The sequence below is a fragment of the Labrus bergylta genome, chromosome 7 (genome assembly GCF_963930695.1).
Source record: "Labrus bergylta chromosome 7, fLabBer1.1, whole genome shotgun sequence".
Taxonomy (NCBI): Eukaryota; Metazoa; Chordata; class Actinopteri; order Labriformes; family Labridae; genus Labrus; species Labrus bergylta.
The window spans coordinates 17,792,900-17,850,220 of record NC_089201.1 but is presented as its reverse complement, the minus strand read 5'-3'; the positions used below and the strand labels follow the sequence as shown (position 1 = coordinate 17,850,220).

The following is a 57,321-nucleotide window of genomic DNA, read 5'->3' as shown; positions in this document are numbered from 1 at the left end:
GACGGATCTACACTTCAGTAGTGCTAGGGGGTTGTGTCAACACACTAGCCCTACTCGACTCAGGTGCCGAAATAAGTTTAATGTGTCGAGAGACCTTTGCTAAACTTGCCCGAACAATGCTCTCCCTAGGTAAACCTCTGCAGGTGGAGAACTGCAATGTCAGCATCACCACTTACACCCAAGACATCTCACCAATCACTCAGCGCGCTTGGGTCGATCTCTCTTTTCGGGAAATGACATTGGTCCACCCCGTTTACATCTGCCTCCTGGATACAGAACCACTTCTCATCGGTCAAGACCTCTTAGATCGGGTGGCACCTCTAATCGACTGTCAACGGGGACATATTTGGGCTCAGGTAAATGTACCCAAGCCATTCTCGCCCGATAGCGGTCAAAACCCCGGAGGGGGACAGGTGGCCGTCGTCAGAAGGTCGGGCGCTACCATACCCATGCTTATGCCCCCCTTTGAACCAGGCCCCAGGACTGACCTCCTTCAACCGGCTCCATCCCCAGTGGTTGTGTCAATTCCATTCCAGGCACATCAGTCATTTCTTTGCTCACTAAGGAGCACCGACTCGTCATTGTACTGCCCCCTTTTGGTCGAAAAAGTCCGGTTGCATGGTCGCGAAATTTCAGAAGCTATGCTGACACTCTGGTCCGAAAAATCAGCAATAAGTTATGACCTGTACCAGGATCTGCGCAACCACCCTGTTCCCCCAGTATTGGTACCTTGGAGCCACCGCATCTTGTCCGCAGGCTCCCCGCAAACTCTTCTTAAATCCGTTGGGGTATGCACGCTTTCCATCCAACTCGGGGGGAAGAGAGTCACTCACGTTGTCAGCGTGACCCCGCATCTCCAAGCCCCATTCTTCATGGGGGCGGATCTGCTTGTCAGACTTGGTGCCCAGCTGGATACCGTCAACCAGATTCTGTGGGCCCAGGCGGGGGCTGACCTTGGTCTCCCGAACACTGAGCCTGAGCACCTGAAGTCAGGCCAGACCATTCCGAAGGCATGTCAAGTAGCCAGTGAGGTGCAGGTAATCATACCTGCAAGGACAGCAGGTGCCCCCATCCGTCTCATGATCCCCAAGGGGCAGAAGATACCTGGCTGCCAGGCCTTCTTCCAGCCTCTGCCTTACTTTGGAAAACTCAACCTAACGATGTGTGGAACCCCCCTTCTTGAATTGGACAACCGATCGACCTATCTGCTTGTCCAAAACCTCACCCATATCGCTGTTCAGGTGGAAGCTCGGCAACCACTCGGGATGCTGATCGACACTTCGTTTCACGATTTTGAACTGACTATACCTGTCATCGGGGAGCTTCCCCCGTCCTTGAGCAGGATTGACCCCTCCAGCCAAGTCAGTTTCACCTTCCCGACTAACATGATCAAAATCGCTCGCCATGAGATGTTGCAGGATGAAGCCATCTGTAGCGCCTCCTTGAGCGATGAAGGCGACATGGTTGTATATGCCTTGGCCGCACAGCCGGCAGGCACAACATCAAATGACTCCAGCCCCGAACCATATCCCGGCTTCGAGGCAGAGATCGAACAGCAAATAGGAAAGGCAGATGCACTAACCACAGAAGACCAGAAGGACGCACTTCGGAGTTTATTCCGCGACTTCCAGTCTATCTTTTCACGTGACTCCCAGGACTGTGGAGTCACCAACCTTCACACAGTGCGTATTCCAACGGACCCAAAGGCCCCACCAACATTTGTACGACAGTACAAAATCCCATTGGCGGCATACGAGTCTATCCAGGAAATCTTGGATAAGCTGCTTGAGAAGCAGATCATAAGGGAGTGTAACTCAACGTACAACTCCCCCATCTGGCCGGTGCTGAAACCTACTGGAAAGTGGCGCTTGACCATCGACTACCGTCCACTAAACAAACAAGTCCCGCTTTCTCGCTGGCCTATGATCCATTTGGATCAAGAACTGTCCAAGGTAAAGGGGGCTCGCTTCTTCTCAACCGTGGACGTGGCCAATGGTTTCTGGACCATGAGGGTGGACCCAGCCGACCAGTACAAGTTGGCCTTCTCCTTCGGCAACCGTCAGTACACCTGGAACCGTTGCCCCTTCGGGTACTCAAACTCCCCAGCCGAGTTCAACATCTTCCTCCACAAGGCAATGAGCGACGCCGCAGCACGTGGTAATCTCATTTATGTGGATGACATCCTGATGAGAAGCTGTTCATTCGATGAACACCTGACTGAGATCCGCCATGTACTCAACCAACTCTCTAACGCAGGCGCCAAACTGGCGATTGCAAAGGGCCAATGGTGCCGCACCAAGGTGGAGTACGTTGGTCTGACAGTAGGGGCTGAGGGCATCGAACCCCAAGCAGGGAGGATCCGAGCCATCCAAGACATCAAGGCCCCCACCAACGTGTCAGAGCTGAGGAGCTTCCTTGGAGTCTGCAATTACTCTCGGCAGTTCATTGAAGACTACGCAGAAATAGCAAGGCCAATGACGGAACTCCTGCGCAAAGACAAGGCGTTCGAGTGGAGCAAAGGGCAGGAGCAATCGTTCATTCAAATGAAAGACAAACTGTGTTCGGCTCAATGCTTAGCCTACCCAGATAAAGACAAAGAGTTCTACTTGGAGGCAAGCTTCTCCCCCCAATGCGTCAGTGCGGCTCTAGCCCAAATGCATGACACCAACAAGAGGGTGGTGGCCTATGCAAGCCGACCTCTAAGCGGCGTGGAAATTAAGTTTTCGGACTGTGAGAAGGCCCTCCTGGCCACTGTCTGGGCGGTGGAACACTTCCGCAGTTACATCGGAGGACAAAGGGTGATCATTGAAACATGCCATCAACCCGTTGCTTTCCTCAACAGCCAACGACTGCGGGAAGGACGGGTCACAAACAGCCGTATTGCCTCCTGGATGATGGCATTACAGGGCTACGACGTCGAGGTCAAATACGCACAGAACCTGAAAATGGCTCTGGGCCAGGGACTGGCTGAATGTCAACACTGTGACTGCGAAGAATCTCCAAACTCCCCGCCTGTTTCAGTCACTTCCCCTACAATACCCTCAAATCACCATTACTACGATGAGAACATCTGCCAAGATCTCCCCAAGGTCTTCGTGGATGGGTGCTCATTTCAACACGAATGCCAACCCCGGGCAGGGGTTGGAATTGCATGGATTGGTCACCAGTCCGAACAACCGGACCACTACCAACTCGGGCCCAAGACCAGTCAGTATGCTGAGATTGCAGCAGCGCTCATCGCACTGCAACAAGCCGCTAAGGCAGTTATTTCGCAGCTAGTGGTCTGCTCCGACTCCAACTATGCTCGTCATAGTTTCATCTCCCATTTCCCGGTCTGGAAAGGAAATGACATGAAAAATGCGAGGAACAAGGAGGTTAAGCACTCTGAGCTGTTTCGGGCATGTGACCAGCTTGTATCGGAGCGAGGCATGACTGTATATTGGAAGAAGGTCAAGGGCCACTCCCAGATCTCAGGCCCGGACAAGGACGGCAACGATGAAGCCGACCGCTTAGCCAAGTTGGGTGCAATACAGGGTACACCCTGGTGTTTCAAGACCACATGGCTCCCAGAACCGGAAGCAAAACAGGTTAACGCTATCACTCGGCGACAGTCACGAGAGAAGAAGGAAGTCCCTCAAACCTGCAACCAGATTGTGCAACTGGGTCGAGGACCTGGGGATGCAGACTTAGTCTCTATGCAGGAACGAGATCCTGCCATTCAAAACATCCGGCAGCTGCTGAAAGACCCACACTCACCTAGGGCTTCGACCACCCTGCCAGGGGGTTCCGATGACATGAGGGCTCTCCACGCTGACCTGTCACACTTCAAACTAGAAAAGGACTTGTTGGTCTACACCGGCGGGAAACAAGGGCCACCCCGTTGGGTCGTACCAACCGATCATAGGGGGGTGATGCTAGCCCACGCCCATGACTCTCCGATCGGAGGACACCGGGGACACAAAGCGACCCTCGCCACCCTGAGACAAGTGGCATACTGGCCAACAATGGCCCGAGATGTTAAGGCTTATGCACAAGGATGCCTGGTCTGCTGCCAATTCCAGCCCTCTCAACCCCTGGGTCGAGCCCCACTCCAACGCAAGGGAATCACATTCCCCTGGTCAAACCTTCAGGTCGACTGGATCGGCCCAGTCACGAAATCAGCACGAGGTAATAAATACCTCCTTACAATCACATGCGCCTTCACTAAGTGGGTTGAGTGTCTCCCGGCACCCAATGACACAGCCGTGACAACGGCAGTATTACTGCTGAATCATGTGTTCAGCCGGTGGGGACTTCCCCTCTCCGTCGACTCGGACCGGGGCACGCATTTCACGTCCAGTGTAATGACATCTCTGTTTGACATCCTGGGGGCGGAGGTCAAGTTCCACATCTCTCACCACCCCCAGTCATCAGGCCAAGTTGAACGTGCTAACCGCACCATTGTCAACATGCTCAAGAAATACGTGAAGAGCAATGGTAAAGATTGGGACATTAAGCTCCCTCTCGTACTAATGGCCATCAGGGCGACCCCGCATCGGTCCACTGGGGTAACACCATTCGAAATGATGACGGGGAGGGAAATGACTCTTCCTCTGCATGTTCTCTACCAGCCAGAGGACATCAGCGTGGCTACTGCATACACAGCACACCAATACATCTCAGACCTGCGCGACCACCTCAAGGTGACATTCGCATGGGCCCAGGGGAACCTGGAAGCCTCAGCTAAAGGAGCCAAAGCCTACTACGACAGGAAGTCATCTGATCAAGAGTACCAAGTAGGCGACAGGGTTTTCTACTTCAAGTATGCACAACCCGTAGGAATCGCAAAGAAATTCCTCCCGAGCTGGTTAGGTCCTTTCGAGATTGTAGGGAAGCTGTCACCAGTAGCTTACCGTATCAGGGTCTCAAGGCCAAAGCAACAACCCACATACAAATGGGTCCACGCAAACCAGATCAAACCATTTAAGCCGTATCCACATGTAGAAAAGGAAGTGGATGACACACCTGACGGGGGAACGCAAACCCCACCTCAGGATCAATAGCACCCCTCTGTAAAACCTTGGAGCTAGTAGCATGACTTAACCAACTGACTAACTGGCACTAACTCCAACCGCTATCCATCCATAATTGTACTTTGGTTTATTTCAGGATGGAACTCCCCCTGACCCTCGGCCTCCTACTGACCCTACATGGGGCCATCTCCGCAGGAGTTGTAGAACCAGGGCCACCGACGGGTACAGTCCTTCAAGAGATACCTGGGCTTCTGATCACCCACTGCGGTATCTACACCCAAAGAATCTATGTACGCCTTGATCCCTGGGATGTATACCGCAAACACATCCGTCTACCCTCACAACTAACTGAAGGGAGATTAAGTGGAACCCAAGTGCACGACACAGTCGAAAGAGCGAAACAAACCACTATCCACATTCTCGAACAGCTACAGAAGTTCTTAGTTACTGAGGAAGACCTCAGCGGGAAACAGCGGCCAAAACGGTTCCTCGGCGGCCTGCTGGCCGCTGCCTCTGCCATCGGGTCACTGTTCTCTGTGGGCCTCTCCGCTGCTAACACAGTTAGCCTCAGCACCCTCCAGAGACATATGAGCGAACTTAATGATGAAATGCCAGAGATCAGACAGAGACTCTTTTCACAACAAGAACAGCTACAAGACCTTGGAAAGACCATCCAGGGTACCATAGTGACCGTTAATTCACACTCGACCCTCCTTAACAACACCTTGCATGCTCTAGACACCCTGTCAGTGGTTGTAAAGGAAGATATCACCTATGTGAGGGTAATAAGGGATGTGATGCAGGATCTGATTCGAGAAGTGAGCTTATCAGTAAATAATCTTAGCGGAGGGAAGATCCCAGCCTACCTGGTTTCCCTGAACCTGGTAGAACAGATACTGAAAGCAGCCACTACCACTGTGGTACAACCCTCACAGGTACACCTAGCATACAACCTTGGTAGTGCAGTCCCCATTGCGGTAGATCCCGAAAATCTAGAAATAGGTTTTATTCTTAACCTCCCTATCATAGAACAACAGAATATATATAGAATGAAATCTATATTGAATGTTGGCTTTTGGAAGGGTAACACACATGTATATCTCAAAACACCATCCACCGTCGCATACCATGATGAAGATCCTTCACTCTACCTCATTCCCAACCTAAACATGTGCACTAAAACTAAGGACATCCACTGGGTTTGCCCAAGCAACCCCTTTATTAGGGATGTCACTGCCTACCTCTGTGGTTTGAGGACTGACTCCCCTGAGCAGAAATGTCAGGGTAGTATGTCTACACGAGACGAGGAAGCCGAAACCAAAGTAGAAAGAGCAGGATATCGGTGGCTCGTCAGCACGCCTGTCACCGAAGCTTTGATGTCTTATGACCGCCACGATACAGTCACTAAGTTAACTTTACCAAACCAGACAGTCTTCATGACTGTCCCCCAGGGAGCCACTGTGCACATTAATGACATTGTCCTCCATCACCTCGACCCATCCCGACATGATACGGAGATCGAGATCATGGACGCATTTAAGGGTTACAATCTCACACTCGACACAACCCTGCAACAGCAACTCAGAGCTGGGGGAACTAAATTGATTCAGTTCAGCCTTAAACCAACTGGACTCACCACCAAATTTAGTCAAATGGTTAGGCCGGTACCTAGACAAAGCCAGCCTATTAGTGAGATTGCACTAGGGCTCCTGCTTAGTGGCTGGATCATCACGGCCGTGGTGGCATACGTAATGTATAAATACATTAGGAAACTGCAGGCCAAACTAGACTCAATCATGCTCATCCAGCCGCGTTTCACACAGACTAAGACCACTCCACTGGTAGACTCCGGCCTAGTCTAGGAGTAAGTCCTAACAACCTCCACGGTTCTTTCTTACCCTGTCCTCCCCTCTACTTTACCTTCACGTTACCTTATTGTTTTACCTTTTCCATGTCAAAGAATGTGCCCTGAGTAACGAAGCTTTGCTAATGCCTAGTTATGTTTTATGCCTAGCTTTAGACATAGTTAGACAGTCTGCCCAGACTTTGCCTCAGTGTCTGCCCAGACCGAAAGCCTCTCAAAATGTATGGACTTTTGGCTCACTAACTATTTGAAAATTTGTCTCCTCACGCATGGACTGTTGGCCCTATTTGCCCTAAAGACTGCGACCCGCAATCCCATTCTTCAGGACAAAGGGGGGATGTTGGGCCACGCAGGCTTAGAACAGTCAAGCAATGGACTTGGGCCTGCACCTCTGTAAAAGCCTCATTTGAGTTATTCACTGAGATCACAAAGAGGCCTAAAAGGACTCTTAATCCCAGAATCCCCTGCGGTACTTCACACCTGTGAAGTAAAGGGGGGACCGGAACCTCTCTCTCCTCATTGGAGGGGACCTGAGGTAGACCCCCATGGAGCAGGCCAGGCTACAAAACTCCAAGACTTCCATTGCTCGCTCTCTTTCACGCGCTGACCTTCGGTGCTCGGAGACCCAAGAAGATCTCCTGTTTCCTGCAACAATCTTCCTTTGTTTTAAGTTTTGGCGCGCAGGTAATCCGCGGCCGGCAGTGTTCTAAATTCCGAGCTCGGATTGTCCAGTGAACACATCTCAGTTTCTCGGAGAGCGTCAGACTATAACAGATTATCAGAAAGATAACGGTCTTATTCCGTCCTGCAACGAAAGGACATCAAAGGACATTTTTCCACTCGACGGAGAACCAACGAAGCCGCTCTCGCCGTAAGGGACCCTCGCCGCCATCAGACGCCTCTGCACCAGGACGGACAGAAGATCTGCTCCATCGCCGGACTCTTTTCCTTTCACCAATCGCGGGCAAAGCGATTCACAAGTGAGGCTTAATTAGGTCTGGGCAGAATTAGCTTTAGAGAGTGTTTTTAACAATTGTTGATCAAAGTAGAAACTGTAATTTTTATCTTTGTTGGACCTGCGTCCTGAGTTTTAACTGTTTAAAACTCTTGTTGTTTCGGACCGCTGCGTCCTATATGTGTTTAGCGTAACAGCGTTATAACCGGGTATTACTCTTCTGATCAGAAAGGCCAGTGTAAGCCGTATTAACTTGAATTCGGCTATTGGTTTGTTTCTGTGAATGAAGGGAATTACTCCGAGTTGTGGCGCGGGAGTCGGACTGTGATCCGGCCTCTTCAGGCACGCATTTCTCTTTTATTCTCTTTTATTCCCCTCTACGAACATACACATACGCACATATTCCCGTGTAAACGTACATCTGGAGACCAACTCCACCACCGCGCCATTACGCACAGAGATCTATACACTCGCGGCTATCCAGACGCCTCAGAGACACAGATCGTGTAGGGCCGAACTCAGTCTCTTTTAGACCTTAAGGCCACATTTAGGTCTTTGTTAGGTGTGTGCCATCGGAAGGGCGACCACGTGGGACGAAGTAATCTTCCCCCCCCTTCTCTCTCCCTTTCATCCACACACGCACGCACCCAGGTCTTTGTTAGGTTTGCGCCATCGTGAACGACCACGAGGGTACGAAGCCATCTCCCCCCCTTTCTTCTTGCCTCTCTCTCTCTCTCTCTCACACACACACACACACACACACACACACACACCTACATTCACACCCCTTCCACAAGCCTTTGCTTGATAATGTTTGTTGCTTAGATTAGTTTATAATAGTTATTTGTTTAATTAAGTTCATTGATTTTGGATTGATGTTGCTTTGTTTAAATAAATTCTGTTATAATTTAAGAGAGCAGTTGTTTGTGGTTACTGGTGTATTTGCATTGTGATATAAGCTGGGTGAGAAGGCTTTGTGTACGGATTTCACGCCTTCAATTTATTAAATATAGTTATTCATTATTAATAATATTAGTAATTAAATAACTAATTTGAGACTGATTTGAGTGATATTTTGGTTATATTTACCTGATTACAGGTTGGTGCCCCAAAACGAGATTAAACATAGTTTAATGATATTTTATTTATATTATTAATAATTAAGTATAATTATTAAAGAATATAACCAAAGTTGACTTGATACAACCCCAACACCATCAAATACTAAAAATGTTCAGTTACCGCAAGGTAGACAGAAAACATGTCCTTTTAAATATAATGCAGAGCCTGCAAATGTTTGTATATCAGCCTACACTGTAAACAAAGGACGTTTTTGGTATCAAAGGTGTATCTGTCAAGGATGCTAAAACATTTCCTTGACCACAGTGCATATTATTGACTTTATATATATATATTGTTTTGCCTTTCAACAAAAAATGTGCAGATTCTCCAAGTATCTCACCTGTACATGGATAGCCAAGCCACTTAAATGAGGATACAGGTCCGACACATTGCACACATTTGTCCATTGAGGGTACGGTTGTGGACACCAGCCGATGTTTTTGACACTGTTGACAAAACGTAACTTCAGTATTTAGAAGAAGGTATTTTGTATTTACATATTAAAGATGTAATTTGTCATAGGAGCAAAACCATTTAAATGCAACTTGCAATTTACCTTTACACTTTGGACCTCCAGGTTCATCTGACCTGGTGAGGTGAGCCGATTCTGCTTCGTCTCAGGGATCATCTAATAAAGAGAACAAAAACTAAAAAATTTAAAAACAAAACGAAAAAAACATTAAGTCATGTACCTATTGTAGGGTTTCTTTCAGATGTTGTTAAGAGTGGCAGATCAGATTTTTAGTTAAGAGAGTTTTATTGACAAATTTAGTGAATGAAAATCAGTTTGGTTATAAAAACATATGCACTCAGTACACTCAGTTTACTGCACATTGCACATATTGCACAAGTTTACTTTTTCTTTAAATTTAATTTAATTTAATTTAATTTATTTTATTTACCATTTTGTACCTTTTGCACAATTTAGAATTTATTACTGTAAATATTATTTATCTTATTTTTACCTCATTTTATTTTATCTATTTTTTTTTTATTTTACCTTGTTTTGGTTGTATTGCACCGCGGGACGGAGACAAACGCAATTTCGATTCCACTGTATCTCTGGCATATTTTGAAATTGACAATAAAGTTGACTTTGATTTTGATATACATAAGCGTTATTCCATTGCTATCAAAGACTTGGCCTAACTGTGCTGCATTTCTTAAGTCTTGTGTACTCTGGTTAAACAAAATTATCGGAGCAATATGCAAGTATCAGCTTTTAAATGTGTACCGCAGTCCGAGAAAAATATCAAAATTTAAAAATAAAATAAAATTAATAACATGGGGGAGAGCTGCCCCCTGTGTTCTCCCCTTCACTTCCTTACAGCAAACCTTTCTGCGCCCATACTTCTCTTCTTTTTTCAAAAGCATCTCCAATATTGATCCTAGTTTGAGCACGTTTCTGCTCGTGGAGCTTATTAGAAACATGCAGAGGCTTTTTAGGTCGGGTACAATCACTTCTATCTGAACCACTTCTCTTGCCCGCTTCCATCGCTGCAACACCTGTTGACCTGATAACTGCTCTCATATCTAGCAAACCCAGGGGTGTCCAAAACAGCCGTGTGGGGGTTCCTTAAAACCGCCTACCTTCTCTGGTCCAAACAAATCCAGAGCATTCAGGACCAGAATCTAAAGTTAGAAGGAGGACATACTGGCTGCTGCATTGTTGTCAGAGAAGCCAGCACTTCAACATAGCATGTTTCCTTAATTTCTGATCATATAGTAAGGTCACTTTATCATTTATTTAAGTTAATATCTTACATATTGCTCCTTTAACTACAAGCTGAACTGAATTAAAAACTAAATTAAGTATGGAACAGTTAGCTTTCCACCTTATACTAAGAAAAAACACAGGATTTTATGAGACTATGGTGGGGGGGGGGACAGCACCTGGAAATATCCTGGGTTTTACAGGAGCTTTCCGTATGTATGAAAAGGGTATTATGTGACAATTTACCTCTTCAGCATCTGCAACGCAAGTCTGTGAATCTGTGGCCCCAGACACTTTCTGAGGCATGTCTTCACCAAGGTTCTAGTTGAGAAGAGAAAGCAGAGATAATATCAGACATTAATACATCTTAAAGACTACATGCTGTCTGAGGAACATCATGTGAAAGGCTTCATGCTTTCTTTAAGAACCATGTTGAAATTAAGTAAGGAATTATTGTTATGTCAATCGAAAGAAAATATGACTGCAAGGTGTAGAGTGTGAAAACTCATCTTCTAAATGATTGATGATGGAGGTGGACCTGATTATTACTAGTTACACTGACTCAGACTTAGAAAAGCACTTCATGAAAGCGTCTCTGTATAACAGCGTCCAGGTAAACCATACTGTGACTCAGTTACACTAACACATGAATTCATTCTAACACTGAATTAGACTTGAAATACAAAAAGATACTCATTGGTAGTCCTTTTAAAGAACATTTGAATATTTATTTAAGTTAATGACCTATGAAAATTCACTTATGAAGCTTCATACTTTCGGCTTTGAAAGTAAAAAAGAACAATGTTCACTAGCAACCATGTTTTTTGGATAGATGTTTTTTCTGATTCTCTGCTCTTTGCACAATATGACATTGTCACTTTGTGTGTAGTTCTGGCGTTAAAAACTCACTTTTTACTTACAGCTATATATCAAATATTTGTGGCTTAAATTTGTGCAGAACAAAGCATTCTTTAAATGATTATTTTCAGATGTATCAGTACCTTTCTATTGGTGTGCTTCTGACATCAGGTTACCTATATTCTTTTAGTATTACTAAAAAAAGTGACTGACAGAAACTAAGACAAAGATCTCAGCCAGAAACAGACATTAAAAATGAGCTCAAGACACATATTCATATCAATTTGTCCAGTCCAAAAAATAAAGAACCTAACAGATTCAAGACTCAATCAATCCTGATATAATAAAAAGTGAAATCATCCATGACAGAGCTTAACAACCTCTCACTGATTTTTTTCCAAATGCCACACCTGAACTAACCTCTCAGTCTTCTGCAGAATAAAGGCATGCACAAAAACCCAGAGTAAAAAAGACCCACAGAGTTCATTAATGCTCGACAGACTCGGGAGTAGGCTACACTATGCTACACACAGGCCCGACTTAAACAAGCAGGGCATAGCTGCAGGCTAGCTAACTAGCTTGCCAAGCAAACAAAACCAGGAGTTGAAACAGATAATATATTTGACTATTTTTCCTCAAAGATATAAAAATGGGGTGAAAACTAGTTGCCAATGCCCCTCTCTGCACCTGCTGTCTCCTTTAAAGGTTTTATGTGCAAGTGGAGGTCTCGAAAACATAGCTCAGTTAGCACAAAGCATGTGTGGCTTGCTGTGCAAGTTTTTAATGTAAAAATACATGCCAACTTTCCTCAACTTACCCTAAACTGAGAACATAAGAGCAAAATAAAGCTTAAGCCACAAATGTGAAAGGTTACCTTCAGAAAGAAACAATTCCAGAATGTTGTTTAGTCCATGCGGTCTCTGCTGCGTGTAGGTCCATTTAATTCTTAAAGTCTGGAGAGTGAGGGCGGACCTTGGACTCGACGTTCGGTAGGCCACGCCCACAAAACTTAACCAGCCAATCACAGGACTTCCCGCCTAATTTGCACCGTTTGTATCAAAAATGTGTAAGAAAGTGCAAATCCATCCCAAGCTGTAGGTTGCGCTGTTCGATTCACTGGGATACACAAATTGTCAGGTCAAGTGGTATAGATGGACTATCAAAGAAAATTTGAATTTATGTTAGTTAGACACTAAATAATGTAGATACACTTTCTGAATTAGCCGGACTTAGGCATAGTCCAGCTAATTCACTGAGGTCCGGGGAATGCTGATGGGTAACCTGGTGTAAAGGCAGTCTATACCACATAGGCACACACACACACACACACACACACACACACACACACACACACACACACACACACACACTCACTCACTCACTCACTCACACAGACACACACACAGAGACACACGCACGCACGCACGCACACACACACACACACACACACACAAAGACACACAGACTCACTCACACACACACACCCACAGACTCACACAGACACAGACATTACAAGGCACCAATAGCAAGTTATTTTGTTATTAGGCCTCCTTGCGTTTACAAACAGAAAACAAGTATCATGTAGCCAAGCAAGCTGAGTAGACTAGATTACTTACCATTCGTCATTTCTCTGATTTGGTCCCGTCTTCTCAACATCTCCTCTGGTGTGAAGAGCTTGTAACAAGGGCTGCTGTTGTGGAGTTTGCAGCTACACCTCCCTGGCTATTTCAATTTCCTTTACACTATTTATGTTATTAAAATCGGAGACATTGTAAGCTACCATTGGGTCCTCCTCGCCTCCGTCACACTCACTTTCTTCGATCGGAGCCGGCCGGTGTCGGCGGGGTGAAGGCCGAGTCAGACTCGGAGGTCAAGCTGCCAGTGTCATTCTCTCTCAGCTGCCGGTGCGGTGAAATAGTCCGTAATAAGTTCGGTCCAGTCGTCGTCTGATGTGGCATTTCTTACAGGAATTGAATTTAAAAGTCGAGCACTGTCGTCTTCGCGTGAATTTATTTTGTCTAGGCTGGCAATCTGTCTCCGTGTCCGTCTAAACAGATGCCGCTCTGACAGATGACACAACAAAGACGCTAGCCGGCGTTTTGAAATCTGACACCTGTTTCGTTTTATTAATGCTAGCGATATTTATCATTTGAATTTTACATTAATTTTAACATTGTATTAAAGCTGAGACTTTGCTTAATTAGAAACATATAAAAACTGAAAACAGCCCAAAATCGTATTTTCTTGTAAAAACGTGTTTTTACACAAACGGGCCGCTGCGACTTCCGACTCATTTTGATGGAACGCGTCAGATATGTGTTTTGTGGGTATGGAGAAAGATTTTGACCGTGTACCTCGGGGGATCATGTTGGGGGCTCTGCGTTGGTACGAGCCAGCCGGTCCCTGTATGACCAAAGTGGGAGCTGTGTCCGCATCCTCGGCACAAAGTCAGACACGTTCCCAGTGCGTGTGGCCTCCGCCAGGGTTGCCCCTTGTCACTGGTCCTGTTTGTGGTTTTCATGGACAGGATCTCAAGGAGCAGCCGGGGGAGGAGGGTTTCCAGTTCGGGGGCCTCGTAATTTCATCTCAATTTCATATCTTTTTGCAGATGATGTGGTTTTGTTAGCCTCCTCATGCTGGGACCTCCAGCAGGCATTGGGGCGGTTGGGATGAGGGTTAGCACCTCCAAGTCCAAGGCCATGGTTCTCTGCTGGAAAAAGGTGGATTGCTCGCTCTGGGTGGGGAGTGAATCCTTGCCCCAAGTGGAGGAGTTCAAGTATCTCGAGGTCTTGTTCATGAGTGAGGGTAGGATGGAGCGTGAGATCGACAGATGGATTGGCACAGCGTCAGCAGTAATCCAGGCGTTGTGCCGGACCGTTGTGGCGAAGAGGGAGCTGAGCCTGAAGGCAAAGCTCTCGATTTACCGGTCGATCTACGTTCCAACCCTCATCTATGGTCATGAGCTATGGGTAGTGACGGAAAGAATAAGATCGCGGATACAAGCGGCCGAAATGAGCTGCCTCCGGAGGGTGGCTGGGCTCAGCCTTAGAGATAGGGTGAGGAGCTTGGACATTCGGGAGGAGCCGCATCGAAAGGAGCCAGTTGAGGTGGTTTGGGCATCTGTTAAGGATGCCTCCTGGATGCCTCCCTTTAGAGGTTTTCCAGGCACGGCCAACTGGGAGGAGACCCTGGAGGGATTATATATCCTGTCTAGCCTGAGAATGCCTCGGAATCCCCCAGGAGGAGCTGGAAAACGTTGCTGGGGAGAGGGAAGTCTGGGTTGACTTACTGTGCCTGCTACCACCGCGACCCAACATCAGATAAGCGGATGAAAATGGATGGATGGATGGAGTTTTAGAATTTAAAAAAAAAGCCCAAAACAAGTTTTTTACGACAATAAACTGAGCTCCTGAGAATATAGAAACAGCAGTATGATGAATTGAAATCCAATTCAGCTGTCATGGCAACAGTTTTAACATCCTTACTGACTCGCACTCTATTAATCTAATATTCAAGGTTATTCCCTTCGTGTACTGCATTATTCCTCTGTGCGTCCTGCCACACCTCAGAAGTGAGAATCCAACCCGATAACTTTTTAAAAAGTGGCTCAGACTGCAGGCTGGACTCAAACCTGTGTGGAAAACGTTTACTGATGATGATTATTTAAATATTTTTGTATCAACATTCAGGAACTTAAGAAGTAAAAGCCAGCTCAGCTGTAAGAAGCGTGATTGGTTTCACAGAAATATCAGCAAGAAGGTATACAATTTATTCAAATGTCTGGCCCTTGTACAGAGGCAATAGTCCTCAAAGCAGGTGGCCCGGGTTCAAAACCAACCTGAGGCACCTTGTATGTCATCTGTTTGACACAGCACACTGTATATCACAATGACACCTACACTCTGGCAGCAGTTTCAGCCATAAAAAAGTAACAATTTAGAAAGTTTTCCCCTTAAACCGATGGTCTTTCTTACTTTCGTAGGTCAAAAAGAGGCGTTGGTATTAATTTCAGTAAGTTTCATAACTAGATTTTTTTAGAAGCTGTAAAATATTGTGAATAACCTTGTGATAATATAACATTATCATCATATTGTTGAGGGTGTTAACTGTATTTTTTTTGTTTGCACTGAATACAATAAAACAGTGTATGAGTCTTTTTGCTGTTTAGATTTGATCAATTTCTGAAAATTTTTGCCAAGTTGCCACTGCAAGATTTAGAATGATGCTTCGCAAGAACTGTTTTCTACCATTTTGTGGGCGCAGAAGCTGTCCCTCTCAAGTCAATGCGTAATGTTGCTATTTCTTAGAGCAATCAGCAACGGTTAGATTTCTGAGACATTTCAATGTCAGGGACCTAGATTGGGTCCACATTAACAGTTAAACATGATTGCCCTCAGTCACTGGTTTAGCTCAGTGGTTAGAGGTTAGAGGGTAGCCCATGTACACATGCTTGAGTCCATGTTGCACCGGTCGCAGGTTCGACTCTCACTCCTCCCAAGGCTGTTTGGATCATTCCTCATTTTGCTCAAGGTTTCTGCCTCTTAGAGTAAGTTTTTTTCTTGCCACTTTACATTTGTTAAATGTTGCTTAGTGCTGTGCTCATGATGGATTAATGGTTAATAGTAGATAATATAACAATATGTCTTTTACCTGCTCTTTTGTAAAGTGTCTTTAGATAACATTAGTTCTGAATTGGCGCTATACAAATAAAGATTGATTGATGGATTGAAGTATTAAGGTGTGATAAAAGGTGCTGATTTAGTCTGAATCCTACTTACTTGCCTAGCAGCTGGGACATGATATAGCAAAGTAAGGGTTGTATCAATATAATGCAGAAGCTTGTGCGGCTAGCTTGTAAAAGCCAGCATTCCATTCATTTTTTCCTATTTAGTTTTTTTACACTCTTTGGTGTTATATTTAACCACTTTGACTCTTCATGCATTTAGTGCAGCCTCCTTTCCTCTACATGTTGATCATTTAAACCGACAGTTATTGAATTAAAAATTTGAACCATCAGTGTTGGTCACTGAAGAAGTCTGGTCAGTTGACCGAGTACATCTTGTTCTCATAGAACTTAATAAGGAGCAAATTCCAGTCTGACCACACCTTTGGCGATCTTCTTTCAGCCTGGTCCGTTATAACCAGTTGTAAAAATTGTAGTATAGGGCGTTCCCCTTGTTGCAGCCAAAGCCTGCCTTACTGGACTTAATTTTCTGTTCTGACTTTTATCCTCAAGCCAAACCATAACCAAAACCACAACCTGTACTTAACAAGTATCTTTCAATATTGTTAGGAAACAGTAAGGTTCTTCTTCTTCATCCTTATCTGTCTGTTTTGTTAATTACTTTGGATTGGTTTTCATGGGGAGAATACAGAATGTGTTTAAGCTGTGTTTACTGGATTGTCCGATAGTCTTGACGCACCATTCCTGAGGTGCGCTCAGAGCGGTGCTCTGTCGCTTTAAATGACGTAATAAGACAGGTGAAGTGGCAGCTGACGGAGGACCCGTATTCATAAGAGCAGTCGAACGTCACTTCCGGCTCGCCAGAGTGACCACGCCCCCGTTTGGGTGAAAACAAGCCCTGAGAATGTATCGGCGGTAGATTAGCTAACACTGGTAGCCGTGCGATTAAACGCGATTGCATAGCTTTTTGAACTTCAAACTATTTTAAAAACACACACAAAAAGGGGTAAAAGAAGAGCTCTGTGTGTTTGGACTGAAACTAGAGAGGATTAAAGTGGTAAATTGTGGGACCGCTGTCATGTTCCTGCTAGCTTTAAGGCAGCGATCGCTCCGTGACAGAAGAGAAGTCTGTTAACAGATTCTTCACACATTCATTCACTAATGTAGTAACAACGTTTCAACTGTCACGTCACATAAATATGTTGGTGAACATGTCTCTAAACGAAGTAACACTACACCAAATCCTCTTACTGAAAAATAAATGTCAAAATAAAAAAGTTTGCTAGTTGGATATAACACCTCGTCTCGCCCCACTCATCATTATTTACACTCACGTATGAATACAAAAGGTTTTAATATCATCCAGGTGACTTTATATATGTTACTCTTTTCTAAATCAGCTGATAACTCAGAGTTTATGTCTCATTTTCTCTAAACTGAACGTCTGTAACCACTCCATTACAGCTACAAACACTATTAGAAACTATTACAAATAAATATTTTTTTAAAATAAAGATCCCTCTCGGGTAACACGGTTAATAATTACTCATCATGATGTTATAGGTTAGCCTTTAGCGGGTGTAATACATTGTTGTATGAGTAGGCTATTTGTATGTGAAGGATGTTTATACAGGCAGCTGTAGAGTTTTGATAATGTACTCTCCTAAAACTATACTAGTACAGACTCCAATGGAAATAATTTATTAAGGTTTATTTTGGGACTTTTTATGTCTTTATTTAGAGACAGGACAGTGGATAGTCAGAAATCTGGCAAAGAGAAAGAGTTGGGATTAGTATGCGGGAAAGGAGCCCAGATTGGCCGCTTAGAGGACTCTGGCCTCTGTACATGGATCATGCGCACTAACCACAAGGCTACTGGCGCCCCAAGGGAATTTTTTTTATATAGTTTTTTGATGGGTTATTTTGACATTTCAATTGTCTAAAGAATCTTCTTTTCAAAATAACAAAGCATAACAATGGAGAAAAACTTGGTGAACTTGGAGAGGTGTGTGCCTTGGCCCAATCGCAACTTATATAAGAGCAACAGCAGACTACACATCTGTTTTCATCCAGCCATGCTACTGGCAAAATCCAGATTGACAGCTTCAGAGTTGTACCAAAATTTCACAGAGCTACCCACATGCTAAAAACAGTCCCAGCTGCACCAATCCAATCAGATCACCAGAAAAAAATAATGGCAACAAAAATGTCTGTATTCTAAGTTGTTATATTTCATTTGATACCAAGGTACATTTCACTTATTATATTAACTGAAAAATAAAAATGTAACTTTTCAAAACTCTACATACAGTCTATGCCATCAAAATGCATGAAGGCCAAACAGTTCATCTCATCTCCAAATCCACTACAACAACCTTTTCACTTTGACACAGAACAACACAATACTATGAAAATCTTCATAATGTGACAGATAGTAATTTGCAGTATTGGCATTTAATTTGAACTTGTCAAAGACACTTTATGCTAGTTGTAGGTTGTTATAATTTGTCAAAACTGGTTATGGAAAAGGAAGTAATAAGCGTTAAACTAGTATGTATTAAACAACCCTGTAAATAGGAGATGTTATCAGCACATGGGGAGTGATTCTGATCTGAACTGTTTATTCTACTGTTTCTAACAGATTTACAATAATTAAATGTGTACACTAGATTTGAGCTGCGTATTATTCTTGGCCCTTTATACACTTCATAAGATGAAATAGAGAAGTCTCTATGTGAAAGAGATTGCCTAAGGGCTAACAGAGACACGTTGGCAATTATCCTGCTTTCTAATTAGCCTTTTAGCTAAACAAATGGAAATCTAGAATTCCAAACCTTCAGACTGTCTCCTAAACAGCCATGAAGCGAGGATTAAATCTCAAGCCTTACGTCAATTTGTTGTCGCTTTCAAGAGAAAGTAGAAACTTTGTGTGCTACCTAGAAGTAATACTCTGTTCAAGAAATATAGCTGCACTAGAATCAACCAAAAATAAAAAACAAAAAAGGTTATTTTCCTTGTGTCAATGGTAGGTAAGGGTCATGGGGCTTTAATATAATATTTGATGACACCTGAAGCTGCACCACAATCCAACACATCCATTGTTGGTATGTTCATGCATTAGTTTTTCTTTAGCACTACCATTCTTTAGTCATTCTACCATTTTGGTCTCAGATATCCATGAACTAAACAAGACCTCTTAGCTATAAAACATTAGGCTGGGGTTGCCATTGATATGTTTCTCGTACTGGCACCATGTGACAGAGTTACAAAGCCTGGAGGTAGGACATTATGTAAAAAGATGATGATTATGTGACTATCACTGTCTTAACTTTACCAGACAGGCTTTTTAACATGTTGCATATCTCTCCTTTTGCTCCGAGAGGAAAAAGCCAGCCAGGTTTAAAGCAGCTGGGCTGGTTGCTTTCAGGGTATAAAAGCTCAACATTAGTGTTACTCTGGCTCTCTCTCTCATTTCACCTGGACTCATCCCAACGATCATCCACACATTTTCAGTCTTTGTTCTGTTTTTACTTCAGAACATCCCACACTTCATTATGTCACACATTTACATCACTGACCTACTGACTGACACACTCCATATTTTCACTTCTCCTTTTAGTTGTTACTTTTTGTTTCATCATAATAATTAAGATTGTGTCCTACCCATATTGTATAGTCATGGCCCTGAGCCAGGCTATATGACAGAAGTGTTTTTCCAAATATTCATGTATTAACGAAAGAGCGGAGAAGATCGTACTGGTGAATAGAAAACACAATAAAGCAGTTTAAGAGATCTCAAGTGCTGGTCGCAGGATATAAATGTCATCACCACCTCCCAACTCCTTACATTTTCAGGAGTTTTGTGCATGTGTGAATAGGCTATGGCTAGTTTGGATATGTTCAAATTCTGATACACATATATGTGTTACTTATCCAACCCCACACTTATCCAACCCCCCAGTAGACTTTCTTGTTCTTACTTGAGTGTGTAGGTGTGAATATCTTGAAGCTGTATAAAGCCTTTTTAGTGGCCAGACGACTAGAAAGGTTCATTATAAAGGCCTCCTGTTAACCATTTGAATGTCAATATGTGTTATTAGACTGTATAAAATGAAACTGTATTAAATAAAAATGACTTGAGTTGACAGTTGGGAGATGTTTACTACAGTGTACCGTAGTTGGCCTTTCAAAGACTGTTATTGAGGCACTGTTGCAGGTTGAAATCAAAACTGACATTTAGACATGTTGTGTTTTCAAGCATTTAATATGAAGGAATGTTCACACCTTGGAGGCCTACATATTACTCAGCACGGTAGACTCTGAAGTTGACTCAGTGGTGGATTTGATTACAAACTACCTGAGGTAATGTTGAATAAAAACAGTGTGCAGGCTGGGAAGCAAGGATCTCAAAATCCATCCATAAGAAAAACCCAAAAGTATACAATTATTAAAGTATTAGCAGAAAAACAAACTCAGAATACTCAATACATTATTCAGAAAACCCAGACTTAAAATCAATCAATAATGTTTATACAGTTGGTGGCTAAGCACATGCAAGATTACAATCATTGCTTTGGCACAAAGGTGCTTTTTAGCAGACAGATTTTGAAGAAAGTGGAAAATCTACAAGATGAATAGAAAAGAAAGTGAATAGTAGAATGCAAAGGGGATATAAGAACATTGCTCTATCTGCAAGATAAGTATATGGTAAATGGACTTGATCTTGTAGAGTGCTTTTCTGGTCTTCTGACTACTCAAAGCGCTTTTACACTGCATGTCACACCTACACATTCACACACTGATGGCAGTGGTTGCTATGCAATGTAACCATCAGAAGTAAATAATCCACAGACAAAGCAGCGGGAGCAACTAGGGGTTCAGTGTCTTGCCCAAGGACACAACGGATATGTAGCTGCTGTAGGTGGGGATCGAACCCCCAACCTTCTGGTTAGGAGTCGGCCGTCTCTATGTGCTTTACAAGATAATAGTATGTCAGGTTCCGTGTTTAGAAACATGTTTGAGAGGTCTCTTGTGGCCAAAAATCAATTAATGCAGCTTTTATGTGGAACTAATTACAGGAAATCCTGCTTTCTGTAAAACTGGATTATAATCATTGATAAATTTCCACGGAGTCATAGTAGTGTTATGCAGACAGATTTGCAAAATAAGCACATTACATAATTATGCCTCTCAGACAGAGAGAAAGGCGGGCCACATTTCTCAATTTAGGTTGGGTTCATTTGGTAAGTCTCTGAATGTTAATCCTATTACTTCTTTGCAATTAGTGCCAGGAGCAAATTCTGTACAGAGCATGAACCTTTGGAAATTCAGCAGCTCATCCGCTCTCAAACATGCCCCACACACACTTCATTCTTCTCCTGTGAACCACTGTCAAGCAGGTGATGACAGGAGCATGCTTAAAGAGATGAACGATTATAACTGTGGAGAATTATTGACCACCCATCCTGCTTGTTTCACTCCAACAACCATGAGTACTCGTCTCTCAAGCGCTTGTTAGAAATTCTATCATTAGTGGTTTTTCTTCAGGCACAATAAAGAGAAACTCTCCATAAAGGAGCCAAAGAACAATGAGTCAGCCAACTCATTACGAAAGAAAGAGTTTGTCTCGTTCATATCATGAGAGGCTGACTTGTGCTGGAGGTTTAAAGAAATGCTGAGGAATAACAACTGTGCTTTTGGGAAATACTCAACGAGCTTTCACGTTTTCCCCCTAAAAGTACCTGCAGCCTGTGAAACATGCCACTTCATTTCACTACGAGTCAGCCTGCCTCAGGGAGCCGCTTTGATGATGATTCATCACAGTCTCGTGAAACTGAAAGTTATTGAAAGTATGTCTCACGTTGGAAAATAAAAAAGGAAGGGGGAAGATACCATTGAGAGATAACCAGAAGAGGCAGTGGGATAACATGCAAATTTGAAACAGAAAGGCAGGGTGAAACACACAACCTTGGTTGCATACCACATTGTTGCCCACATGGGAACACATTAAATGGTTAAGTAACCAGAAAATTTACTGGTGCCACATGCAAAGCAAGGATGTTATGATGAGTTCAAAACCTCCCAAAAATAACCAAACGGAACCAAATAGTAAAGGCCGTTAAGTACAATTTGGTAACCATAAATTTCAGCGTTATATCAATGACACAAAAAAACGGACACAAACCCTCTATTATTTCTTTAAAGTGGGCACAACCCACATAATGTCGAAATCTTTTTAATTACAAAATACTCTTAACTGAGGTAGCCATGTGTCTTACTTTTATCATACAAAAAAACTTTAGAGCAGATATTCTGTGGAGGGTACAGACATTGCATTCTGGGTAATAACCTCATAGAGAAGTAAGATAAAGAAAGTGTTTTTAATCAATTTTAGCTTAAAGGTAGAATGTGCAACTTTTTGATCCAGTAGATGTCGCCCTTGAGCACCAGCAATAAACCAAAACAAACTGCTCCACTATTCTGAATCCTCCGCTCGCTCTCCTCCAGCGGCACACCTCCAACCCCTCTCCACTCGCGTTCACACAATGAGTTATGAATTACAACGAACCATAGTCAAGCATCATTAAGCGAAAAGCAGCTGACAAAATTGTCCTTTGCTCGAGCTGCAGTTGCCCGTGGCCTGCATTGTTGTGTTAGCAGACTAATGTTAGCACACTTTGGTTAACTCATAACTTCATATTGCACATAAATCGACAAGGAATGACTGTGATCTAAAGACACTTACGTGACATCCAAATAAGCAGTGAGTATGTTATTCTTCTCTCTAGTCATTTGACTGAAACCGCTTTACACAGTAGGCTGTCCTGTCCATGTAAACATGATGTAAATGCGGCTCTGACAACAGTAAACCTGGAAGGGCTTCTCACTCATTGTAGACAGCCATGACTCAGAGAGATATTTACAGAGGGTATACTGGATTTCTGTATAAAATGTTGCACATTCACATCCTGCATTCAACAGTCACATATCAAAGAAAGCCACAGTCCTGATTTAAACACTGAATGTTACCCATTACTATTCATATTACTCATCATTTATATGTGTCACTATTGTTTGTTGGTCAGATTGCTCTGATTTTGTACAGTTGATTGTGAACAGACCCATGAAGCTGTGACACGTCTTTGCCTCATTCAGTCACTGAGTCACTCATTCACTCTGCTGCACACACTTCCACAAATACTACTCAAAGTGTTGGGGGGGGTTCACACAGCTGAATGACTTTTTATGCTGAATACGTTTCTGAGCTTTTATGGTGTATTTTTTTTTTATGTTGCATCCAACATTAACCTTTGTAATGTTATATTACAATGCAGGACATTGTGTTAAAACAATTTGAATGACATTTTTATTTTCTGCTCACAAGCTTTTTCCTTGTGCACACAATATAATGATATTGTGGGAACAAGTTTATAATATCTTCTGTACACAACTTAGATAACTTGTGTACAACATAATTATATTGCATGCAGACAATATTATCTTGTGCACACAAGAAATGTGTGAGTGCAAAATATACTATTTTTACTTTTTGGGACTTCAGGGACTATGTAAATTGTGTTCTCTTACTGTACTTTGTATTAACCAAACATTTTGTTTTCAGTGCTGCACTTGTCAATCCAACGATCAATTATTATTTTGTTCTCTTTATAGATCATAAAAACACTTATCTATATGTTACATAATATTTTAAGGCCTAACGTTAATCGGCCATAAGCAAACTCAGCATTATTTGAAAAGAAAAACTGAAGCAGACCAAGACTGATTGGTCGACAGCCATCTGACCAGCTGATTTGAGAAAGTATGAGGAAAACAGAAATTGTGTTTTCACTCTTACAAAACAATTGCTAAAAATGTCCTCAATTAGCAAATAAAAAAAAAAACACTTTTTTTATTACTCCATCTTTACCCGGACTTCTCTCTGCCAGCCCCTCTAGTCAAATTTCCATGTGAAGTCAATGAGACCCGATGTGTGAACACAGCAAGAACTATTGTCTGCAGGAAAGCAGATGGGAGTGGTGGTCTTTATATCTTGTGACCGCAGAGTGACCGGTTTCACTTTGTGCACATAATGAGGAGGCTTCATCTTGTTTTTTGCCTGCTAGTATAATCTTTTCCACTCGTTCGCTAATACTGTGAATACACTTCCAATTATAGGCCACATTCGTATAAGGTCACACAAAAAAAAAGGTGCTATCTTGGATTTCTGCAAAGACAAAACCTTAAGGATATGAGTGTGCAACTCAGGAAGATTTCAGGAGCAGACTGTCTTTAACATTTTTTCAAAATTTCTGGAGTGCATGTGTGAAAATATATAGCTAAAGATGACAACCATGTCAAAATGAAAACTGATAATACAGATTAATAGCAATGCCAACACAGTTATCATACAAATATGATTTATGCTAGCAATAACAATATGTATTTGATTGTATGATTGATAATAACCAAAAAACTATATTAGTATTTATACTTCCTCTGTTGTACTCAAGGTAAACAAAAGTTTATAAATGCGCTTTAAATATAATTTGATTAAATTCTACCTCATTTAATTATATATTAATTGATTTTATAGCTAATTTTCTTGTCAATTTGAAGCTCTTCAGATTATCTATGTTTTAAATGTGTTTGAACAGTGAGTTTATGCAACAAGGCAGGACAAATAAATGTTTAACCAAAACAGGAATAATCACTTTAATTATGCATGCGCCCTATATTTCCCCTTTTATACAGAGGAGCATTAAAACGTCGGTAATTGATAATAATTATGATATTTGAATAATAAAGGTGAGTAATCCGTTTCTCATCGTGGGCATTCATGGGTTAACTGCCTCCTGAAACCACTTAGCTGGTAATAAATCAGTGTTGAGCAACCAGCGCAGAGAACCTGTTTCTCACCCGCTCTGTTTAGATTGGCAGTAATTCTTTTGGAGCGAAGCTCTTCACAGTGCCGCTCGTCAGAGGGCGGCTCTTTGGCTGCTCTTTTCACATCATTATAAATGCTTAACTCCCTCCCTCCGCGCGCTGTCCAGCTCCGCCGCCGCGAGCCCTCACTGTCTGGATCTGTGCTATAGATAGATGGGCTTCATGCCACACGCCGTCAGCCGACAGGTTGCAAAGGTTGAGAGTTTGATTCCACAGATTTCGCCGTTTTTCCTCTTCTTCTCACTGTTTTGGGGTGCTTTTTCTCCTCTGCTTGGATACTTCTGACTTAGGCATTGGATATGTGCACACAGGATGGTGACAACCCCTTTCCTCCCCGTAGAAGTAAAATAAAATAGGCTTTCGCACAACACTGGATTTACTCCTGTCGTTCCATATGAAGAAGTCAAAAGTAAGTGGTCTTCTTTGCTTGTTTTTAACTTGAGGAAATACACTGTTTCTTATTTTGCGTGACGCAGGGCAGCGGGGCACTCTCCTGCTCCTTTCACACACTCACACGTCACCAGAAAGCTCTCACATTTCCACGCTACTCATTTATTTTATCACTATTTCCTGTTGCGCGATTTAATATGAGTAAGGTGTTATGAACGCGGCTTAATAAGTAGGCTAACACATTATTTGTTGGAACAGCTGTTCCAGCATGCAGGATCAGAGCTGCAGCGATTCATTTATTGCCGTTATTTCCATGTTTATCGACGCTGTAAAGTGTTAGACCTGCTCACCTCGCGCTTATCAAACCACTCCACCTGTCCGGAGTTTATCCAGGTTGACCCACATCCACGCCTTCTGTGTTCCCTTTGACAGGGCAGCCAACTGTATGGCTCTGGATCAATAAGTTTATAGTAACGGCGCAAGTCTGGCTCTTCACAGGGTCCACAAAATGAGACCGTTTTGCTCCGTGTGTAACTGTCACTAAAAGTGTTTGAATTCTTATGTTTAGTTCATAGGATGTAACTTAAGATTGCACCATAATCAGGAAGATATAACAATAAGACTGTTTACACGCAGAGCCAATATATAACTTAATCGCCTTTCTGGAAGGTGAGCAGTTTTCTTAATAGTTCTGAATTTAAGTCTTTTTTTTTTTTTTTACTTTTCCAGGTTGACAGAGATCATTTATCAGGAGCAGAGTGTCAGTTTGCTTTTCTGATCATGCTTCTGGTTTGTAAAGTGGCCTGAAACTAGCTGACAATTATCCATTTAGAAAATTGAACTGCCTTCTCATCCACCGGTTCAAGCTGCCCCTCAGGTTATGCATGAGCCTACTTTACAGTGACAGAGGCTACTGTCTGTTTGAAGATGGAGTGGCTGCAGGGCCAGCTTAACCCCCTTCACTGCAAGCCATCCTCTCACGTGGCTGACAATAAAATGTGAAATAAAAATAAATAATGTTAAGGCTTCTGTTTGAGCATATATGGATTAGTTCTTGACAAAGTAAAGCAGTTCTGCACAGCTGTCATTGTAGGATTGTCAGCCTGCATGTCACATCTGTGCCAGCATGTGATCGTCTCACAGTGACTAGATTATTAAAAAGAAAAACCTTTTTGAATGTATTGGAAGTAATTACACATTTTAGCTAAATCTAACGCACCTCTTTATTTGATTAAATCAATCATTCATCTTATTTGGTTTACGTGTGTGTGTGTACGCAGGTGTGTAAACTTGAATGAAGGCAGGTTAAACCTGCATTCCATCCCCAAGGCTGTTTGACTGAACCCTGTGCACGTCAAGTTTTTGCTGAATCTCTGCCTCAGTCTGCATGGCAACTTAAGCCCCTTTTAACCACAACATGAGTAAAAAATGTAAAATATATTCTATATTAATACACAGGGTGTATATGTGTGTGTAGGTGCACCAGGGAATGAAAGTCTTTGAAGTCTCCTGGAGGAAGGGCGGGCGTCTCTGCAGCCTTGCTGCTAATCAAATTCCGAGCAGTTTCCTTTTATGCTTTTTTTTAATGAAGTTATACAATAAGTTGTGCTCTTTGCCTGGCTGCATTAAAAAACACCTTTCATCCTCTTATTTGGTGTCCAAGCTGCAGCTCGTGATGCTTTCCAGTGTCACATAACCACATGTGTGGAAAAAAAAGAAAGGGATTTTTGTCATGTTTATGATGTTAGCTGTGTGGACTTAGTCCAAAAAATGGGGGGAAAGAGCTCTCGCTTAAAGGATGCATTGATCTATTTATGCCTTCCATAGTTCTACTGGACTTTGTGTTTTAAATAGCACCAAACGACTTACAGCATTTTACTTTGTGTTTAGATTAGAACCAGAAAAGTAAAGGAATATTTTCACAAGAACTAAGAGAAGAGTTCTGAGAAATGCTACAGCCCATGAGAGTGTCTGTGTGAGAGACACTGCAAGAGCTCGTCTACATCTTCACACCTTCACAGAAGAATTGACACCAGTAGGGAGCGCTAGTTTTCTGATGCCTGTGTAGACATGGAGCAAGCAGCCACCCAGGTCATGGGGCTATGGGAGGTTTAGAAAAGACATCTCACATCTGCGGCGCCCTCCTGAATGCAGCCACTAAGCATTATTTACTGCTTAAAAGTCTGCTTCTAACTGGAGGAGCTAATTTCCCAGGTTCCACATTTCTGTCCTGAAGGTCAGGGAGGAGGCAGGTGAAAAGGATTTCAAGTAGCAGGATGAGTATATACACACACATGGCTCATCCTAGAGAGGAGCTGAGCTCCTCACATGACGTGGGCTCAGTTTGATTTGGCTTTATTGACATGTCCTCTGACCTGCACAGCAGCGAAATCGAAGTAAACCTGATCCTTCTTTTATTGATTTCAAGGAAATAATCTTCCTTTATTTCTTTTTCGAGTTAGAAGGATACAGATTATCACAAACGGAAGAGTGAAAGCTTGAATCAACAGACTGGCGCTCTGTCTGCATCATTCAGATTTATTATCTCACATGTTTTGTTCAAGCATACAAGGAGTAGGAGTTGTGGCATGGAGGGTGTTGATGTGTCAGAATTTCACTTTCAAGAAATCACTTTCAAGAATTTCACTTTCAAGAAATCAAGTGCTGGCCACTTGCAGCAGTGACTAATGCTAGTTTACCAGTGGTGCTTATCAAATGGACCCTATGACTTGTATTATAATGACAGCTCATGCCTTCCTGCACGTCCTTCCACTAGTTATTCAATTTGTGTGAGAAACTGGGTTATTGTGTGCCCATTTGACTGCTTTAACTGCAGTTCTCCAAATATTCCACTTACATGTGTTTTCACATGCAATGTTTTTTATGGCATTCCAATCAACACAAGATAGATGTCTCATTTGACATTTCATTTAAACTTCTCCATCATTTGTCTAGACAACTTGGACTAACCAGTCCTGTGGGTTAGTGATAGAGGTGAAGAAAACCAACTCTTTCTTTGGTTGAAACATGTTTCTGTGAAACCTTACAGACTTTCAGTACAAACCAATATTCATACTATCCTGTGTTTACGTCGAATTTTAATCAAGAAGTTGAACACTTCCACTAAAACCTTACCTCTAACAACAGAGATTCTCTCTGTTCTCATCCTTAACTGAGGAAAGCCAACAGTGATGTTTCAGATAAAAGCAATTTAGTTAGGTTACAAAGAAAAAGAATTAAGAGACTCACTGTGCTTTGCACACAAAGGTGATGATTGATCTTGGATGCTGGATTCTTTCTCCATTCGCAACACCCAGTTTCTAACAGGACATACTCGATACCCTGAAGAAACAGCCTTTTTTTGACACTGAAAACTCACACTGCAGCTCCACCACAGTGTTTCATAAGGGCTGCCGTCAAAGAGTGGACAGTTTGTATCAGTCAACCCGAGTCAAACCTTAGACTTTTTTAAGCTGTGACACTGGACATAGAGAAACAGAGTAGCAGGCTGTAGACTTTACAAATGACTCTCAACTGAGTCTCAAAGGATCAAGTGATTGGTTAAAACATTAAGTGTTACTCTGAAGTTCTCTGGCAAAAAAAGGACCTCAGGAGGTGGTTGGAGAAGAACTGCCAACACCATATGCTAAGGTGCTCAGCTTGATTTCAGGATAGATTCCTTCAGTAGTCATAATTTAATTTACTTTCTTGGAAGCCTAATTATCCACAGAGGTGTCATTCTCTCCAAAGCCAGCAAAGCAGGTTATGATTACTCTTAAAACAGCAGATCAAACAGTGTCATGCTGAAAATTATTGTCCTTTAACTGCCCTGTGGTTGACCTCAGTCAGGGCTGAGCTGCCATTGGCATATGTAAATGTGCTCCGATGTTTTTAGCATAGGTTTTCTTTTCTTTTTTAAGATGTATTTTGTGTGCTGCGTGCCTTTACATGATAGCACAGATGACAGAATAGCAAATCAGGCAGAGAGAGTGGGGAATGAAATGGGGAAAAAGGAGCCCTAGGTGAAATTGAACCCAAGCTGCCCGCTTGGAGGAATATTGCTGCTGTACATGGGGCGTGACCCAACTGCTAGGTCATCTGCGCCCCTAGGTTAGGACTTCTTCATTGAACATTTTTCAGCAGGGCTACATGAAAAATCAAGAAGAAGCCAACTGGATTTGTTTTATATTGCATCTGGCAGTGAACAAAAACTCAAAATGAAATTTGAGTCTAACTAGAAAAACCAAGCTGCAACCTCCATTCTTTTTAAGCAGATGCAGAGGTGCTATGTTTTCTGAAAGCTAAGTCGAGATAGCATATCCAATTTGACAGCGGCCATTGTTGGGTTTAGAAATGCCTCTCCACACTTCAGGGGGATGTCACTGAGACCACATCCATATATTATACAGTCTATGGGTAAAACAAGACCCAGTAGGTCGACTTAAAAGTTTGGTGTTGCACAAAACGAAACAAAAAGTGTAGCCCTATACGTTATTATGGGAATGAAAATGGAAATTACTAAAACACTTATTTTCCACTGACTTTTTAGATAGTAATGCAGATGAGAAAAACATTTCAGTAATAGGTCTCTTCATAGGGCAACAATGCACTCCCTTTAAATGACACTAAAATTTATATTATTATAGCCAGTAAAGCTCCAGTGTTGCTGAGGTTTTAGGATAAAAGTGAAATAACTAGTTCTAAAGGTTTGTGCTGTCAGTCCTACATTTGGGCTTTCCTGTATGACAAAGTAAAAGAAAATATATTTTCAAGACGTTTAAAGCTTCAAACCAATCATACAAAAAAGAAAGCAAACATGTTTTTAATTACAGGATGTTCCTTTCTCACAAATCCCAGACCTTATGTCTGAGCATCAACATGTGTTTGTGCTGCTTCAGCTGCAGATTAAGGTCCTGTCTGTGGTCATTGGGCTGTTTGCCTATTCAAACCTAAAGCCTGCCTTTGCATGTCTTTAGGTCAGCAAACTCAGGAAATATACATTTATCTTTCTATTATATGGCTGTTTGACATCTTGGTGTTTAGCTGTGGTTGATCCCTGTTATGTTTGGGCTACAAACTCATCTTGAAGTCATTGTTTGAAAAATGTCAGATGGGGCCACTTGCATATTTGTTTTGTTTTTTACAGAAAGTGGAAGAGGTTTTGATAGATAGCCATAAAACCAGCCAGAGGTGGGAAAACACACTGAGGGAACTTTCAGAATTTAAAAACAATGTTTATAGATCTCTGAACCATTAACCATTACAGCTGAGGTCTGCCTCTTGAGCTGTCGGACCCTAAATGATATATGCAATCTCTAGAGTCCCCAAGCATAGTCAAATATTGCATTTTTTCAGCATAATATGAAACAGCTTTTAACCCACAGCTCCTCTATATTATGAACCTCACTCCCTCATTTATGCATCCTTGCCTCTTGTAAAGAGAAACTTTTTTTGTATCCAGTGGATGAACTAAGAGATTCACAGCTATTAAGGAAAGCCAAATAAACCACTTTTTGTTTGTCCCTGAGAAGTTGACATTTTGGGTATTTGTGGTTTTTACACAGCAGCGGTTAACATTTTTGAAACTTTTTATCGAGGAAATTAAGATTAAACGGACACCATTACTGTTACAAAAAATGGTAATGAAGCAATGAATGTCATCTCTCGCACTCAGAGTAGTAAGTATATAGTAGTAGTGCTATAGTAGATTGGAATGTTTTGATATATGTTGGTGTCAAACAAACAGGACTTTCACACAGGAGCTTGGATTTAGTGCCCAATTGAAAACAAAAGTCAACAACAGACTAGTTATGTGCAGAGTATAATATTCACAAACCACCAATTATGTGACCATCATAACTTAATGTCATTGTAACTAAACTAATTAGCCATTTTTAGTGGGTTAGTCTATCATGACTATGGCCATTTTCCATTAACACCATTTTTTTCCATGTGTTTTGTTGATTATTGTTGCCAAAGTATAAGCACTTGTGAAAAAGGAGGTCATATTAAATAGTTCACAACCATCAGCAAATGTAGCATCATGGGTTGGATGAGCTTTTCCCTATCAACTGTATGTGTAATCAGGCTTTCAAACGCCCCAGGACCATATAATGACATGTTGCCCTGCATCCACATATTTAACAAAAGGTCGAGTTATCTCTTGTTGCAGGACCTCTAATTATTTCTGGAGCGTTGACTTATCTTAGTGAACATCTGACTCAGCGTTTGCCGCTGGAAGGCATTGAGATGGCTTTTGATTTAGCCCCTCATTCTTAGAAATATTCATGCCCAGCAGTGCATCTGCTTGCTAAGAAATTGTAGTTTCCACATGATCAGGTATTCAGGGCTGGATGAGAGACCAAGAAGGCAAATTAATAAGGAAGCTAGAAACAGTGTTCGTCATCCTTTCCGCTCAAGATATGTAAAGTGGACATGGGTTTTGCAACATTGCTTAATGCTTGGCATGCTGGGCAGTCAACTAAACATGTTTTTCATGGATTTAAGGAGCTGTGGCATCAAACAGCATCATCTATTGAGCTCATTTGGAAGATTTTATTGTTTTATTAAAAGAAAAGTGCACTTCTTGAAGTGTACATCCTTGACAGTTGTATCTTGGGCAACAGAAGTCTTTATATCTCCCTCTTCATTTTAAAACTAAGAATGGCTGTACCGTATTTGGTTGTCCTTCCTGGCTCAATTTTAGTCCAGATTGTGTTAAAGATAAAAAGAAAACAGGGATTTTATTCATCTTGTTTTACCCAACTTCCGTGGATAATATTGTCAAAGGCTTTGATCCAAGAATGAACCCAATTCAAATCAGCGAGACGTTGTTAGGTAGAATGTAAAGAAAACACAAATAGCTCCAGGGTTTTAAAGGGCAACCATCTACCTTATGTGGATAAAGAAATGGAGACCATATCCTTACAAATCAAGAGAGGGGTCTGGGGGTCTTCCTCTAAGATTTTAAGAGTCAGAAAACCAATTTCCCTCATTTTTTATTTTTTATTTTAATTTTAATTACAATTAATTGTGCAATTTGTTACAATTAATGAGTAAAGAAGAGTAAAACACAGCCGTCTAAATTACAGCAATGATTTAAGTAGGTATACATTACAAGATAATCAAGATGATTTTTGGGTATGTTAAGAATGAATCAAATTTTTCTCCAATCTGCTCGTTAGAACATTTTGAATGCACCTATTTTACATGTATTACACATGTTCAAAATTTAGGATTAGATATCCTGTTATGGAGAGGACTTTAAGCACACATTCTGTGGGTTGTAACGTGGAACAAAATAATAGTACAACAACTGAAGAAAATCTCCTTTCACTCACCTCCAGATCACACTGTAACATGTGCAGCTCATGTTTAATCTGTCTGCACAACTTCATCCATATTTTTCTGAACTTTTCAGTAAAAAGAAGTCCAAAAATCTATCATCGTAAAATAAAATGTAAACAGAAAATATAAGTTGGATTAGTCTAGTGGTAAATCAAAGTGGACAGCAAGACACACACCAGTGCACACACAGGACCGAACACATGATCCCCTCAAGGCAGAGATAACAAAGGAGGCAAAGTTCTCAAATTGTTTCTTTCAACTAAGAACAAGCAGCCATTATTGTAAAAGTTATAATTTTAATCAGGAAAAAAAAAGATTAGTCAAATTGGTTAGCAAGGAAAGTGCCAGTTTTCAACTTTGATTTGCTACGGACACTATTTTGTCCCACAAAAGCTGCTGAGGTTAAATGACTAGACACATTTAAGACAAGGAAGCTGTAAGCCTAACAGAAAGCAAGAAGGGAAGTTTGTTATGATAAAGTGGATGGCACACTACTGACTGTACCTCCTTATTTTACCCCCATCTCTACCATTAGTTGCATTCATAACTTAGATAAAAGCAAGAACACATTGTTGAATCTTGTGTGTTCCAAGCAAACAGCATAATAGATTAATCAGATTTGAATCACTCGTCTACATCCATTTCCCACCACAGTCACGCATAATTTTGTATGAATCACAAGATCAAAAACTTCTGGAGTAAAACGAGTTGAAGACGGAGCCGTGGGTGAGAACTTGTGAAGGTAAACACTTGGCAGAGCTTCCGTCTGGAAATCTGATAAAAAAAAAATAAAAGAGAGCACCGTTGCACAACTCAGATTTCTTCCTTGTTGTCCGAGCCAAATCCCCCCTCCTGCAGTTAGTGCATATTAACCAGATCTGTTCCTGCAGTTATTTGTTGACACAGTGGTGTGCATATATAAAGGGAGTGTAAAGAGGACATAAAATGGCGCTTTTGCTTTCCAAGGAAAACAACAGAGAGCATACATGCATTTTATCTCTGTCCTCCCTCTTTTATATATGCGCTCGGTAGCAAGATCTGATTTCCTGCTGGACAACAGAGATTTATTTTGTTAATTTATGTCTGGGTTCACCCACGAGTTCAATTCAAATGACAGAGAAATAGAAATAGAAAAAGAGATTTTTTCGCCCAGTGAGGCGACAAAGTGATGGCCGTTATTTTATTTCTTGAACAACACATTGAGGCTTGCAGTAATAGGCACCGAGCTTTTCTCCCTTTCAAACAAGAAATTCTTCTCAGGAACTTCAAGAAAACAAGATAACATGACCTCTATGCACTAAAAGACATTCACTTGGTTTAAAAGAAGCATCTCCTTTATGCCTTCTGAAATAAATTCCACTTCCACTTTTAGTTCTTCTAATGTTTCCTTAGCAACATTTTATTTTCATTTCCAACAACCTCAAATCCTCTCCAGACCACTGAAGCTAATATTTGGTTAAAAGGCAACAAGCCCTTGTTAAACACATTAACAAGTAACATTAATGAGTTCTGGACTAATTGGACATTTGAAAGGGCTTGTTTGTTAGTAAGAACTTCACCCAAAAAGAAAATGGTTTTCATCAAAATTCTCTGATGCCAGAGTTTTAAAGTACCGTTAGCTATAGCTATGTGTAGCAACTTGCTAATTATCACTGCTGCCATTATGGGGTTTAAGTGATATCAGCCCCAGGGTGTCTGCCTCTGTCTGCCCAACTGATCCTGTTAGTGAATTTCAGTAGGTGTCCAAGATAATCTTTCAGAATGATGTCATTATGTATGTGTCATTAGTTGCCCATCAAGCACGCCTGTCACTTCCCCTTGGAAATTTATGTCTTGATTTTCCATTTGTCGTTTAGTGAGGTATTCAACAATGTAACACTGTCTTTATCTCTTTCATACTTTTGCCCACTTCTTCCTCATCAGCTCTCAAACATTTAGCCCTTTGCCAGCGGGGAAGCACACATCAAGCCAAGTGAATCAGGTTCAGATATGAACAGACATCCTCATAGAAGTTAGAGATATTCCAAAGTTTTTTCCTTTTGAAAGCCGAATTTGAGTTTAACAGTGAACAACTTAAATATAAGAGAGCTTTCAGTTAGGAGGCGAGGTAGGGCGCAGAGCAGGGGAAGAGCACGCACAAGCTCAAATTGTGTTAAACATCGGTGCAAGTTGCTAGGAGACCGAGATAGTTGTGAAAGTCGCTACTTGTTGGATGCACAGTGTATCTGTTCACTGTTCAGAAGAAAACTCTGGCCCTCTTCTGTGAAGCAGGAGGAGACGAGCAGCAAAGACGAAGAAGGAGTGGCTCGTCCAGGAGCTGCAGCCCTTCAACAAGCGCAGGTTGACATCAGGCTGAGTAGGGAGCAATTTTTACAGCCTGTTGCACCAAGACTCGAAGAATGAGGAAAAACTTCAGTCAGCTGATTACTCCAACAGAACGTCTGGTGATTTTTGTCTGGATGGTGTTTTAATGTTTGTTGAGATCTGATCTTTCCTCCTATTTGATGTGCCAAGCTGTCGTCACAGAGCAATCGCCAAAGTTAAAAACATTTAACAGCTCACAAGGACAGCAGGTGTCACATGGCTGCGCTCAGCTCAGATATGCTCTCGTGTTGCACGACACATAGACAATGAATGGGTTTGACAGTGGCGCGAAGCACCCTCCGCATTCTAGAGAGCACATTAAGTGAGCCTGCTCATATTGTATACAAATTGGTGCCTATCTTGAATCATTCATTGTTGTTTTTGTTGACAAGTGCTTCCTTCATCAGCAAACAAAGCCTTTACAGTTGAATGTGAAACTTTCAGAACCTTCAGAGCCTTTCAAGTTCCTCTGAGTGTCTAATGCAGCCTAATTGTCTGGCTCTTCTCCATTACCTTGAAGTGTATTTTGTTAGTGCCAACAGCTGTAAGCATACCTCAGCAGACTGAATGTTCTCAGATGCTAATTTGATTTACACGAGGTCAGCGAGCTCTAGTTCCTTTGAATCATGTGTCTGAAATTTATGTTTTGAGTCAAGGCTCAGTTCTTTAAGCTCCTTTACTTCTTTTTTGTTTGATGGTCTGTACACATATTAAGTGAGTCATATTTTTAATAAGTAATCACACTGAGGGATCTGGTGATGACATCAAATGTTTGACTCAAGGCAACTTCAACATAAAACACATTTTGATAAAGAATATTGAAACAGCTTCTCCATAGTCTTATCTGTTGGTGCATATGAGGTGAGGACTGCTTTGGATATTGAGGCCTCTGTTTCTGTGCAGTTCATTGGTTGTGATGTTAAATATTTACATGTGAATGTGACTAAGGTCCTTCCTCATGGCCTGCAAACCGCTAATTCTTAACAGTATGATGTGAGAAAGAAGCATGATTTCATTTCCCAGTCCATAAACAGCATAAAGTGGTAGATTTTTTTTGGGGGGGGAAGCTTCAAGGCTGGGAGCAGATAGGGATTTCAATACTTTTAAAATTAATCTTCCAATACACAGCAATGTCATTTTAATACCTTATTTTGTTTCTTAAACATTGACACAAAAATGAAAAAATCAGCAAAAAAAAAATCAGATGAAGGGGCAAAGACAAATCTCTTACTCAATCTTAGCTTAGATGAAAGAACATCTGGACACCAACAGCAGGCTGGTATTTTCTTTGCACAGCTTTTATGGGTCATCTACCCTGCTTTTTAATCCTCATTATGAAACATGGGAACTAATATCACATGGCAAAATTCAAAACAATGATCTCAGGAAAAGATTAGGATGAAATATCCATCCTGGACAAAACAAGCAGCATGTTTTATGGAGGGCTAATGTCATGCAAGGCCCCGTGTTCAGCTTTTATGAGATTACGTGGTTAAGAGGGCCACGAGGCCAGCGGTCTGGAGAGCCTGTTCAGCTAATGACACCTCCTGTTCAAAGTGGTGGTGAAAAATGAGACGGGGGTAATCATCCTCAGCATCAATATGATGAGGGAGAGCAGGCTTGCAGGCCTCGAGAGCCGTGATGCGCATGACAATGACACATAAGAGGGTTTTAGTCTGAAGGGTTGCACCTACGAGCTGGTTCTGCTGTGTTGAGAATAAAAGTGGTTGGATTTCCTTTGTGAAGGACACAAACAGTGTTGCTATCTGTGCTCCAGAAAGAAACTGGGACCGTTTGCAGCATGTGAAATAATTTAAGTTTTTGTATTGTGATAAGGCCACTCAAAGTGTTCTGCAAACATCACAACGAGTCAGTCGGAGTCATCTGGCTAGTCTCACAGCAGCCCTCTTCTTCATTGATGTGTTTGGCCTGCGCTGTGTTGTTGGGAGTCACTGAGTGTTTTTGGGAACTTGTACGAACAAGATGTGTGTTTTGCTTGGTGGTTATTTAACTGAAATGTTTTCTCATCTATTAGCTTGTTGAAACAACACAGCTCACGATAAGAAAGGAATTTTCTTTCCATTTTGTTTTATTTTCGTCAGAGTCATTAAGTTTCTGTGGACAGCATTGAAGAACAATTAAGTATTGATTGTAATTATGTAAATAGGTGAATCTTTTGAAATACATTTAATATAAACATGTTATCAAGAGCTACACTTTGTCTGCCTGGCTATATTAGATAATTATTGTCTTTATTAGATTATTATTAATATAATGTTATACTACAGAAAGCAACGTATATAGAAAAAATTGAGAATAAGATTAGACGGTAATATACAACCACTGATCTATAATGTTGTACAATGTCGGTCATAACTGAGTAATGACAACATTATTCATGTCAGATTTATTCTGACAAAACCTGATTTAAACTTGATGGTAATGTTGTACTACACTGGACACATATTTCCCCTCTAGTGTTACAACTTCGTATGTTAGCTTAGATCTTGTTGGTTTTCTTAGTCCCTCCCTGCCAATCATACATGCAAGAAACCAACTACACAAATGCTCACACTTTCATCTTGAGATGCATGATGATATCAGCAGGAATAATCAAATACCAGCGTTGGCACCCAATAAACATGGCTGCTGATGTTATGCATGCCTCAGCTAGCTAAAACAATAATGTTAATTACTGCACACTAGGTTACAAAAGTTGGTAGTTTCCTATTTTGGAATAGAATTAAGAATGGAATTTTGGCCAATCAAAAGAAGGCAAATTTTGGTAGGTGTTTGAGATCGAACTCAAAAACATTTTACTTGTTGAGCACTCAAAGTCAGTTGCTCCAACACTGTTTAATCATGCAATGTTTACCCTGTTAGCTTATGTGTCATTATCATAGCTAGAGTTGTGAATGCCCAAATTGTCGACTTCACTTTGTTATTTTTCTAAAAAGGGCAACAGTAATGCATATCAATGTACAAATCATATTCCCCAGCAATTAAACAACCATTACTTTGAGGCTATGATTTTGGTTTGATTTGAAGGGTTTTATTTGTCCAGGAATGTTTTGCAACAAGTACTTTTTAGCTTGATGAATGATGACTTTGTCTAAGTCATAGTCTAATGCCTGCAGCTCTTCATAATGCTTCCCCCAACAACTCTACTTTTGGCTATTTTCTGTTAATGTCCTCATAATATTTAAACATAATCCAAAGTTAGCATTTAAAGCTGTGAATAAGCCTACACTTAGCAGCTTCACATTAAAAGCTTCCAGTGGAGCTTGACTGATTACAAAATACATTTTTGACCCTTGTTATTTACTTAAGGGTCTGTTTTTTTCTGTTTCGCTAATTTACAAAAACCAGCCCATTTATCAAGAGTACTGATGTAAGAATTAGTTAAACAACTCTAAGTTTGTGTATGGAATGCGTGTGAAAGTGTGCACACTTCCGTCTGTTTTTTCCCTTCCTTTTACTCTCAGTTTTCTGTTTTTCCAATGAAGTTTAGAAGAGCATTTATTTGTTTTCTTCAGTTCTTGCTACATGAGCGATGTTAACATTGACTTTGGTCTTTCAATTGGCTTTTAACCAATCACTTTTGTTGCACATTAAGTCAGATCACAACTTTTACCTTAGGTCAGAATCAGCAGTAGCATTAAGAGTAACTTAAGAGTGACAAACATCATGCCAGATACAATCAATACCACTGAAGATGGTGAACATGGCTGGAGAACGTTTGACAAAGTCCAAAAGTCTAGACAGATCAATACTGAGATAGACAAACGTTTGCAAGGAGGTGCTGAGTTGGCATATGTTTTTGTGTGAAATACTTAATGGAAGTTCTGCTTAATGAAGAAAATGGAAACAAGTCTAAAATCAATGAAAAAACATTTTAAAGCTCCTGTCTGACACTAAGTATTACAAAAAACCTTAGAGTTACCAATGTCACTGATGGTATTGTTTGCTTTTGTAGATCAAATAGACCTTACTGTTAATTTCAGTCTATTCCATAACCAGAAAAAAAAAACTAATTTGAGCTTTAAAATCAATTAAATACAATTTTGATCAATTGAGTCATATAACTGAGCTGTATGCATAACATTTACTTTTATTTTGCAGCTTGACTCTCATGATATAATTTGACTGAAAACCGGAAGGCCCTCGGTGCAGAGGAAAGATCTACATGCAGATATGTCCAATCCTAACCACACTTGAAAAAATGTAATTCCTTGTGATGTTCCCCAAGGCCAATCTGACCACCAAGTGAAATGGAAATCTGTTGTGTTGAAAAGTTTTAGAAAAGCTACTTGTCAGCACCAAGAGCTCCAGAGAGCTTTAAACTCACTTGTAGTAAAAACTTGCGGCTCCTCTAACATTAGTGGCATTCAACTGGCTTGTTTTTAAGGGGCTGTGAATCTGTCTCATAAAGACTTTGGGAATGGCTACAGACATCAATGTCCCAACTCAACACATCATAACCTGCTGTGTATACTGTTGTGTTTACTTGCCCCCTTATTGTTCTCACAATAAAAAAACACAGGGATGACCATAAGGTTTCAAAAGAATAACAACAGCAAGTGATGGTGTTTGACGTGAAGGCATTAGCAGCCACCACCTAGTGATTCATCGTTTAAACAAACTTTACAGGGATAAAACAGGGTAGTGTCTGAGAAAGTGTTGAGTGAAATTCCCATTCATAGAAAGCAAATCCATTGGAAGTGTCTTTGAAGCTTTGAAATAATGTAAACAGTCAGCCATGCTGCTTTGTTGCAGCTTGAAGGCAAATTTAAACAGCTCTCCTGCTGAATTGAGACATAAAATGCAGGGCTAACATCTGATGTTTTCACATCACATGTTGGAACCATATGGATCATTTTTTTCCTCAAGGCTTCTGAGCATTAGTAACAGGCTTTCTGATGTAATTCACTTCAATATAAAACAGTGTCTGCTAGAGCAGTTAAGAAACAGGCCGGATATCATGTGTCGGATCAGAGTACACAAAACGTGTCATTATGCTTCATTCTCATTCAGTAAGTTAAAGTGTGAATTTATCCAAGGATCTTTTTGTGTGTTAGGATATAACAAGAGATTGTTTCTGACTTTGGGCTTTTGCAATGTCTATTCATATAAAAACACATCTTTGCTTAAATGCATGGAAAACATAAGCAGGAATATGGTACATCCATACATTTTATTTTCTCCATTCTTCAGAGATTGCAAGTTAATTTCAGCCGTCTTATCGAGCTCTCTGCTTATTCATCTTGTTAATTCAGGATATCAACACTGGTTTTCCATTGATAAGGCGTGAAATTCTCCAGATCTTGAGACATTAGCTAGTTATCACAGGAAAATTTGATTAATAAATTGAGATCTTGAGAAAATAACTGAAATGTTCACAATTCCGGGAAAAAGGAGTTCAATAAATAGATTGTTGCAAGTCAGTTTAGTGCTTCCATACTTATGAACCCACGTTGTTCAGAACATCCCATTTTTAATGTGGTCTTATATGACTTTGTATCAGAAAGTAGTGGGACCAATTAGTGATGGGAATTCTTGTTTTTAAAAGTGAGCAAGTTCTTTTGGCTCATCTTAGCGATAAGATCTGGCTTTTTCTGCTCCCAAACTAAGCTTTATAATTTCAAGAATACCATTATTCCACAGTAGATTTAGTATGAAAACCTTAAATCAAACACTATCACATGTTTTGTTATGGATCACTAAAGCGTATTGTCTTAATTGTCGCAAAAAACAAATTTACTAGATTTGAATTCTTTTCAACATTGAAATACCCGGTCGTATTGATGACTTAGAAAGAGGGCTAACTGCAAGAATAAGTGTGCTAACAAATGAATGATTGCACAACTTGAATTCATTTTGTATGATTTAATTTGAATCAAATCATATATTGGATCTGGTTGAAATACTGTTATCATGCAAAAATAAAAAAAAACCCTCTGCTCCCCGTTTCGGCTGTTTACTTAAAGGAGACAACTCCCGGAGCTGACTCTTTCCCGAACAATACTTCACTAGAATCTACTTAAGTTTGAAAATATTTTTGGGGGCAAATGTCAAGCTGTACACAGCTGAACAGCTTGTACTACTACTTAAATCAGGGTCTCTGATTTCATTTTTCTTGTACAAATGTGGTTCACGTCAGGCAAAGGTTGTCGCAATAATGATGAATTACAAATTCATGTACACATTTGCCTTTTTCAAATCTCTCCTGAGACATCGCTTTCTTATCCTCCCTATCATGTAAAGATGGTAAGTTATGAGTTTCTGTAAAAGTAATTGAATAACATCTAATCTGCCCTTTACTTGGACGCTTTTCCTTCGGTCTTTCCTGCTGTTGATGGATCATTGTTTCATTCTCTTCCTGTTGTAGCTCTGTTTGACAAATATATAGCAACAGCAGGAACGTGGGTGTGGGACTTTGCCTCAGAGATTTGCAAATGACAGACCTAAATCTCAACTAAAATGTTTCCTAGAGATGTGGGCAGCAGAGGTATGAATGTGTAATTGCTGCTGCAAAACGGAGCGCGTAGGACATCAAACCGTATCTTAAATAAACTATAGAGCACAATCCTGTCGTACTGGTTAAAGTGCAGTGAGATTAGACGTGGCTCAGCAAACTATGATCTTTTTATCCCTTTTACTGAGTGCTTTTTGTGAAACACTCAATGCTTTATTCGCAAAATTGGAGGTTCACTTTCATGGTTGTGGAATTGTTTTGGGTTGGGCTCTGACCCAGCTAATCTCTGTTAAGAGGAGAATTGTTAGTTTTTAGTCCATTGCTTAATATGGAAACAATAGTTAAAAGAAGAGGTTAGCCAAAGAAAGGGCAACTGTTGATGCATAGTACGACAATGCATCTGCAGTTCTATCAAATGTCTGCAATCATGGGAAAAACCTTCTACACCAAGTAGTTCCTTAATTCCCAAATGACTCTCAAAGACGCCTTGGGGAGTTTTCTTGTAAACAAAGGACTGCATTGTCATCCTTCCTCCCTGGAACATTTGCAAAGTCACAATTATAATCTATTTTTTGATTTGTTCATTGTTTACAGCCCTTAATATTTGCTCTGCAGTCTTCTTCCCTGCCTTTTGTTGGCGCAGTAACTTTCTTTGTTGGCTTATTGCCATCACCAACTGTCAATCCAAAAAATGGCTTGAAATGACCAACAGGAAATCCATGTTTTTTTTCTATTTTTTTCCTGGTGCACATGGGTGACTGCTCCATTGTACGGTTAGTGGACTAAAGTTCTATGGGACAAACTTCACTGCCTGAGTCATCAATTGTAGTTATAATGTAGCAGTTCGGTGTTTGCATTATTCAAATATGTACACATATTTTTAAAATTAATCTATATTACATAAATACAATATGTTATTAAAGACCTGGAATTCAACAAAATAGTTGTAATTTTACTATTTTCAAACTGGTAGTGGCCTTGCAAAGACAACATGATGAGCTGTAGATAAACTTTGTTTTCCTTGACTGACCTGTTTACTGGTAAACAGAATACGAGATGCTACACATACACACATTGACTTCCAGATTGTTTTCCAGATTATGTTTTTTTATATTTATTCCAACTGTCAGAACGATTGCTTTACATCTTGTGTAAACACAAATATTTGATAGTTATAGAACAGAAGGCTGCAAGTCACAACATCAACTGCTCTAACATTACATTTCTCACGGCACTGAGAGTGGGCAGAGAGCCAGCTGCGTGTCAGCAGCCAAAGTCAGCTCAATGGTGGTCTGAAATATGCTGGTTTGGCCAGTTAAATGAAAATTTCATTTTATGAAATACTTTTTGACAAGCCACTTCAAGAAAGCGCTGGTGAAATTAGTAAAATGAGTGATGGCTGCCTACCATTTGGATGCTAATGTTTCAGTGTTATTGTATTGTGTATTAAAGCTATCCGTCCACAATGGACAGAGAGCCAGCTAGCCCCTGCTTGAGGGCCTTAAATGACAGAAACTATTGTTTATGATTCAATTTACACTTGTGTTTTTGTCTGCTGTTAAAATTTAGAAATGACAGAACTTATAGAGCTGTTATGGATCGAGAAAACTAAGAGGAGGACCCAGATGCAGAATTAACAAAAACTATTTATTCTTTAAACAAAAAACTTACTTCAAAAATACAACAGAGGAAACTAAGGAGCCACAAGTAAACTGACATACAACATGCGCACCAACAAACAACAACGAACTGACACGGGGGAAGAAACACAGAGACTAAATAGACATAGGGTAATCAAACACAGGTGAGACTAACAAGACACAGGTGAGGACAATCAGGGCAAACAACATGGAGGGAAACACACAGAGGCAGGAATACAAGAAACACTGAGGACAACTACAAAACTAAATCATGAAGACACACAGAACTCAAGAATTAACAAAACACACTAGAACATAAAGAAACACTAAACACTGAAATACAAAACTAAACAAGACCAAATCATGACAAGAGATGAGATGAGATGAGATTCAACTTTATTGTCATTACACATATACAAGTATAGAGTAACGAAATGAGGTTTGGCATCTCACCAGAAGTGCAAATAAGCAGAAAGTGCAAGAGTCTGTGCTATGTACAGTAATTCTGTGCTATGTACAGTAATTGAGTGCAAGAGTCTGTGCTATGTACAGTAATTCTGTGCTATGTACAGTAATTGCAAAATTTACAGATGTAGACAAAAAAAGTGAATTATGAGGTATATCTGGATGGCTGGATTAATGGGATGCTATAAATATAAATAAATGCTATAAATAAGTAATGTTACAAAATAAGTGTGTTCTTAGGATTATAATATACAGATTAAGGTGCAGTGAGCATGCTATACTAATAATATACAGATTAAGATGCAGTGAGCATGCTATACTAATAATATACAGATTAAGATGCAGTGAGCATGCTATACTAATAATATACAGATTAAGATGCAGTGAGCATGCTATACTAGTTTACAGCATATGAACATACTATAATACAATAATACAGATGGATGAGAGATGTGTGTGTGTGACCAGGAGGAGTGGTGGGGCGATGATGGGTGTGAGGTGATATGTAGGGGAAAGGGGGGTCAGCAGGGTGCGGAGAGAGAGAGGGAGAGAGAGAGAGAGACAGAGTTCAGAGTTCGGGGGGTAGAGTTCAGTAGAGAAACAGCTCTGGGGAAAAAGCTGTTCCTCAGTCTGCTGGTTCTGGTCCGGAGGCTTCTGAAGCGCCTGCCGGAGGGCAGGAGGGTAAACAGTCTGTGGGCAGGGTGGGAGGAGTCTTTAAGGATGCCATGAGCTCGCCGCAGACAGCGTGTTCTTTGGACATCCTCAATGGCAGAGCATTACATTGTTGGATTACAGAGAGGATGAAAAATCAAGCAGTTAGCTTTACAAGCGCGTTAACAGAACAATGCAATAGATAATGCACTGTTGAGAAGGATTTATATCGCGGATTAATTTAAAAAATCTGGGTAATCTGTTCCAGAGTTGACAGCCTTTTATGGAGAAAGCTGACAACCAAATGTGCATTTTGTTGTGTGTTCATCATGCTATCAGATTTCAAAGACAGGAATGGCCTATATCTGAGGGTTAATTTACAACCTAGACAACACTGATTACCACTCTATGCAATGCTCTGATGTGTCATCAATCTTTGTCCTTGAAAATTATTGTCCGGTGTCTTCCTCAGAAACTATAAGCAGTAATTTACTCAGACTCTACTCAACACTTCATTGCAGGCTAAGCCAAACAGTGGCACTAAAAGCGTTGTAAAAAAAGTATCAATGATTTCACATTTGCTTGGAACTTGTAATTCAGTCTGTAAATGTGTTAGCTGGTTGGAAAGTTATGTATGAACACATTGAGTAATCCAGGTATTTTACGACAAAGAAAAAAAGCAAATAAAAAGCTGTTGCTAAGCTGCAGTTTCTTCTGTGAAATATATCAACTACATGCTTCTTGAAATGATTGTTGCCCATAATGGTCATCAATATCTTTATACTGAAGAATACCGTAGAGTGATTTAAAACATGGACGTAGGCTCAGTGATGTCACCCATTGGTTTCTGAAGCGGGGTTCAAAGCACAATGATGGTGGTCACAGCATATTGCACTCTCTACCTAGAAACCGGCAAAGAGGTGGAGCTGAAGATGGCCTAAGGCCTACTGGCAAACAGCCTCAATGCAACCAGCTGTCACTCAGCTCAACCATGCCCCAAATGTAAACTCTTAGCCTCATAAAATCAAAACCGAAGAGTAATTACAAATGTAACCCCCCCCTCCCCACAGTGTGTAAAAATAAACTACAACACAAGCTACACATATCAAAATATATTTTATTGAATCAGACTATAAACATGGTTATTTCTGCAGTGAAGGTGAGCATTTTAACATGCCGTTAATGGGACTTCTGGGGCTTTTTGAGCCAGACATCAATGGACAATCCTGGAAGAACAATTTTTTGCACTTACTTATTGGCTTCCTTTTTCAACTTTTTCGGTTGTTAAATATTCATTTTATGAAATGGGAATTATTTTATATTGTATGTAGGATATGTGACTTTGTGTCATAACTAACTGTTGTATCTTTTGACTTACAGATTTGGATACGCATTTGTGTCCATTTACTGCTGTTCATCACGCTTGGGGTACATTCAAGTAGATTTGACGTCAACCCAGTGACAGATGACATCTCTAGACTCTTGATTTTGGTAAGGACAACAATCGATTGTTGTAACAGTCTATTATTTAACTGTTATGTAACTAACCATCATACATCACTTACAGTTAATATCACTGGTTAAACATTACTTTAAAAAATAGAACATTCAATAGACACAGTCCTGGTTTATGCAGCCCTTTCACTACATTCTTTCTGCAAGCATTGAAATTAAGCCATCATATTTTACTATGGTAGACCCAATGCCCGACTGGTCATACAGAGGTATGACTGTGTTACATAATTTCCATTCACATTAGGTAATGATAATGTTATAATTATATCCTGTCCAGTACCCTAGGCCAACTGATGTTAAACAGTACAAAGCTCTCACTTGAGTCATAAAGGAGAATTGTCATTATTTTAAAACTGGTCAGACATTTTCAGTTCTTAATGGCTAGTAAGTGTTGAAACTGCTCCAGTGTATCAGTTGCTACAAAATAGTCTGTAATGGCTACAATGTAATTCTTTTTGGGCAGTCGAGCCTGATTAGCCCTGAAGTATGACCACAGTTTTTTGCCACCAAAAGCTAAGCGTCTAAAAACATTGTGTCAAGAATAAGTACTTTAACTAGCTTTTTGAACCGATTAACAGCTTCCCTAAAAAGCAATAGACTCCTTTGAATACAATTGTAAATATACTCCAAGACAATAGGAGTTGCTCTTCTACTACCGCCCTGCCGGGTTAGTCTTATGTAGGTAATGTGTTTGCACTGAGCTAACCATTTAGAAACGCCAAAGCCTAACAATAACACAAACAAAAAAAGCTGATGAGTAGAGCGGTAAACAAGCAGCCCCCATGTTCTGAATGGTAAACTACTGTCTTTGTATATGTAGTTTGGTGCCTTTAAAAGGATAAATAAACAGTAAAGTATGGTCATTTCTTAACAAGAAACATTTCTATGACAAAAACAAGCTTTAAAACTTTGATTGAATGCACTCACCTTTAGTCATTGCAGCCAGACTATTAATTTATCTGCAAAATGTCTGCAATTAAATGTGTTTCTTCTCTTTTCTTTTTTTTTTTTACAGAGACAAAATATTCCTAAAGATTACAAAATTCCTGTACGTTACGTTTCAAAAGAAGAGGTAAGATATTTTGGTATCTGTTCACTGCAAACTAATAAATCTGATTTGCATACAATGTACTTTATTATCCTACATTAATGACAACTGAACTTTTTAAACCATGTTTCTGTCTTTTCGCTCCTTCTAGGCTGGGATGTGTTGGGTAAAATTAAATGTCTTCTACTTGGAGGAGAGTTTACAAGATTTAGCAAATAAGTTTGGAAACATTTCATCCAACGGAAAGGATATTAAGATATTCATCGAAATGCTCCAAGAACTGCGGCTCAATTGGCGGACTGTGGTAAGTCAGTGCAGTACAATAAACATATTGAATGTGTCCAATTACATACACAGAACAAACACAACCTTGTCGTCACACAGCCATCACACTGAATATGCCTGAATGAAATCTGAAATTTAACTGCCAATACTACTAGCTTGCATGAAAAACACCACATTTTTGGAAACCTTTGGGGCCTGTATCCACTATCGCCGTTTTTTGCACTTGCTTTTTTTCTACTCAAATTCGATGTACTTCAGTGTTGTCAGCGCTCATCATCCTGAGCTCAAATACACCTTAAGAATCAGCTGTTTTTTTAAAAATATTTTTTGCAATGCTCGCAGCACTCTAGGTTGAAAATAGCTCAGACACTTCCGATTGTTGATGTAACTACTCCAACAACGACTAATCAGAACAAAAAAGAAGGGGTTGGACTTCTGCTACCAACTTGTTAACAACAAAGGTGGATTAGGAACTCATCTTACATGTCTTTTGGAGGGTACAATTTCCAGGCGTAGAGCTGTTGCCTATGCAAGACCATGATTCATGGTTGCACTTTTTTTTTAAATGTTTTCTTGGTGGATTATTCTGAATAAACATACAGAGTAATTTTAAACTGGCTTAACATTCAGCATCTGCAAGGGGAAATGCCACTAGTCAATGTTTGTAACCTAGCAACAGTAGGCGCCTTTGAAAAGTGTTTTAAAGTTAAGGTTGTGGACATTTCTAGCATTAAAAAACGCCATTAGTGGACACAGGCCTTTACTACACTGCACAAATGGCTGCCTTGTATATTATGAGTTTGTTTTTATGAGTGCCTTGCCTTGCCTTTTACCCTGGCTGGCTTTTCAAACACACTGTGTCACTATTTCCTGTAGAGATTTAAAGCTCAAATAAAAAGTTAATAATTGAACTGATCTCTTCAAAGAGGACGCTTAATCTCCCTGAACTGTGTTTTTTTGTGTGGTTTGTGCAGGACCTGATCATGTATGACTTTGAGTGCCACTTCAGGGAAGAGAGGTGGCAGACAGCGCGATACTTTGACTTTGTCAAAGAATTTCTTCTAGCCGCACAGAATAGAGAAGTTTCAGAGGACTGTGTGCCTCCCACCTGTCCCACCACACCATACACAGAAACCACAAAAACATATTTAACAGGTGAATGTTCTTTAATATATAATGTTCTTTGTTGACTGCTTTTTAACTGTTTTTTTTCATTTGATAATGGTTGGTGGAACTTTATTGACAATACATATTGAAGACAGTCACCTGGATTTACAGGATGGTAGAGAGCGGGGTTTTTTATCTCGTGGTACGTGTCTGAACTCAGTTATCTATAATTATCACTTCCACTGTTGCGCAGTTATCAACGAATACAACTATAAACTCTTTTAGAAGAGAGAACAATGGAAGTTTAAAAAAAATAATAAAAATTCTGTTTTTTTACAAGCAAATGATTAAATTAAGCGTTCTAAACAATACTTTATAGTCCTCAAATATTCAGTAAATAGATAAGATTTTATAATGTTGAAAAAGAAAATATTAATGTAGTGTTTAAGGAAGCATTAAACAAAAGCTTGCTACATTTATGTATATTAGTCTGCAGATGAACGTGGGTGCAGCGAAGAGAGGTCACACTTTTTGCTATCCTGATTCATCAGTGTTAAAAGTGGATTGAAGGAAGGAGCCACTGCAGATCATTTCCTCAGTTCATATTATTCTAAGGATGTTTTGCACACTTTAATCAGCATGTGGAAAAACCTTTTTGAAATGTTTCAAATTTACAGAGATTTGTTTTTATATATCTGGTTTCCTCTTGTTTTGTCACCGTCGGTAAAAAATTTTAAATTGGTGGTTGATTTTAACAGATTTATGAGGTAAAGCCTTCGTCTGAGAAAACCCTTTGCACTCACAGAGACCAAAAGAAATACTTTCAGTACAGTAAAAACTAAATCCACACACAGCTGTGATTTTACATCTTTTGGAGAAAAGCTTCTACATAACAGTTTGAACTGACATTTGAGTGCTTAAATTTTAACATGCACACACCTGCATGCTGAGAACTCATCCCATCTGGGGGATTGATTCTGAAACAAAATGATAAGACTGGCAAGAGATCTGTCAGTCAGTCAAGTTTTACCCGGAGAGAGCAGATGTTTTAACTTCTGTTTGGGGATCACCCTCTTTTGAAAGGGTTGTTTTGGGGCTTTTATTTTAGAGATAGGACAGTGGATGGAGTCAGAAACCAGGAAAAGAGAGAGAGTGGGGAATGACATGCGGGAAAGGAGCTACAAGGTGTGATTTAAACATGTGACTGCTTGGAGGACTGCAGCCTATATATGCTACACATATACATACAACAAAAACTAGCCCTAACCTGAAGTGTGACGGAGAAGTCAAGAGATGACAGGTACGGAAAGGACTGATTCACACACAGGGAAAACATAAGGTTAGGTCAGCTCACCTACATGCAGGTCTGCCGGGGCACCGGCGGCCTGATCGCACCGGACAGCTTTTAGAGCGATGAGCCCAAGCTTTGTCTTTGAGTTCAGTTTTTCCAATTTGCCATCCATACGGGTCCCTCGTCAGCTTCACCTGTCTTATTACGTCATTTAAAGCGACAGAGCACCGCTCTGAGCGCACCTCAGGAATGGTGCATTCAAGACTATCGGACAATCCAGTAAACACAGCTTAAACCCATTCTCTATTTTCCCAATGAAAACCAGTCCAAAGTAATTAACAAAACAGACAGATAAGGATGAAGAAGAAGAACCTTACTGTTTCCTAACAGGGTGCGCTCACTACCCACTAGGCTATCAGCACCCCAGGATGTCACACTTTTAAGTTTAGATTTGTGTCTTCATGTGGTGTTCAACCTTTTATCTGGGGAACAATGTGCAGGGTCTCAACCATTTGGATAGGAATTGAGTCCTTCCATTTCCATTTCTAAGGAAAAACTGCAGAATTTTCATATTTAATCTCACAACTCTAATTTGTTACAATGAAGATAGCAGTTTTTAACTCAGGCTTTCATGATCATGTGTGCAAGTCAGTGAGTTCCAGCGGTGCAATCTGTCAGGAGAAAAGAGAAAAGTTCATCTGAGAGGCTGCCAACCTGTGTGTGTGTGATTTGCGGGGTTGGGTTTTCTCTTCAAACGTTAGATGATTTGAATGAATTTTGCTCAACTTTCAAGATTTATTGTGGAACTGAAGAGCTTTTAAAAAATTGCACATTTTCTCACTTACCTCAAGTCTTTGACAGTTTTTTGATATAATCTCTGTACCTACAGCTCCCTTGAAACTTGTTTTTGGAGAACCTGTTTGGAATGGAAGAAGTAGTTTAACTAGAAAACAGTTTCTGGTGAGAAATTCAACGGTTGAGAAGTCTTTTTTTAGTGGTTGGAAAACCACAAAGTTAATACTGCCAGTGTTATAGGAAAACTATCTATAATTTGTTTAGCGAATCTTTAATCTTTTTAATGAAATTGACAGTGTAGGTCAAACCTCACACACAGTCCAAAACAGCAACATTCCAGTTACACACTCACTTTTTTCAGTAAAAAATAAATCACACCACCCCCTGTGGACTATTGTGAACAGGTTGTATTTAGGACAGATCTCTTGTGGCTGTTTAGAGAAGCTTTTAATCCAGGAACCATTATTCCTTCACAAGAACTTTCGAGATAAAAACTGAAAACGGTCTCAGTGCGTAGACGGCCCATTGAGACGCGGCTGAGTCACAGGACTGAGGGAAGATGTCCCCAGGCGCCGCATATGAAAAGGAAGAAAAGGGCCGAAACCTGATTGTGTACGTGTTGATTACAGAGCAATCTTCCAATCTTCCCAAGCGCCTAGCTTTTCTTTGCCAGAGTGGTCGGATCAGATCTTTTATGTGTGTGAGAGGGGTAAAAAAAAAAAAAAAAAAAGGTATCGTTGAGTTAACTTTTTAGCACCTGACAAAGAAACTTTCCACCCTTTCCACCCTTGCCCCCCCCCCCCCCCCTCCTCTCGTTTTCTGCATGTCGCCTCTCGTAACCCCAAACTCACCAACACATCTCTTCTTTTACTTTGTCTCTCCCTCTGACAGATTCAACCACAACAAGAACTAAAGTCTCAGAGTGTGCAACAGGCTGCAAACCACGTAAGTTCGCAATTCCTACTATTTCTAAAAAAACCTGTGATCAGGTTTCAAACCAGTCCAGCTGGTGTGTCAAAGTGGCAGCTTTAGCCGTCTATAATTTTTGACACATTTTCGAAAACTTTCCCAGGAGCTGCTGTCACTTCATTATTGATGCTCTGCAGAGCAAATTCCTCATCACGACTGATGACGATGTCAAAGCTGTGGTGTTTGAACACTAACACAAGCATTGTAACCAAGTCTGAAAGATTTTCCTTAATTTTTATCAAAGTATCAAAGACAGACAGGAAATATTGAAATATTGTAAAGTATAAATTCAACATTGAAATATATTAAGTCATATATTAAACACTGTGACTTCTAAGGAGCTTAATTAAGAAGAGTACTTACCAAATTGAACTTAATTAGTGCTGCTACCAAACCAAGTTATAGTTATGTTGTGTTATGGAGAACAAAGGAGATATTTATGAGATGTACGGGCTAATGATTTAGACATTTAATTTAACCTCCTTCAAAATACGAACATTTGATCACACACACACACACACACACACACACACACACACACACACACACAAACACACAAATGATAAATCAAATCATGATAAAGCATTCATCTTATTTGTGTAATCAGTTGTTGTTGTTGTTTTCTAACAAGAAACAGAATTGGGAATGGAAAGTAATGTTTTTTCTCTCTCATTTTGCCCCAGATCATGAACCGAGTTCCCTGAACGAGCTGGTGGAGCGAAGCCTTCTCTCTTTACTCTTCATTCCACTCCTAGCTCTGGTATTCCTGCTTGTGTGGAAGGTGAGCTGATCTTTGACCCCAGACATTGCCGTCAGGAGATAATGCTTTGTTTCATGGAATTTATGATAGCCGGCAAATAGCCTTTCAACTGCAGATGCTGAGCAGACTGAGTCATGGTGATTTCAGCTGGAACTGAGAACTGTGGCATAAAATGTGATTGCCTACCTTTTTCACAGGTCCGATCACGGAGGAATGGGGAGGATCTTGAACAGAATCCTGGAGAAGTTGGACATTTCACAGGAACAGAAGGGACTGCGCCTCCACTAGATGCTGAAATATCAGAAAAGTGAGTTTTTAACCACTTTATATGCATTTCAAGTCAGTACAAGACTTTGACAGGCAACTCTTCCACTACCAGTGACACCATGCAGAGTGGCTCAATATCCAATTAATGTTTAGCTTTATTTATTGGTTTAACACAAAAAAAACATAAAACAACACATATTAGGAATAAAGAAAAGACCTTGTGGATGTGGTAGAAACAAGTAAAGAGCTAATATGGAAATCACACAATAAATAGACATGTAATACAACCACAATGTCATCGTTAACAAACTAAATTCTAGTCAGAAATCGAAATGTGAAATGAGTGGGATGGAAAAAAAAGCTGAATGTTTTTCAAGAAATCATCTAATCAATCAGGATATCTAAAAAAAAAAGTACAGATACAAAATTAAGCTTTAAAGTTTAATTTATTTACTGCTGAATTTAAAATTCCTTCAACATTAACGCAAATGAACCTTAACATTTTCAGGGACAACTTTTTAAAAACTGTTTAAATTATATTATATTATTCATTAAAATTGCACTTACGATAACAATATTTCATAATTTCATGTCACTGATAATATTAAATTGAAATGTTCCTGAAATAAATGTGAGTCTGATCTGTGTCTGTCAGCGCCTTATCAGGTCTGAATCAAAGAACCAATCAGAGTTAGCTTGATCAACCAAGCTATTCATAGCAAGGCAGGGAGGAAAACGTTTGGGTTGCTTGGCAACATTCGGGTTTCACACTAGTATTATATGATTTTTTTAAAGATTTATTTTGGGGCTTTTTGTGCCTTTATTTTAGAGACAGGGCAGTGAATAGAGTCAGAAATGGGGGAGAGAGAGAGTGGGGAATGACATGTTGGAGGACCACAGCCTCTGTACATGGGACGCACTCATTAAGCACTACACCACCGACACCTCAGGGACTGGAATTCTTATATCAACTTCATCAACAAATTAATGGGGGTTTTTTGGCCTGAGTTCCCTTTGATTTGTTGTTTTTGTCCACTTATACTGTAATGAATGACTAAACCAGTCAGTCTTGACTGATCAGTCAGCTTGCAAAGAAAAGAGGCAGAGTTTTAAATGTGTTCTCTCTGTCTTCCTCACAGGAACAAGTTGAACGTCATTGAAACAGTGTAACCCTCCTACCCTTCAATGTTTTTCAGCACAGTTGGTGAGACTCTTCATTCAATTTTTAGTGACAAATACAATTCCTCTTGTCTTATATCAGGGTAACAAGCTCTATAAACCAGCCTGAACATATTTTCTCTTTACAGGGATCTACTCTTTTTTCCTATTGATGTACAAAGGTGATGAACAACAAACACGAAGCTGAATCCTGATTCAAGATGGCAGATTCACAGTATGCCATAATTATTCTGGTTAAACCACATCTGCTCCCATATGGATAAGCTTGCCTTTCTTGTAAGACTGCGCTCACCCCATGCTTTCAACAGACTGTGAGATGTTAGTCGAGAGACTTCCCCATACCACACCCCGAATGGATCCTCTGGCTTCCACGAAACAACCATCAGAACCTGCTGCTTCATGAACTTTTTTGAGAAAACGTTGCTCCCTGCTCAGCAAGTTGCTACAGTCTACCTGTGTTTTGGGAGGGCAACCAGTTCAACTTCATTGACAAAGAAAAGTGACTGACACTAGTTATCTTTGGAATGGACTAAGGCATGAGTTACTACCTCTGGTGACCCTCAAGTTAACCACATCCCATTTCCCAAAGAATAAAATGTTGGACATTGTAGTTCCAAGATATAGTCATCTTGTCTGGTTTAGGCATGTATCTGCAGGGCTGTATGATGTATTTATTTATTGGTGGTGGCACTGAGCTGCTGCTGTCTATACAACTGAAATGTTTCAATCAACATTTACAAGCACCTTTACAAATGGGTCAGGATTAAATAACAACCTCTATACTAACACATCATAAACCCCCCCTTAAAAAAACATTCCTGCCCAAGTTTCAATTCCTCGTATGATGTTGATGTTGGCTTGTATGACTCGGGGAATTTATATGTAATGCATTACATAGAAGAACAATCACTTAAAGACAAAACATGCTGCTTTGACTAGCTTACATTTAAACCACTGAAACCTTCACTCTGCTAACAGGAACGACTTCTGTGGATCCAAGATTTGTCTTTTAATAAGTTTATTTCAGACCATAGGTGTCACTCATATGTTCAACTCTTTAAGTTAATGTTAGCTCAACAATGCCTTTATTTGTTTTTTTACTTATCTCAACTTTATGCTTGCAAAGCAAATGCTGTTACAGAAGAGATTTATGAATGCCATTCCCCTATTAAAGGAGATCTCTCAAATTCTACAAATAATTAAATCGGTTGTGTAAAAAGAAATAAAAAAGAGTAAGCTTAAAAATAAATAGGGGCAGGGATTGGAATTAATTTTAAATTGAGCTATTCATTCATGACTGTTTACTCTGACCTAATGTACTCACAGAACGAACCCCATTAGCTTAGACTGTACACTCTGTCTTTACTGGTATTGACCTTTGTGCAGCACCAGTGTTGCGCTTGCAAAATAAACATTAATTTGGACAATTGGCTTAGTGCATCCATAAAAGTTTTATTGTTAATCAATTGTAAAGGATTATACCACCATGAAATGTACAGATATGCATCGGTATGTTCAAAGTCCAAAAATGTCACTACATGAAATTGCCATCCTAAATATCAATCTTTGCCTTAAAGTTGCACTGTAATACAAACTGTAAACAGGATGATATTTAAACCAAAGGTATATGGTTAAAGTACATGTAGAAGCCCTAAGACTCATTCCAATGTAAAACTGATGTGCCCCTCCCTGTTTAGTCTTTCTGCAATGCACTCAGATCTTGTAAATTAGTACCTGGAGGCTCTCCTTCTCCCAGAGATAACACATGCTGTTAAGAGAAAAGGGATTAAAACCATCTGAAGAGGGGCAAACTCCCACAAAGCCTTGCCAATTCAAAGTAAGGTAGATCAATAATGGATTACAGGTTTTAAGATGATTGTGGAGAATTTTTGACTGTCTGTAAAGAGTTAGGAGTGGTAACAGGGCACGCTGGCTGTGACCTTTCCCATCAAGCCGCCTTGCTGCGATAAGCTGACAATGACAATGTGGTAGGACATAAAATCTGTAACTAGTCTGAGTATTTTTTATCATGTCTGTGGTCTTACATTATACCATGTCCATGCTTGGTTTTGTGCCTTGTTTGATTAGTGTGATTGACTCTGTGTGTAAATGTCAAAAGCCTGCAGATTAGAATGTCTCACTACAAAAAACCCAACAGATAGGAAACGTAGGATCCTTCTCTCTGTCCCTTTTAAAGGAACTCAGAACCATGACAGTTTAGTTAGTTTGGCCTGTGCCGTGTTATATTTCAGTCTTCTGAAAAAAGGCAGTGCTTAAACCCTATAGGCGGAATAAACTTCAGTGTTTGTGACATTTCTGTCCACGTTACATGTTAGCCTTTGTAACCTTTAGAAAACACTTAAACTCTGCTTGATTCTTGTGTATTTTGGACTAAACGTTGGGAATTTTTCTAATAGGAGACAAAAGTAAAATGTGCAAAATTGAATCTGTGTTTGAGAAAAAAAAGTATACCACATTGGTGTTCATATATAGTTAAGAGCAACCATACCTTTCAGCATCAATAGCTGGAACTCTTTGGTGTGGTTAAGTATTGTTTGTTGTGTTGAACCGCGAGATAATTTAATCATTCAAACATGCATTTTTGAGATCCTTATATTACAGCTATGCATTCCCTGTGCTATAAACCGTTAGGCAGTTTAAACCCGACTATGTAAAAGAGCTTATACCACATTGGTGTTCATATATTTTAAGGTTGAATATCAAATACTACACATGTGGTAAAGTAAATCTATTTCAAAGCTTTTAGCTGACTGTTTCTATTCAAAAATGCATTTTTGAAGAACATTGGACTGTACTATCAATTGCAGTTTAGACCTGAGACTTTCTATACGATTATCTTACCGTTTCACTTCTTTACATGAAGACTATTATGCTCTATGTCCGCTATTCTGACAGACACAGGCTAGCCTAGCCAAAAACAAACTCAACAAAACGATGCTATGTCAAATTGCTTTTTACATAGTCATGAGCTGCAAGGTCTAAGCTGTGAAAAAAAGGAAAACAAGGTCTCCCATTTTCCTGTCTATGCGAGAGCAACAAACAGTTGTCATGTCTGATGCATGGACGCCTAAAACTGAGTGATTTCATGCATTTGTTGAGAGAATGACCGTCCTTCAATACTGTTCCATTGTGGGTTGTGGTCTGAGAGTGAGCAGAGCATCATCTTGAACAGGCTTGAGTGATCAAATGCATCACACTTTGTGGGTAAATCAAATGGCTCTGGGCAGGAAATAAGTCTGGGTGCCAAAAAGCAAATGTAATTATTGCCCAGTTAATATTCTGGGTGAAAACTCTACTGTATTCTGTATTTTTGTATAAATGTAAAAAAACATATATGAGATATGAATAAAGTACACGTATCCAACTGTTACTGATGAGCTCTTCTGTTGGTCAGGAGTTGTTTTTTGATACTTTCTTTTTATTGATGTTTTCAGAATAAATCAAGGAAAAAAGTGCTAACATGGGCCATACATTTGTCAAAACATATTGTCAACAAATCATCCTTTAATGGCGGGTTTACCTGTAGCCACTACCATGTGATGGCTTTCTTAGTTGCAACCAGAAGGACTTTATAGATATACTTAACGTGTGACATGAGAT

At 40.3% G+C, this 57,321-nt stretch overlaps 1 protein-coding gene across 1 annotated transcript; it reads left to right on the top strand.

Annotated features, from left to right (window-relative positions):
- Positions 1-25,149: 25,149 nt before the first annotated feature.
- kitlga (kit ligand a) lies at positions 25,150-57,091 on the top strand. The gene is made up of 10 exons (XM_020637213.3): positions 25,150-25,561; positions 45,865-45,975; positions 47,015-47,071; positions 47,199-47,351; positions 48,307-48,487; positions 51,417-51,470; positions 52,178-52,275; positions 52,452-52,561; positions 53,661-53,725; positions 53,829-57,091. The coding sequence occupies exons 1-9, from the start codon at positions 25,547-25,549 to the stop codon at positions 53,689-53,691; spliced, it is 810 nt and encodes a 269-aa protein (XP_020492869.1). The 5' UTR covers positions 25,150-25,546; the 3' UTR covers positions 53,692-53,725; positions 53,829-57,091.
- Positions 57,092-57,321: the final 230 nt, after the last annotated feature.

Excerpts from the sequence above, each read along its gene's own strand:
- kitlga (XM_020637213.3), top strand. Across the intron at positions 45,976-47,014 it reads TCTCTAGACTCTTGATTTTG|AGACAAAATATTCCTAAAGA; the intron begins GTAAGGACAACA and ends TTTTTTTTACAG. Across the intron at positions 47,352-48,306 it reads GGCTCAATTGGCGGACTGTG|GACCTGATCATGTATGACTT; the intron begins GTAAGTCAGTGC and ends TGGTTTGTGCAG.